A 51,258-nucleotide genomic window follows, 5' to 3' on the forward strand; every position below is an offset into this window, starting at 1 on the left:
AAAATGTTTTTTCTTATAAAAGAAATCACTACCTTTGCATCATTTGATCTGGTGGGAATTGCTTCTACCCATTTAGACACATAATCCACTGCAGCTAGAATGTATTCGTGTGAGAATGATGGGGGAAATGGTCCCATGAAATCAATCCCCCATACATCAAATAGTTCCACTTCTAGGATGTTAGTTAATGACAGCTCATGTCTTCTTGAGATATTTCCAGTTCTTTGACATTTATCACAGTTTTCCACATACTTCTTAGCATCTTTGAAAAGTGTGGGCCAAAAGAAGCCTGCTTGCAAAACTTTTGCAACAGTCCTTGAACTTGCATGGTGGCCTCCATATTCTGAATTGTGACAATGCCATAGTATCTCAGCTTGCTCACTTTGTGGAATGCACCTTCTAAGTAACCCATCTACTCCAATTTTGAACAGGTATGGGTCTTCCCACACATAGAATTTGCTGTCATGTAGGAACTTCTTCTTTTGCTGCCAAGTAAACCTCTTTGGAATGAATTGAGGGGGTTTAAAATTTGCAATGTCAGCAAACCAAGGCATGTTTTCCACTGCAAATAGCTTTTCATCTGGAAATTCTTCATTTATTTCCAATGATTCAGTGGTTGAACTCTCCAAAGGTAATCTGGATAGGTGGTCAGCAACACTATTTTCTTTCCCTTTCTTGTCTTTGATCTCTAGCTCAAATTCTTGGAGAAGTAGAATCCATCTTAATAATCTGGGCTTTGCATCCTGTTTTGTCAAAAGATATTTAAGAGCAGCATGATCAGTGTATACAATCACTTTCGAACACATTAAATATGATCTGAACTTATCAAAAGCATATACAACAGCTAAAAGTTCTTTTTCTATTGTTGTGTAATTCACTTGTGCAGGATTTAACACTTTGCTTGAATAATAAATAGCATGTAATTTCCTATCTTTTCTCTGTGCTAACACAGCACCCACTGCACTATCACTTGTATCACAAATGAGTTCAAAAGGTAATTTCCAATCTGGTTTTGCAAGAATAGGTGCAGAAATCAGTTTCTCTTTTAAAATAAAAAATGCATGCAAACAATTATCATCAAATATGAAATTTGCATCCTTTATAAGTAAATTACTCAAGGGTTTAGCAATCTTGGAAAAATCTTTTATGAATCTTCTATAAAAACCAGCATGTCTTAAGAAACTTCTAACTCCCTTAACATTGATAAGTGGAGGCAATTTACTAATGACTTCTATCTTAGCTTGGTCCACCTCCATTCCTTCCTCTGAAATTTTGTGACCAAGGACAATGCCTTCTTGTACCATAAAATGGCACTTCTCTGAATTCAACACAAGGTTAGTCTTGACATCTCTGCAAAACAGTGGATAGATTAGCTAAACAATCATCAAAAGAATCACCAAAAACAGAGAAATCATCCATGAACACCTCTATGATGTTTTCTACCAAATCAGAAAAAATAGAAAGAATGCATCTTTGGAAAGTGGCAGGGGCACAAACCAAATGGCATTCTCCTATATGTAAAGACTCCAAATGGACATGTAAATGCAGTTTTAATGATAAAAGTGGTAACGCCCAGGCTTCACTTCTTCTTTGAGCTCTGAAGTGATCACTTTCACTGACAATAGTGATCATGCCCAGTCTGCACTTTCTTGGTCTTGTGTTTTTGGAGTCTAGACTTGCTTCTTTCTTCTTCCTTGTCTTCAAGCCTTCATTTCCATGATCCTTGCTCAATTTATTCCTTCAAAAACAAGATTAAAAACGTAATTTCTAAGCAAAATTTCTACAATTGCTAAAATAACTACATATGTAAACAAACTTCAATTCCTTCTCTTTTTCTGAGTTTTTCTACTTTCTTTATGTATTTTTCTTATCAAATGTGTTAGAATTATGCTAAAATTACAGTCAAAATATAGATTCATCAAAAAATAATAAAATGAATGTTCAGCAAGTCCTTCTAGCATTTGATCTGCAAATGGTAGTAGGAAATGGTCTTTTCTGGTTGCATCATTTAACTTCCTATAGTCTATGCACATTCTCCATCCAGTCACAGCCCTAGTAGGGATAAGTTCATTCTTTTCATTAGGTACGACTGTCATACCACCTTTCTTTGGAACAACTTGGACTGGACTTACCCAGTTGCTGTTAGAAATAGGGTATGTTATTCCTGCGTCTAACAGCTTCATGAACTCCTTTTTAACTACCTCTTTCATGGCTGGGTTTAACCTCCTTTGTGGCTGCACAACAGGCTTAAAATTCTCTTCAAATAAAATTCTGTGCTTACAAAATGAGGGATTTATACCTTTCAGATCTGTAATACTCCATCCAATTGCAGATTTGTGTTCTCTCAAAATTCTCAACAATTTTTCCTCTTGTTCTTCCTTAAGTTCATTATTGATGATGACTGGATTTTCATGTTTCTCATCCAGAAATGCATACTGCAGGTGGGAAGGAAGTTGTTTCAGCTCTAGCTTTTGCTTTTCTTCTTCTTTATTATCCTTTTCCAGCTTCTCCTTTACTGCATTTTCTGCAGATTTTTGAATTGGCAAAGCTTTCAATTGCTGCTGCACTTCCATGATGTATTCTTCATGTAGAAGTTCAGATTTGTTATTCCCTGCAGATATTATTTCTTCTAAAATAGCAAGTTCATCAATTTCATTAATATGGTTTTGTGTAATCAAAGCATCCAGTATATTTACCTTCATACATGTACTATCTTCAATTGGATATTTTAAAGCTGCAAACACATTAAACACTACCTTATCATCTTGAACTCGAAGCATAAGTTCACCTTTCTGCACATCTATTAAGGCTCTCTCAGTTGCAAGAAATGGCCTCCCTAGGATCAAAGGAATGTTAGAATCCACCTCCATGTCCAGAATTACAAAATCTGCAGGAAAAATGAACTTATCAACTTTAACTAATAAATCTTCAACAACTCCATATGGATAACTGTATGATCTATCAGCTAGCTGCAGTGTAATGTTGGTGGGCTTCACTTCCTCTATGCCAAGTTTCTGCAGAATAGCCAATGGCATCAGATTTATGCTTGCTCCCAAGTCACGCAATGCTCTTCCCACAGTGCAGTTTCCTATTTCACAAGGAATGCTAAATGATCCAGGATCTTTCAGCTTTTGAGGAAGTTTTCTCTTAAGAATGGCACTGCACTCCTCTGTCAAAGGTACTGTTTTATCATGCTCTAGCTTCCTTTTTCTGGAAAGTAGTTCTTTCATAAACTTTGCATAAGAAGGCATTTGCTCCAAAGCTTCTGCAAAAGGAATGTTAATTTGTAATTTCTTAAAGACATTCATAAACCTTTCAAATTGTTCCTCTTGTTTAGGATTTTAGACTCTTTGAAGATGGGGCAGCCTCTTGTATTTTTCTGGATCTATTGGCTTACAAGCTTCTTCAAAGAGTTGCTTTTTGGTTTTCCTCTCAGAATTCATAGAAACATCTATTTTTTCTTCTGAATGATCTTTCTTTAATAGCTTAAAATTTCCTTGTTATAGATCTTGTTCAATATTCCTCTCTGCTGCATCATTGACTTTCTTTTATGCAGTTTTAGGACTTGCAACCACAGCTCCACTCCTTGTAGTTATGGCTTGACATTGCCCTTTAGGATTGATTACTGTATTGCTTGGAAATCTTCCTTCATCCCTGCTGGATAGTTGTTCAGCTAATTGTCCGATTTGTGTTTCCAGTTTCTTTATGGAAGCTTCTTGGTTCTTGAAGCTTGTTTGAGTCACCTTCATGAATTGCAACATAGTTTCTTCCATCTCAGTCAACCTCTCATTCATAGGCTTGGAAAATTTTTGATTTCCTTGAGGTTGAGTGGATGAATTCCTCTGAAAATAAGGCTGTTGTGTTGCTGGACCTGCATTAGGAAAAGGCAAATTTGAGTTAGAATTCTTTGCAGCAGAATATTGATTATTCCAATTAGAATACTACTGAGTTCTATTATTCAAAAATTGAAATCCAGGGGGATATGATGGCTGTTGTCTCTTAAAATTATTCATATAATTCACTTGCTCTTGTGGTTCACTTGTAGATGCCTCACATGCACCATTTACAAGGTTTCCTCCACAAAAATCACAACTTAGCTGACTGGTAGGCATACTCCCTATTTACAGATTGCTGATTTGTTGAGTTAAGGCAGCTAATTGTTCTGAAAACATTTGATTTTGTAGTTGATTCTGTGCAAGAAAAGTTTCCAGAACCTTAGCTTCATGACCAGAGTTTCTTCCTTGATTTCTTGAGTTTGAATTCTGATACATTGAAGATGCCATCATCTCAATAATTCTCTGAGCTTCTTCCAAGGACTTTGTATTTAATGAACCTCCAGCAGCAGCATCAACCATTGCTCTTGTTGCTGCATTCATCCCATTATAAAAAGTTTCTAATTGCATCCAATCTGGGATACAATGATGTGGACACCTTCTAAGTAATTCTTTGTATCTTTCCCAAGCTTTATACAATGATTCTCCTTCTTGCTGCATAAAGGATGTAATTTCTCCTCTCAACTTAGCAGCTTTGGTTGGAGGGAAGTACTTAGTTAGAAACTTATTCACAAGTTCTATCCAGGTTGTGATGCTTCCTTGTGGTTGAGCTTGTAACCAGCATTTTGCTCTATCTCTCAAGGAAAAAGGAAATAGTCTTAATCTGATAGCTTCTTCACTAACTCCATTCATTCTTATGGTGTCACATAGCTGCAGAAAATTTGAAATATGTAGGTTAGGATCATCAGCATTTCCACCAAAAAACTGATCTTGTTGGACTAAGTGTAGTAGGGCAGGTTTAATCTCAAAATGGTTGGCTTGAATAGTTTGCCTAATTATAGAAGAGTTAAAACCTTGCATGTAAGGAATAGCATAGTCCCCTAATGTTCTAATTCTATTTTTCTCTGCCATTTCTATTGCTAGATTTGGTTGTCTCACGGGTGTAGATGTTCTTTTCACTCTAGGATTACTCTGAAATTCTGGAGAATGGACAACTTCTAATTCACTATCACTCCCTATGACTTTTTCTGCTCTAGACTCTTTTCTCAATCTTCTCAAAGTTATGTCTATGATAGGATCAAAGACCAGAATTGATTTATTCTTGTTTTTACCACGCATATGCAAATCAGATTAAAACAAAATTAGAGTACAATCAATATGCAGAAATGCACAACATAAATCATGCAAAATCTATCAGTAAAAGCATATAGAAACTTAAATGTAGCAGTTGCAGAATTGTAAAATCATGTAAAAATATGCAGAATGACAATTACAAATATGAAGAACAATGAAAATTGAAATTATGCAGATAAAAAGGATGTAAAAACTCTATGCAGCAGACAACAATATTATGTAGAATACTACACAAGGTGCAGTAAAATTATGCAAAAAGCAATTTGAAAGCAAAACAACAAAATAAATGCTCAAGCTAGTTACTTTTCTACTACTAATGATATTGAAATGCAAAACTCCCCGGCAATGGCGCCAAAAACTAGTTGTTCGCAATCTAACACTAGTAAGTGCACTAGGATTGCAGCAAGTAATGAGTAAATTTAAGATCCAAATATCGTCTCCACAGGGAATTTAGATTTCAAGTACCACTTCACAGAATTATAACCATTTGAGCCATACGAATTTTGGAAAGAGAATTGTAACATATAATAGCAGTAAACCAGCACAATACAGAGAATTAACTTACAGAAAAACAGAGTATAACAATGTGATGAATTGATATGGGAATGAAGAATAGTTAGGACTTTACTTAATAAGAATATCAGTATTAATTCAATTATGCCTCTGAACATTCAAGAACTTGGTTAATTGACAATCAGTTTCGCATAGCAATAGCCAAAGGTTAATTCCTTAACTCATTGACCCTAACAAGCAAGTAAACCACCCTAATCCCTTAGGTGAAGTTCAATTTCAAGTTGCATTAAGACTTAGAACCTTAAGATTGCAGAATTAGGTCTCCTTATCCCTAAGAATCCCCAAATTATGATAACTAACTTAGATCGGAGAAGCAAATCCAACTTCCATTGGTAATTGTTCCTCTAAGATGAATCAAACGAATTTCCATTTATAGATTGTAAGAAAAACAGAATTCACAATTCAGTTAATCCAAGAACTAAAAATTCAGAAGCAAGAGCCAAATCAATACATCAATCCGAGTTCCATAAACCCCTAACTACAAGAAAACTACTCAGACATGGGAGAAGAGAAAGAGAAAGAGAAAGAAGAAGAAGAAGAAGAAAAACTCCAAGAAGCCATGGCTAGAAGCTCCAATCTGATTCCTCTTTGTGGAAGCTTCAAGACTTGACCCTAATCTTCTTTCTCAAGCTCTCTCAACGAGATCTAACAGAAAAACGGAAAAATAAAACTGAACTCATGAAAATCTGCACGTTTCTACTATTTATAGAATTTCCCAGATTTGTGCGTTATCACTTTTATGAGAAATAGTAGCCACGCATAAGGTTTGTGGTTGCGCGTTAACACTTTTATGAGAAAAAGTGACCACGCACAACTTTCTTGATATTGAAGGCTCTCTAGAACTATCACTCTTGCTGATAAAAGTGACTACGCAGAGCTCAAGTGGTTGCGCGTGATCACTCTTATGAATAAAAGTGATTACGCGCAACTCGCCAGGTTGAAGGCTCTCTGGAACGTTCACTTTTACTGATAAAAGTGATAACGCCCAGAATGTTGAGTCTGAGACTTCACAGGATCTCTCACTTTTCCTAGCAGAAGTGATAACGTCTAAGCTTTCTTCTTCTTTGAACTCTGGAGTGATCACTTTTACTGACAATAGTGATCACGCCCAGTCTTCACTTTCTTGGTCTTGTGTTTTTGGAGTCCAGACTTGCTTGTTTCTTCTTCCTTGTCTTCAAGCCTCCATTTCCATGATCCTTGCTCAATTTATTCCTTCCAAAACAAGATTAAAAACTTAATTTCTAAGCAAAATTTCTACAATTGCTAAAATAACTACATATGTAAACAAACTTCAATTCCTTCTCTTTTTTCTGAGTTTTTTTTGCTTTCTTCATATATTTTTCTTATCAATTGTGTTAGAATTATGCTAAAATATCAGTAAAAATATGGATTCATCAGAAGTTAGTAGTGGTTGTCAACAAATAGAGGTCCCTAGACTGCAATGGGAACAAACACACTCGTATGTATTACAAAACACCCCTGAAATTGAACCATATATAACTTGCACAAAGAGACACTAAGCGTAGAAATCCTTCCAGAGGTGAGAATTGGATAACAAAAGAACATAACTAGCAATTCATAGGATGGCTACAAGAATATGTTGGTGAACAGTTGAAACAGAATAACAATTCGATGTCAGAAATGATTCGATGGTTGTCAAAAGGTCCTTGTATTGATGCCTTTTCATAGACTTCATACTTACTCACTGGTTTCACATTTTACACAAAACAGCATGACGATTGTTGTTCGCAATCTAACACTAGCAAGTACACTAGGATTGCAGCAAGTAATGAGTAAATTTATGATCCAAATATCGTCTCCACAGGGAATTTAGATTTCAAGTACCACTTCACAGAATTATAATCATTTGAGCCATACAAATTTTAGAAAGAGAATTGTAACATATAATAGCAGTAAACCAGCACAATACAGAGAATTAACTTGGAAAAAAATAGAGTATAACAATCTGATGAATTGAGATGGGAATAAAGAATAGTTAGGAATTTACTTCACAAGAATATCAGTATTAATTCAATTATGCCTCTGAACATTCAAGAACTTGGTTAATTGACAATCAGTTTTGCATAGCAATAGCCAAAGGTTAATTCCTTAACTCATTGACCCTAACAAGCAAGTAAACCACCCTAATCCCTTAGGTGAAGTTCAATTTCAAGTTGCATTAAGACTTAGAACCTTAAGATTGCAGAATTAGGTCTCTTTATCCCTAAGAAATCCTCAACTTCTGATTGCTAACTCAGATTGGAGAAGCAAATCCAACTTCCATTGTTAATTGTTCCTCTAAGATGAATCAAACGAATTTCCATTCATAGATTGCAAGAAAAATAGAATTCACAATTCAATTAATCCAAGAACTAAAAATTCAGAAGCAAGAGTCAAATCAATACATCAATTCGAGTTCCATGTGATTGTTCCAACAGTGATCCTTAAAATGTATTCTCTGCGTAGCTTCTTTCCAAATTCACTTCAGCAGAGATATGCAGCAGAGTCAAATTGCAGAAGTTTCAGATTATGCAGAATTTTAAACCTTCAAATACACATTCACCACATCAAATCTCTAATCAACTATCAGATTCACTTCAGAAAATCAGATGCAGCAGAACTTGTAGGGAATTTAAAAAAAATGAATATGCAGAATTACAAATTTCAGAAACTGCAGAATATGAAATACAAACTCCTAAAACAATACAAAAAAACTTAAAATGAGTTAGAAATGTGAGTTGCCTCTCACAAAGCGCTTCTTTAACGTCACTAGCTTGACGCCTATTGATCTTTGGTTCTAAGAGATGATTTTGATGATAACGGCTCTTGCTCTATCTTTAACCGTTTCCCCTTTTTCTCACCAACTTGTAGTTCTTCATTTAATTCAGAACTTGAGAGAAATAAAAGTGGAGGGACTTCCAGCAGTTTGGTATAATCATTAAGTTTCTTTCCCTCCTTTTCATTGTCTTCATATGTCATTATAGCAAGGACTTCTCTTATAACAAAATCATTCTTCTGTTTTTCCTGCTTGACATTCTGCCCTCCTTGAAGAAATTTAAGCTTTTTGTGTTTAGCTTCATCCATTGGCTTAGGTTCATCTTCAAACAAACAGTTTTTGTTTTTTTTCGGTTGTGTCTTGCTGCTGTCCTTTGGTTCTTCTTTCTTTAAAATCGTTAATTGCTCTTCCTTGCAATCCTCTTGTTGCTTATCTTGAATCTTTTTTTCTTCAGATTTATCTAATGCCTCCTCTTTCTCAGCAGCTTTAGGACTTGAAACTTCCACTTCACTCCTTGTACAGACAACTTGGCTTTGCTCTATTGGATTTACAATGGTATTGTTAGGTAATTTTTCATCATTCCTATTTAACAATTGCTCTAAAATTTTTCCTATGTGCTTCTCCATCTTCTTCATGGATGTATCTTGATTCTTAAAACTTGACTGAGTAAATTCCATGAATTGGAGCAAAGTTTCTTCAAGTTCATTCATTCTTTTTGGAAAAGTCTGTGAAGGCTGCAGTCCTCCTTGCGGTTGAGAATATGATATTTGAAAATAAGGTTGTGAAGAATGAGGACTTGAGAAAGGTGTTGTTGCAGCTGACATTTATTGATTCCAATCATAATATGGCTGACTCATGTTAGTTTGATATTGATATTCATGAGGAAAGGTATATTCAGATCTTTGAAAATTTCCTCCAAAATTGATTTCTTCTTGAAATTCTGGTGCAGCCACATCATATGTTTCATTCAAATCATTTTCACTGTAAAAATCACACACCAAGGGGTTAGTTTGGGCAACTCTAGCTTGAAAATTATTAATCGAAGCATTAAGAGTATTTGGTGCATAAGCTTCTGTTCTTGCAACTTGGCTTTGATAAAAATTCTGGTACATGCTGGTTGCCATCAAACAATAGAGCAACTTTATTTTTTTCTGTTTTTTTCTTGCATACAAAAAGAAAGAAAACAAAAGTCAAATCAAATTTGTAACTAGGAAAAATGAAATATGAAACTATGCAGAAAGTTACAAAACATAACATGCAGCAAACATAGAAAATTATGCAGGATGAAATTTACAATTATGCAGAAAAATGAAAAACAACATTATGCAGAAAAATGCAAAAGAATACAGAAAAGCTATAAAACAGAATATGTAGAAAACACAAAAATTTATGCAGAACAAAAATTAAAATTATGCAGAAGAATGAAAAATGAAATTATGCAGGAAATGCAAAAGAAAACAAACGTTTATGCAGTAAACACAATGCAGAAAACTACACAAGATGCTGAAAAATCATGCAGAAAAACTTGAAAATAAAACAACAAAAATAAATGCTCAATCTAGCTACCTTTTTGCTACTAATGATATTGAAATTCAAAATTCCCCGGTAGCGGCGCCACAAACTTGTTGTTCGAAATCTAACACTAGCAAGTACACTAGGATTGCAGCAAGTAATGAGTAAATTTAAGATCCAAATATCGTCTCCACAGGGAATTTAGATTTCAAGTACCACTTCATAGAATTATAATCATTTGAGCCATACGAATTTTAGAAAGAGAATTGTAACATATAATAGTAGTAAACCAGCACAATACATAGAATTAACTTGCAAAAAATAGGTATAACAATGTGATGAATTGAGATGGGAATAAAGAATAGTTAGGAATTTACTTCACAAGAATATCAGTATTAATTCAATTATGCCTCTGAACATTCAAGAACTTGGTTAATTGACAATCAGTTTCGCATAGCAATAGCCAAAGGTTAATTCCTTAACTCATTGACCCTAACAAGCAAGTAAACCACCCTAATCCCTTAGGTGAAGTTTAATTTCAAGTTGCATTAAGACTTAGAACCTTAAGATTGTAGAATTAGGTCTCCTTATCCCTAAGAAATCCTCAACTTCTGATTGCTAACTCAGATCGGAGAAGCAAATCCAACTTCCATTGGTAATTGTTCCTCTAAGATGAATCAAACAAATTTCCATTCATAGATTGCAAGAAAAACAGAATTCATAATTCAATTAATCCAAGAACTTAAAATCCAGAAGCAAGAGTCAAATCAATACATCAATTCGAGTTCCATAAACCCCTAACTACAAGAAAACTACTCAGACATGGGAGAAGAGAAAGAGAAAGAAGAAGAAGAAGAAGAAAAACTCCAAGAAGTCATGGCCGGAAGCTCCAATCCGATTCCTCTTTGTGGAAGCTTCAAGACTTGACCCCAATCTTCTCTCTCAATCTCTCTCAACGGGATCTAACAAGAAAACAAAAAAATAAAACTGAACTCCAAAAAATTTGCACGTTTCTGTTATTTATAGAATTTTCCAGATTTGCGCGTTATCACTTTTATGAGAAATAGTAGCCACGCAAAAGGTTTATGGTTGCGCGTTAACACTTTTATCAGAAAAAGTAACCACGCGCAACTTTCCTGATATTGAAGGCTCTCTAGAACTATCACTCTTGCTGATAAAAGTGACTACGCAGAGCTCAAGTGGTTGCGCGTGATCATTCTTATGTATAAAAGTGATTACGCGCAACTCGCCAGGTTGAAAGCTCTCTGGAACGTTCACTTTCGCTGATAATAGTGGTAACGCCCAGGCTTTCTTCTTCTTTGAACTCTAGAGTGATCACTTTTACTAACAATAGTGATCACGCCCAGTCTGCACTTTCTTGCTCTTGTGTTTTTGGAGTCCAGACTTGCTTCTTTCTTCTTCCTTGTCATCAAGCCTCCATTTCTATGATCCTTGCTCAATTTATTCCTTCAAAAACAAGATTAAAAACTTAATTTCTAAGCAAAATTTCTACAATTGCTAAGATAACTACATATGTAAACAAACTTCAATTCCTTCTCTTTTTTTCTGAGTTTTTCTGCTTTCTTCATATATTTTTCTTATTAATTGTGTTAGAATTATGCTAAAATATCAGTAAAAATATGGATTCATCAACGACCAAAGCAAAATACAGAATAGTGGGGTCACTCTAGTTGCTGAATCATTGCATATCTCTAGTGCAAAGGATAAAAATCCAATATATGCAAACATGTCATACTTTGGAGTCATTGAACGTATATGGGAGTTGGATTACACTAACTTTTGTGTAGCAATCTTTGGATGCAAGTGGATAGACAACAACAGTGGTGTTCGAATTGACGATATGGGCTTTATAAGGGTCGATTTTAAAAAGGTCGGTTACCAAGTTGATTCGTTTATCCTTGCATCACAGGCTCGACAGGTGTTCTACATCGTAGATCCTATTGACAAGTCATGGTCAATTGTCCTAATGTCTACTAAAATAAATGCTTTCACCGATGGAGAATTAACAGAAGAAGAAGTTAATGTGGAGGACAATCCTTTGAGAAGTGTTGAACACATGTCAATTGTTGATACATTAACAGATGACGAGGATATTTATGTAAGACATGATCATGAAGAGGGCATTTGGTTAAATCCGTCATTTCATTCAATAAAAGGTCATAGGAAACTTAGTAAGGCTCCTAAAAAAAAGAAAAAGGTGCATTTCATATTAAATTTGAATTGATTATAATTTGTTTTTATGATTTTACTTTATTCCTGAATGTAATTATTTAATGTTAATCTTTACCTTTTGTCTTACAGAGATGACTTCTTCAGATAACATGGACGGGAGTCCCCCTCATCACTCCGCTGAGGCAAATAAGAAGAAAGGTAGAGGGATTACCAAACTTAAGTCCATTAGCAAATCAAGAAAGTTAGGACAAAAGTTACAGATAAATTATCACCATCAATGAATTTTGCAATGATATTCAATGATCTTTTATGCTAATATTAGTAACACTAAAATGTCTTTATGATTTATATTTGCATATAGGTTGGCTGGAATAGAAAAGGTCAACTGATAGGATCAAAATTTGCACATTTCATTGGCTTTGTTACTAGGAGTACAGTGCCAATCAGTTATTCTGATTGGACAAATGTCCCTACTAATGCTAAAGAACACATTTGGGAGCAAGTTGAGGTACACAATCATAATTGTTTCAGTTATTTTATGTTGGTTTACCCAAGAGGGTTTATCTTATATGTTTTTTGTTTCCAATGTAGGAAACTTTTGAAGTGGATGTTGTTCACAAAGATTTTGTTCTTTCTTTAGCTGGACAGGACCTTCGTGCATTCCGGACACGTTTGAGGAAACATATCTATGACAAAGATGGAAATTGTGTTCCCCATCCTCCAGAGAAGTATCAGAGATTCATCACAGTCACTGATCATTGGATGGACTTTGTCAACCAAAGCTGTACAGAAACTTTCAAGGTACCATGTCATACATTATTATATCAAATTATTGTCACCATCACAAATGGGTATTGATTTGGTACGTTTTTGAATGCCTTATTTCAGAAAGAAAGTGAGGCTAATGCACAAAGGGCAAAAGCAATGTCGTACAAATACAGGAGGTCATCTAAGGGATATGCTCAGTTGGAGCAAGAGTTGGTATGTAAATTTGTGACTTATGTAACAATGTGATGCTAATGTGTTGTCTTATGTTAAACCTATTAACGAGGGTATTTTACTATTAAATTTGTGTATATTGCTACATCTACCTCTAATTTGACCTCAGTACCTCGACATGTCCTTTGGAAAGCTGCTAGGGTAAATAAACAAGGTAGCATTGATGACAAAGGAGTTAAAAAAATGATCAATGAATTTGTAAGTACTTAATAGTAATGTGTTAGTATTGGACAAATACGTTAACTTTTATTTTGAATTCTCCTTCCTAATGGTTTTTTGTTATGTTTATTGTAGGAAACCCTTTCACAGGTCACTCCAGACACTAAGACTGAATCAACAGCCTGAAATGACATACTCTCTCAAGCACTTGGTGTAAGAGAACATCTAGGTCGCGTGAGGGCTGTAGGTTTTGGGGTGACCCAAAACCTGCATTTGGGCCAGCTACATGTCCACATCCTTCATCTACTGAGTGGTAAAACATGAAGCATTGGGTAGCGCATTTGACCAATGTAGTGACACAATTGACAAGGGGTCAGGGACTACCCCCATTCATGTCAGGTCAGATGCCATTCAACCCCACTCATTCCCCACACCATGTATGCCATCCCTTTCAATATTGCTCCTCAAATGCAACCTATGGCGGATATTGGTCCCCAAACGCGTGTAGATGCAGCTTCTACCAGCCATAGAGGCAGTTGCACACCAATTGCATCTGTTGAGATTCCAGAGGTATTTAAACTATAGTAAATCATCATTTACCTTTTAATGTTTAATGCTTTTGATTTAATTTTTGTGTAATATAACAAACTTTCATTTGTAGGGTGATCATGACTGTATGCTATACTTCAACAAACCTTTTTGCCTGGTTACAAGAGTAGAGTATATCATATAGTGGCTGGGGACTCCTTACATAATATGGCTCTTCCTCCAAAGCATGGTAAGGTTTCTATAGAGGTAGTGCAATGACATGAGGAGGACTTTGCACTGCATGTCCTAAATGAACAAGCAAACCTGTATTCCCTGAGAGATGCCATTGGTATTGATGTTGCTTGGCCATTGTCCCTAATCACTTTAAGACCCAAGGTATGTTAACGTGTTTCTTTATAGTTCCTGTTGCTAGATGAAGACATTAAAAGGTTTGTTCTTTTCAGGTTGCCCTTTCGTCAGCTAAAAGGTTAGGGAAAGAGACAGGGTACTCAAAAGAGTCAATTGCTGGTCCATCGAATAAAGGTAGCACTGGTTGTGTGTCATCAGAGATTTTAAAGTTGGTAGAAGCCCAAGGTGCTGCATGTAACGCCTTATATTTCTTTCCTTAATATATGATAAATTTTCATAAAAATTTAAATGGTAAAGTAAATTTTCTTTCAAAACTCTCTAATAAGAAAGAGACATTGAAATGATATAAGTTTCATATAAGTTCTTTAGAAAAACAAAGATTCTAAAATTTTCATCAGCAACAAAAGGAAATAGTAGTTTTACAACTATTTCAAAAGAATGCTATAGAACTGAAAATATCCATTACATAACTCAAAATAACTAAGTCCTATAACAGTTCTCATCCATCCATGCACTGTGAGCCCAGTACTATTCATCCTGTTTTCCTGAAAAATGTTGTGTAAGGGTGAGTCTCTACCCTACCACTCATACATCATATATATTCATCACAAAACACATCTTATCACGATTGAAAAAAAATATCATGGCATTACATATCACAGTGTCATATAAATCATGTTTTCATCTCAACACATATGATATTCCACAGATTCACAACTTCACTAGTGGAAAAAGTAAATTTAAAATCACACTTTTAAAATCGGTTATTAAGTAGTCGATTTTAAAAATGACGCGGTGGCAATTTTGTAAATAATTGCTAGCGTTTTAAAATCAGTTGTGTATGTCCGATTTTAAAAGATATATATAAAATCGATTTTTCTATTAACCGATTTTAAAAGATATATATAAAATCAGTTTTCTTATTAACCGATTTTAAAAGATATATATAAAATTGGTTTTCCTATTAACCGATCTTGTATGATTTTTTATACAAGTATCTCCCTTTATTGAGTCATTCTCGCAGCAGAGGAGCCCCTTCTCGTTCCAGCGCTCAGCAAAAACCTAGGCAAGTTGGAGATTTGCTCTGGGGTTCCCATCCGTTAATATAATAGATTTACTCCGGGTCGGCAATTGCTCCTCAGGCTTCCTTCCAGTGGAGAAGAGCAAAGCAAGGTCTAGCGGTGGAGCGTCTCGGCCTATCTACTAAAGAAGGAGGTTTTCTATAAAAAAAGTCAGGATTTGGAGAAGGTTGAAAGGTGGGGGCAGGATTCAAAGCTGCAATCTTTAGGTTGGAGGCAAGTGCACGCATTTTAGGTAATGTATTCACTTCTTTCGCTGTTTTGGATGCTTTTTCTTTATCTGTACTTGGTTTTACGTTCTAATTTAGATGCCGATAGTAACGTTCGTGAATGCATCATTCACAATGTCATCTTTTTTGGTTTCCTGAATTATCGTTGCTTATTTTTAATAGGAAATTCAAGGTTGAATAATAGAGATGATCAATTTCTTTGAAGAGATAGTGCTGTTAAGTATTTACACACTAGGAATTATCACTAGAAAATATGGGATTTATATGTTAGTTTAGAAAATACTGACGAGGAATTATAATTTTAATTGTGGTGATAAAAATAATAAATGAATTACTACTTCTGTTGTAATGAATCTTAAATAATTTGACATTTTTATAATTATTTAAAAATAAAAAAGACGTCAATATTTTTTCGTTTAAGGAGCATTAAGCAATTTTATTAATGGGAAAGTGTTGTATATTGTTATGATGTTTAATGGGTAATTCAATTGAGTGAAACAAATGGGTGAGAGAGGTAAGTGTGAAGGAGTGATCTCAGATGGCAAAGCTACAAAGGTGACAGGGGGGGTGTGGCCCAAAGAACGCATTTTGGAGGGGTGGCGTCTGATTAAAGTTAAAACATAAATGGTGGCTAGTATTCATAGGAGTTCTGCTACTTTGTTAATTAGTTTAATATTCCATATGTAATGCTTTTGTCTCGTAAGTTTGATATATTTTACTCTCAATAATTTTATCAAGCCACGTTTACCATTTATCACTGTGGTAAGGGAATTTTTGTGGGAAGTAATGCTTATTAATTATATAAGTTTTTCAATTTAACATTTAAAAGTAAAATTATTGTGTAAATAAGTTCAACAAAATTATTGTTCGCAACCTTCACATTTTATTTACGGTAAGGGAAAACAAAAAGAAGGATGAATGAATAGTTGTGGATCAAAAAGGACGTGTTAGCTTAGCTAGCTAGCTAGTTAGGGGCTTTCTTTAAATTCCCTTTAGTTGCTTTCAAAAGGAAAATGGGATTCCATAAAGTTTATTGTTCTTTGGTTCTTATTCTGCCACAACTATAATTGCCATTCAACAATTTCAATTTAAGAAGTTTCTAAGTTTGTTTAAATTTGCATCCACAACTATAATAAATGTTTAAATTTTTATTATAATTATATGATATTTATTAGTAACAAGTGTTTATAAAGATTAGGTACTTTATTTAATTTTTATAAATTAATATGATATTAAATTTATGGATGAATTGATTGAATCTTAGTTTCTTGTTTGAGATTTAATACAAATGAGACTGACAAGCATGATATATGATTTTTTATAAAGAACAGAAGTCATGGATAAAAGTTGGTTACTGAATCGAAGTAGGATACATGAATCACGCTTAAGTTGGAAGTATGAGACAGGAGTGGTACTTTATTGAATATGTAATACAGAATGCTAATAATGATATGAATGGGAAATTTTTCTGTCCTTGTGTTAATTGTTGTAATGGAAGTCGTCTAGAACTTGATGTTATAAGGGAACATCTTCTCTGTGATGGTTTTCTTAAGAATTATACACGTTGGATATGGCATGGTGAAAATATTGACATTCCAACTGTCTCAATTGAAACTCCAACTCAAACTTTTACACAAGAGATAGATATGGATGATCAATTAGAGGAGATGATTTGTGATGTGGGTCCAAAATCATTCAAGCGAGCACATATGTATGAATCTTTGTGTAGTGATTCAGAGAAGCCATTGTATCCAAATTGCACGAAATTTACAAGATTGTCAGCGATATTGAGATTGTTCAATCTGAAGGCAAGAAATGGGTGGAGTGATAAAAGCTTCACAGAATTGTTAGAACTATTGAAAGAAATGCTTCCGGAGGGTAATACATTGCCTAGTCGTAACTACAAGGCAAAAAAGGTGTTGTGTCCTATGGGTTTGGAGTATAAGAAGATACATGGGTGCCCAAATGACTGTATGTTGTATCATGGTGAATATGAAGGGTTGCATCAGTGTCCAAGATGTGGGTTGTCACGATATAAAAAAAAGCAAGATGATTCTGATTATGATGTGAGCACTAAGGATCCTCCAACTAAGGTTTTATGGTATTTACCAATTGTTCCGAGATTAAAACGTCTGTTTGCTAATGTGGATAACGCAAAGCTAATGAGATGGCATGAAGATGAGAGGAAGTGTGATGGACAACTTAGGCATCCAGCAGATTGCTTACAATGGAAAAAAATTGATTCTATGTTTCCACATTTTAGCAAGGAGCCAAGAAATGTTAGGCTTGGACTAGCTACGGATGGAATGAATCCGTTTGGTAATTTAAGCACTAAGCATAGTTCATGGCCTGTTTTGTTGGTAATTTACAATTTACCTCCTTGGTTGTGTATGAAGCGCAAATATGTGATATTATCTATGATGATTTCTGGTCCAAGGCAGCCCGGAAACGACATTGATGTCTATTTAACTCCATTGGTTGAAGACTTAAAGATGTTATGGGAGAAGGGAATTGATGTGTACGATGGGTATTCATGTGAATCATTCAAGTTACATGCCATGTTATTTTTCACAATCAATGATTTTCCAGCATATGGAAACTTGTGCAGGTATAGTGTTAAAGGGCACAAAGCTTGCCCTATATGTGAAGAGGACACTTGTTACCATCAACTAGTTAATTGGAAGAAGACAGTTTACCTTGGTCATCGAAGATTTCTTCAACCTAACCATCCATATCGAAGGTTAAAGAAAGCTTTTAATGGATGTCAAGAATATAGCATAGCACCTACTGCATTAACCGGTGAGCAAGTTTATGACCGGGTAAAGAATTTAAATGTGGTACTTAGAAAGTCAAAAAAACAACCCAAAGAAAAAAACATATGGAAGAAAAGGTTGATATTTTTTTATCTTCCTTACTGGAAAGTTCTTGATGTTAGACATTGCATTGAAGTCATGCATGTTGAGAAAAATGTATGTGATAGTGTAATTGGCACACTTCTCAATTTAAAAGGTAAGACAAAAGATGGACTCAAATCTTGTCTAGATTTGCAACTCATGGGAATACGAGAACAATTGTATCCCCAACCTATGGGTAAGCGAACATATTTGTCCCCTGCATGTCACACATTGTCAAAAATGGAGAAAACAAGTTTTTGTGAGTCCTTACGTGGTGTCAAAGTGCCGTACGGTTACTCTTCCAATGTAAAAAGTTTAGTATCAATGAAAGATTTGAAATTAGTTGGCTTGAAGTCTCATGATTGCCATGTACTAATGCAACAATTTCTTCCTATCGCTATACGTGATGTTTTACCTAAAAATGTGAGACAAGTCATAATCAGACTTTGTCTATTTTTCAATGGCATTTGTAGTAAAGTAATTAATCCTCAAAAGTTGGATGATTTGGAAAATGAAGCTATTTTAATATTGTGTCAATTGGAGATGTATTTTCCTCCTTCCTTTATGGTTCACTTAATCATCCACTTGGTTAGGGAGGTTAGGTTGTGTGGTCCTGTCTTTTTGAGGTGGATGTACCCAGTTGAGAGATACATGAAGATATTGAAAGGGTATGTGAAGAACCAAGATCGTCCAGAAGCATCCATTATAGAAAGGTACATTGCAGAAGAAGCAATTGAGTTTTGTACTGAATACATGTCTCAAGCTGAATCAATAGGCATTCCTAATACCCGTCATGAGGGACGAACTGCTGGGAAGGGTACAATAGGCATAAAATTGAAAAGCATGATGCGAGAAGAAGTGCTTCAAGCACATTTGTATATATTGAACAACACTGATGAGGTTTTACCTTATTTAAATGCCCACAAAGACTTAGTGAAGACAAACAACCCTCGAATGCCTGAAAAATGGGTGTTGAATGAGCATAACAAGACTTTCATAGAGTGGTTTAAAATGAATGTTGGGACAGATTTAAGTGTTTCTGGAACTTTACAACGCTTAGCTTAAGGACCTAACTTTGATGTGTTTACTTTCTGTGGATATGACATTAACAACTACTTATTTTATACAAAGGCACAGGATGGCAAGAGTACTATGCAAAATAGTGGGGTTATGATAGTTGCTCAATCTATGCATTTCTCAACAAAAAATGATAACAACCCTATCACAGCTTCTACGTGCTACTTTGAAGTTATTGAAGACATATGGGAGGTCGATTATGGTCCATTTCGAGTACCTGTATTTAAATGCGAGTGGGTTGATAGTAATAGTGGTGTCAAAATTGATGAACTTGGATTTACCTTGGTCAACCTTAATAAAGTTGGTCATAAAGAAGAGCCTTTTATCATGGCTTTCCAAGTAAAGCAAGTATTTTATGTCACCGATCCATCTAACAAAAGGTGGTCAATTGTTCTACAAGGTAGAAGTAACAATGTAAATGAAGAATTTGGAGATTTAAGTAATATAATTGATACTCCTTCCTTGTCAACACGTGTGCTAACTTTTAATGAAGATAATGTGGATGATGTATATGCCACTCGTGACGATCATTAGGAAGGAATATGGGAGAACAATGAAACTTGATCATATTTTCGAAATAGGTTATTGTTATTAATTTTTATTTATGATGCTAATTTTTGTTGTCTTTTAAGTACAATATGTTATTATTTAAATTCAATTTATACTAATGACTTGTAATTTATTTTTCAGTTAACAAGCAATTATGGATGAACATCAAGCCTCTCCTTCAGGTAGTACACAATCTACAAATAAGAAAAAAGTTAGAGGTCCCACTAAAATGAAACATGTTACAGCCAAACGCCTTAATGAAGAGAGATTACATGTTGACATAGATGAGATCACTGGGCATCCTACAGGGGATTCAGCTGCCTAGTTTATGAGTACCATGGGGGTTCATACTAGAACAAAGGTTTCTATTTTATTGCCCAATTGGGATCATGTAGAGGAGGCTGTAAAAAATCATATTTGGGCAGATGTTATGGTAAAATGTTATTTATACTTAACATTTTTGTTATTAAACTAGATTAGGATATCAACATGTATTAACTTATTGTTATCTTTGTAGGAAACTTGGGACATTCCAAAGACAGAAAAGATGAGAAGGAAAACCCTTTCTATTGTGGCTGAAATGTGGAGGGCATATAAAACTACTTTGACAAACCAATACATTTTTGGAGAAAAGAAAGGAGAATTTCCTGGTGATAAAAACCCCACTATTGATAATGAGACATGGAATGCATTTGTAGAGTCTAGAATGACTGAAGAGTTTACAGTATGTTATGACTATATGCATTACCATTTGTAAAATTTAATTTTTACCCTTACTCTTATAATATGATATCTTTATAGGAGAAAAGAAAGAAGGCACAACAGACGCAGGCAAATAATGACACCTTTTGTGTGATGTCATGTGAGGGTTATCCATGGCTTAAGAAGAAGTTGATGAAGGAGAAGACTATGAAACGTCAGGCTAGTGAAGATAAGACTGTAGTTAGTGATCCTCCTTCTCCACCCACACGTCATGAATTATGGAAGTTTGCTCGTATTAAGAAAACGGGCGAGTTTACAACTGAGGCAGCAAAAGAGATTGCTAGCAAGATAGTAAGTATAATTTTGCTGTACATATGATGCTAATTAACATATATTTCAAAGGGTTTATTAAATTTTTGGTATCTTATATTGTAGGATGTACTAAAGCAGCAAGCTGAAGAGGGATCTTTTGTTTCCCATGGGCAACATGATATACTAACTATTGCCATTAGGAAGCCTGAGCATACAGGTCGGGTTCGGGCAGTTGGTGGAGGTTATGGTTTGCAGACTTACTTTGGACAACCATCATCTTCACAGTTTATCTAGCTCAGTTGAACAATTGGTGGAACTAAAGGTCTCTCAAGTTGTAAGTCAGATGAAAGAGGAGATTCATAGGCTGGTGAAAGAGGAGTTTCATAGACAGATGAAGGAGGACATGCAAAGGCAACTACAAGAGCATTTACAGTCAATTAGCCAACAATTTCAGCACAATACTCCATTGATTGAACCAGTTATTACACGTGTGAGTACAAATGGATCATGTGTAGGTGCTGATCCCTCTACTACTGTTGTTGACCCTGATACCTCTAATCGGTGTGAGTTGTTTGTCGATGCATCACCCGATCCTGTTGGCATAAGGAGGATTCACATGTTTGGGTCTACTGTTCACCATCAGACCATAGGAGATGATATGGTTAGGGTTTCAGTAATGGATGTTAGACATCCAGAGGCAAGAGTTCCTGTCCCGACAGAGGAGGTTCAAATGATAGGACAAGCCCTAAACACCTTCCTTCAGTGGCCTCAGAGTTTGGTGAATATGATATCTTTAAAGGTATGTTATTTAAGTAATATTTAATTTTAACTTAGTGTTATTTTCTTCTAATTTAGTATAATATCAAAATTGTACGTTGTTGAATAGGATGTTGTTGCCCCACCAAAGGATAAGGAGAAGGTTGTGGTTACCCCTTCAAGAAATCTACCTCTGATAAAGAGGCTATGGAGATTAGTCACAGATATGGAAGATGACGATCAACCCAAACAAGTCCGTTGGCCACATGTGGTGTTTGGCAGATCTAATTATATACCTCTATATATAAGTCAAAGTGACATATCAGAGATTATTAATGGGCACTGTATGCTGAACATATCAATTTTGCAGTTGTGGTTATTGTAAGTATTTTAATGAATTCCATTTTTGTTTTTCTGATTTATTCTAACTTTGTTTCTAACCTTGTAGATATATTCATAAATTAAGTGTCAATAAGAAAAATGACCACATTTATGGATTTTTGGAACCCGAGTCAATCCAAAAAAGTGGGAACAAGGCAGAAGAATCGCAAGCTTACATCCAGAATTGGATGGCTTACTCAAATAAAAAAGTTTACCTAGCCCCTTACTTTTCTGAGTAAGTTATCTTTACCATTAATTGATTACAAAAAGTTTTAAGAGTGTATTCTATCTCAACATATGTTTCTCAATGTAGTACTCATTGGCAACTAATGGTTATTTGTCCTATGGAAAATAAAGTTGTATGCATTTGTTCATTGCATAGACCTCCGCCTGCAGAGTTCAAACAATTATTAGATAAGTAAGTATTTTAAAAACAACTACTTTCTTTTGTTGATTATCATTACATTTGATTTTAAACCATAATAATCATGTTATTTTATTATCAGAGCAATGGAAGGATATTACATACTCAAGGTTATTTTAATTCCATGAATGATATTTAATCTAATGTATTTTATTTTTATTATCCTTACTATTGAAATTGATTTTTATATATTTTTTTGTAGTCTCATAAGCAAAAAGAAAACTTTGAGTGCGGATATTATGTAATGAAGACAATGCATACTATTGTTGATTTAGACATAGTATCGGGTTGGATTGAAGTGAGTTTTATAATTTTCAAAATTCTTATTTTAAGTTTTTTTATTTTATTATGTTTTATGAATTACTTCTAATTCTATTAATTTTTCTTTACAGATATTTATTGATCGATCATCATTGCCACAAGAAGTCTTGAATACCATTAGGGACCAATGGGCTACATTTTTTCTTGACACATTGATTAGTTAGGACTTATGTTTATAGTTTTGGACATAGTTAAAACTCCTTTTCCTTTGGAGTATAAATATGATTGAGATGTCATTTATATGAAGTGATTTATGGAAATTGTGCATCATTGAAATTGTCTGAATTGTCTGTTTTGCAGGTTTTATATTGATTCTTTCGAAAAACAAGCTAATTATTAAAAAAAAAATCACCACTTTTAAAATCAATTATACCTTACCCGATTTTGAAAGTTCACTTTTAAAATCGGTTATGCCATAACCGATTTTAAAACTTTATTTTCAAAATCGGGTATCGCATAACTGATTTTAAAAGTGAACTCTTTAAAATCGGTTCCGCATAACTGATTTTAAAAGTACTTGATTCTTTAAAATCGGTTGTGTCATATCCGATTTTAAAAGTTCAGTTTCAAAATCAGTTGTTAACCGATTTTAAAAAGTTCACTATTTAAAATCGGTCGTTTCATAATCGATTAAACAACTGATTTTAAAAATAAAAAATAACCAATTTTAAAAATATTTTTTCCACTAGTGTTTCTTTTACTTTTATCCGCGCTTACCGCGCCCTGTGGCCACAGTTATCCGATGCCTCTATCCCGAGGTCTTACACATCCATGTAAATAGTCACCGGATGGCCCAATGCAATACGGATACAACGCATGCAATAGACGGCCCCTTAACAAAGGTAATGGTCAGGAGTCAAGTCGAGAAATGAGTGTGTAGCCATGTGGTGCATTCGAACACAATATTCCGTGCACAATCCCGAATGTCATTCACCACCTGCATTTCCCCAAGATATCCCATATCGTCTCCATCTTCCACTCCCCAGTGTATCTCTGTTTATTTACATCATATCCTTTTCCATCTCATACTCTTTCGAGTATATTCACATGTTCACATATGCCATTTCTTATATTCACACATATTTTTCATCATTTCTCCACATACTTTTCATCAAATCATGGCATATTCACAATACACATCATTTTTACAGGAAACACAATATATTCAAACATGAAACATCCATCTCTTTATATATTTCATATCACAAAATCATAAAATCATATCAACCATCCTCAATATACCTTATCATGCCCTATTTATACATAATATCACATTTTCACCATGTATTAATCATAAAATCACATAAACAGCCAATTATTCTCACTTTTCACCAATTATTTCTCAAAAAACAAGGATTATTCCACATATCTTCACATACATGACAAGATCTATGAGAATACAAGTAATAAACATAACAAAATGATAAAGTAGAGCCCCCTTACCTCAAGACAGAGCTTCTACAAGGATTTAACCGAAGATTTAACTCTAGAACAGAGTTTTTCCTAAGAATACCATGAACATCTATAAGAAAAATAAGAAGAAGAGAAACAAACGGTAAATCTAACTTCAAACTTAGAGAAACTTACTTGAAATCCTTTAGAACGGACGTAGAATCACAGATCTGAAGAGAAATTTAAGTTTTAGGAGGTTTACTATGGGAGAAAATGGTGAGATATGGCCTCAGAACCTTTGAGAACCTTGGATAGGAGTGAAGAAATGAAAATTTCATCTAAAACCCCCTTTTTATAGAAAATTTTTGAAAGTTACTGTTCACTGCCGAATTTACTGTTCATCGTCGGAAACACTGTTCACCGCCTTACTGTTCACACCGGAAACACTGTCCACACGTACTGTACGCGGATGTGATGTCAGCCATGACGTCATGATGATGTCACTGATGACGTCATCGTCACTGTGCATACGCGGTTTCACTGTTCATACGCGGTTTACTGTTCATATGCGGTTTTATTGTTCACTTTTTTATAAAAAAATATAAATTCTATCCAAATCTATTCCAATTATACTTTAACAAACCTCATTTTATTTAAATCAAAATGCAGGATGTTACATTGAATACCTCATTCAAAAATGGTTTTTGATCCAATCTGAAGGAATCAATAGAAAAAGTAAATTCCCTATGATACACTAGATCTGGCTCGGTTATTGATAGAGTGAATAGATCTTCCAATCGTGGTGTAACGTGTATCCCCCTGTTCCGGTCATGGAATAGATGAAATAAACCAAAAAACAGATTTTTGTTCAAGAATGAAATCTTATTGGAACTGTCCAGTTCATCCTTCGAAACCATATCACATCCCGGATCTGATGAAATAGGATGAATTGAGACGGTATTTTGTAAGTACATAATTATCTTGAATATATTAACTATTTCTTTATTTTCCCATCGCCTGGAAAGAACAAAAGAAATATCTTGTTCTTTCTTCAACAATTTCTGATCTCCAAGCGGGCTCAAGTGCCTGAAGAGCATATCTTTTGAAGCAAATATTATTACCTCGATAGGATATTCCTTTCATTCTTCCTCTATGTTGTTTACGAAATCTGGTTCTTTTGGGGTTCTAGTTGATGGTTGTTTCTCAATTCCATCTCTATTACAGAACCATAAATGAGATTTTTCATCTCATACGGCTCCTCGCGAATGAAACGATTCAAATAATATATATGTATATATAAATCGATTTAATCGATAAAATAATATACACTAATATACATATGTTGAATGAATAATAGAATCGCGAGATTTTTTGAGATTTCATAGAATCTATTAGTCTATTGGAAATTTGTATATCTTGTTTTGATATATAACTTAATATGTATTCTTATAGACAATTTAAGACAAATTTTGCTATCTGTATATAACTAAATAATATTGTTTTGTTATCTTATAATATTCTAACGAATCCTTATTTCTATTTTCTTTTTTTTATTATCATATCGTATCATATCGGATTGACAAAAATAAAAAAATTCAATAAAATCCAAATTTTCGCAGGCGAAAATTCACTCTTTTATTACCAAATTCAGATGGAATGTAGGGCATAATTCCTCAATAAAAAAGAATGGATTCCTTTTTGGTTTGTTCTGCCATCCCACCTAATGAATCATTAAGATTTGTTTAAAAAAAAATCTTAGATATTCGCAGGTTTCGTCATTCCCATTGCTTCTCAATTAATGGTTAGGTCTGAATTCTACAACGGAGCCTCTCTAATTATAAGATTTTTTTTAAATACTATTTCTTTTTTCTTGAATCAACCTTCTCAATTTTTATTTATTCGGAGCTCTTGATTTATTTGTGTTATGAATATATCCATTTATATATGGATTAATTCCTATTGATGATTTATTACACTGCTTTTTGTCACGACCCCTTTTTGTAAGGAACCGAGAACATTGTTTGTACATCACATACTTATTTAAGATAAATAAATAATAGAAAATATAAGTATGAAATTCTCTTCTCAATTAAAATAAAACAAAGTTTCTTACAACAAATATCCAACAGAACAACATAATATTACATTTAGTTCATAATATTCAAAATACCCAAAATTATACTACGTAGCTCCTTCTATATGAGGTCTCAAAATATAAGGAAAAAGGACTTTGATGCAATATTACTCGACCCCAGCTTCAATCATTTCTTCACTGGCCCCTCAGCTTGTGAAGTAGATGCAACACCTGCTACATCTGCTCACGTACCACCGTACGATCATCGCAGTACACACGCACACAACGACATAGAATGAAATGCAAGGGTGAGCTTACCAAACTTAAAATAAAATCATATATATAGAGCAAAATATTTCTCACAGCAATAATCCCATGCATTTCTAGCCCATCTAATGCACAGCATGAAAACGATTTCCAACTGGTTTCACAGCCTAAGTAATCCAGAAGGAACCGAGCCGGTCTGGGAGCGACCCATTCCGGTATCTGGATCCAGACAGCACAGCACAGCAGCTCAGCATGAACTTACCGTTACACGTCTACCCACCTAAACATGTAACTCGGCTCTATAATGATGTAAAACATATATCTCAGCATGATGCACACTGCCAAAATTATTTTAACAGTTCAGCTAAGGCAAGTTTATAATAGATCAGCCAAAATCTCAGCATTTTAAATCAATTAACAGCAGTTACAGCTTAGAAAATAGCTTTTATTCAAAAGATCTAACAAAATCATATCAAAACATCTTGAAATAGTATATTAAGCCGTTCAAAATGTAGTTCATAGGTTAAAGTAAACTCCCCTTACCTCAGAACGATGATTCACACTAGATCTACCGAATATTACTTGTTTTATAGCAAGATTCAGAACGGAGTTTCTCCTAAGAACACCATGAACTTCTATGAGAAAGAGAAGGAGAAGAGAAACGAACGGTAAATCTAGCTTCAAACTTAAAGAAACTTACTTCAAATCCTTCAGAATAGACGTAGAATCTCAAATCTGACAAGAAATCTAAGTTTAGGAAGGTTTAGTATGAGAGAAATTGTGGTATTTGGCCTTAGAACCTTTGAGAACCTTGGATAGGGGTGAAGAAATGAAAATTTCGTGTGAAGCCCCCTTTTTATAGAAAATTTTCAAAATTCACTGTTCATCGCCAGAAACACTGTTCACCGCCTTACTGTTCACGCTGGAAACACTGTTCAGGGCACTATTCATGTCGGAAAATACTGGGGACGCGTACTGTACGCGTAAAAGACGTCAGCAGTCACTGTACATACGCGGTTTGCACTGTTCATAGGCAGTTTTACTGTTCACTTTTTTTTTTTTTTTTTATAAATAATTTCAAACTCCATCTAAATCTATTCCAATACCAAATAATCCTTCAATTAACATTGAACAAGTATAAAATATTATAGATTACTCAATGATAAATCTCTAGCCTGACAATTCTCCCCCCGAAAATAAATTTTTTTCCTCGAAAATTTTATCGCTCAGAGAAAAGATGAGGGTACAACTCTCTCATTCTTTCCTCTAACTCCCATGTGGCATCACCAGTTACTGGGTCCTAAAGAACCTTTACTAACCGAATAGACTTGCCTCTAAGTTCCTTAACTCTAGTATCCTCGATACGAGCAGCTGGGACCTCCACAGACAAATCATCTCGTAACTCCATAACATCAGGCTCAATTACATGAGACGAATCAGGAACATACTTTCTTAGCTGCGACACATGGAAAACATTATGTAGTCCTGACAACTGAGGTGGTAGCGCTAATTCATAGGCTACTGGTCCTCTATGATGTAATATCTGAAATGGTCCTATGAATTTAGGTGTTAACTTCTTAGCTCTTAAGGCTCGCCCCACACCTGTAGTGCGTGATACTCTCAAGAATACATGATCACCAACCTCAAATTCTAGGGATCTTCTGCGTTGGTCAACATAAGATTTCTGTCAACTCTGGGTGGCTCTCAGCTTTTCTCTAATAAGTTCAACTTTCTCCTTAGTTTCTTGTAGCATTTCAGGTCCAACCATCAAATGTACTCCATCTTGGAACCAACAGATAGGGGTTCTACACCTTCTACCATACAGAGCTTCAAATGGTGCCATATCTATACTCGAATGGTAGCTATTATTATAAGTGAATTCTACCAAAGGAAGCATAGTCTCCCAATTACTCTTCTGCTCTACAATACAAGTCCGCAATAAATCCTCTAAGGTTTGAATAGTACGCTCAGATTGACCATCTGTTTGCGGATGATATGCAGAACTCAACCTCAACTGTGTGCCCATAGCTTCTTGGAAACTCTGCCAAAACTGGGAAGTGAATCGAGGATCCCTATTAGAGATAATACTAGAAGGTATTCTGTGTAATCTGATAATCTCTCTAATGTACAATTCTGCTAATTTCTCCAAGCTAAAGGTCATGTTAATTGGCAAGAAATGCGCATTCTTGGTTAGCCTATCAACTATGACCCATACGGCATCATGATTTTTAACTGTTCTAGGTAGATGGGACACAAAGTCCATAGTCACATGGTCCCACTTCCACTCTGGAATTTCCATTGTCTGCAACTCTCTTGGAGGGCTTTGGTGCTCCGCCTTTGCCTTCTGGCAAGTCAAACAAGCTTTAACAAATTCAGCTATCTCTCGCTTCATGCCTGGCCACCAAAACATCTGCTTTAAATCTTGATACATCTTGGTAACACCAGGATGAATATTGAGATTACCCTTATGTCCTTCTTCTAGAATTGCTCTCTTTAATTCAGTATCTCTAGGGACACAAACTCGACCTTGGCATTTGAGAATACCATCAACACCTTTACTAAAACCCTTTGTCTTATCTGTCCTTAAGAGAAATACAATCCGACATAACATCGGATCCCACAGTTGTTTGTCTTTAATTTCCTGTAAGAAATTATTAGTCACCACAATTCGGCTACAACTAATCTTTTCAGGTGATAAGTCTACATGTATGTTCAGGTCTTGGAATTGTTCTACCAAAAGAGTTTCACTAACTCTTAAGGAAAATGCCTGAACCATATTCCTACTTAATGCATCGGCCACCACGTTAGCTTTTCCTGGATGGTATTGGAGCTGAAAATCATAATCCTTAAGGAATTCCACCCAACGTCTCTGCCTCATATATAACTCTCGTTGATCAAATAAATACTTCAGACTCTTGTGATCACTATATACATCAAACTGAGCTCTATAAAGATAGTGCCGCCACACCTTCAGAGCAAAGACCACAGCAGCTAACTCAAGATCATTAATCGGGTAATTTCGCTCATGAGTTCACAATTGGCGAGATGCATAAGCTACCACTCTCTTATCTTGCATCAACACACATCCCAATCCCTGATGGGAAGCATCACAGTACACCTTGAACGGTCGACTAGTATCAGGGAGAATCAACATCGGTGAGGAAGTTAGTCTCTGCTTCAACTCATTAAAGCTTTGCTCACATTCCTCAGTCCATACAAAGGGTTGATCACGGCGAGTTAACCGTGTTAATGGTGCAGCTATCTTCGCAAATCCCTGTATAAATCTCTGGTAGTAACCTGCTAGACCCACAAAACTACGAATCTCTGTGGCTGTCTTCGGCCTTTCCCACTGCAACACCGCTTCAACTTTGGAAGGATCAACTGCAATTCCTTTAACTGAAATAACATGACCAAGGAACTTCACTTCCTTTAGCCAAAACTCACACTTAGACAATTTAGCATACAACTGTTTTTCCCTTAAAATACTAAGTACAGTCCTCAAATGCTCTGCTTGTTCCTCTGATGAACTAGAATAAATCAAAATATCATCAATAAAGACTACCACAAATCGATCCAGGAAGGGTCTAAAGATCCGATTCATGTAGTCCATAAACACAGCTGGAGCATTTGTGACTCCAAAAGGCATCACTATATATTCATAGTGGCCATATGTAGTGCGAAAAGCAGTCTTAGGAATATCTTCATCCTTCACTCGAATCTGATGGTACCCAAACTTCAAATCAATCTTAGAGAATACCTTAGCACCTCTCAGCTGGTCCATCAAATCATCAATTCGCGGCAACGGGTACTTATTCTTAATTGTCAACTTATTTAACTTGCGATAATCAACACATAATCTAGAACTTTCGTCTTTCTTTTTCACCAAGAGAACTGGTGCTCCCCAAGGCGATACACTCGGCCTAATCATCTGTTTCCGCATTAGATCCTCGATCTGCTCCTTAAGTTCCATCAACTCTTTCGGCGCCATTCGGTAAGGTGCTACAGACACTGGCTCAGCTCCAGGAATCAAATCTATAGAAAACTCCACCTCTCTATGTGGAGGTATTCCAGGAATATCCTCTGGAAAAATCTCAGGGAACTCTTGTACTACTGGTATTGACTGAAGGCTTTGCTCCACTTCTGCATTCATAACTCCCAACAAAACAAAACAAGATCCTCCCTCACCTAAGGATGTTTCTACCGGCGAGTAGAAATTAATTCCACACAGCCTTGCTGCTCAGGAAAGATTAAACACCTCTGGCCACAATCAATTAGCACACGATTGGCAGTTAGCCAATCCATACCCAGGATTACATCTAACCCTGACATCGGGATACAAATAAGTTTTACTTTGTACTTTCGTCCCTCCATTACTATGGGGCACCTAACACAAATCGTCGAAGTCTTAATCGAACATAAAGTAGGTGTCGATACTACCAATTCACATCCTAGATCGCTCACTGGTAACCCTAAGGTTCTCACATAAATGTCCGCAATAAAAGAGTGCGTGGCTCCAGAATCAAACAATACAGAAAGAGAAGTACCTGCCACTACTGTTGTCCCCTGAACGAGATCTGTCGCCTGGGCTGCCTCTGATGCAGAAGTAGTGAATACACGTCCCTCTACTCTCGATCTAATTCTCGTCAGAGCTCTAGTCGCTTTAGGTCTCACAACGTGCAAGGCGCTAGCAGAAGACGAAACTGCCCCACTAGGCGCTAGCAGAACGATGATTCACACTAGATCTACCGAATATTACTTGTTTTATAGCAAGATTCATCGAAGATTTGGCTTTAGAACAAAGTTTCTCCTAAGAACACCATGAACTTCTATGAGAAAGAGAAGGAGAAGAGAAACGAACGGTAAATCTAGCTTCAAACTTAAAGAAACTTACTTCAAATCCTTCAGAATAGACATAGAATCTCAAATCTGACAAGAAATCTAAGTTTAGGAAGGTTTAGTATGAGAGAAATGGTGGTATTTGGCCTTAGAACCTTTGAGAACCTTGGATAGGGGTGAAGAAATGAAAATTTCATGTGAAGCCCCCTTTTTATAGAAAATTTTCGAAATTCACTGTTCATCGCCAGAAACACTGTTCACCGCCTTACTGTTCACGCCGAAAATACTGTTTAGGGCACTATTCACGTTGGAAAATACCGTGCACGCGTACTGTACACGTATGTGACGTCAGCAGTCACTGTACATACGTGGTTTTCACTGTTCATACGCGGTTTTACTGTTCATCCGACACTGTTCATATGGTACTGTTCACTTTTTTTTTTTTTAATAAATAATTTCAAACTCCATCTAAATCTGTTCCAATACCAAATAATCCTTCAATTAACATTGAACAAGTATAAAATATTATAGATTACTCAATGATAAATCTCTAGCCTGACACTTTTTATTAGATGACCCATAGACCTTTACATATTAGAATTCTATATCATAGATTTTTTCTCTCTTTCTTTCACCCCTTCATTTATCTATTTATTTTTATTTTATTGCTTTACAACTCATAATCATATTCATTTTTTTTTGTTTTTTCTGCAATATTTGAGTTGCTATAATTATATCACTAATATATCATATCTTTATTTAATTTTTTTGTTTTGACTATTTCTTTAAATCTAGATAATCCGAAGCAATGAGTTGGTTATTAGTTCTTTTTAATTAATTCATATTATGAGTTGGTTTCTTTTTTTTTGTTGAATTTTAAGCATTCTAGAAAAACTAACGAGTCGCACATTAATTATAGCAATTATATCAATATCAAATGATTAATTGAATTTTTTATTCAATTCAATCTTATAAAATTTATCATTTTTTTGTTTTGGAATAAAAATGAAATAGTTTGTAATTTTTTGTTTTATTGAAACATGAAACCTTAAAGATAAGGAAGAATTTGTTATTCTTTAGTTTATAAATATCCAAACTTTGATACCTATTACCCCATAAATAGTTCGAACTGTATAGGAACAATAATCAATTTTAGCTCGAATGGTTTGTAGAGGAACCCTACCTTCTCTGATCCATTCGATACGTGCAATTTCTTTTCGATCGATACGTCCCGCAATTTGTACTTGCACTCCTTTTGTACCTGCTTGTTCAGTTAATTCAATAGCTTTTTTCATTGCTTTACGAAACGAAACTCTATTTTTTAATTGTCTGGCTATAAATTCTACAAGAATATTAGGATGTTTATAAGCATTTGCAATTCTTGTAATAGCAATGTTAAGTTTTCGGTTCACACAATTCAATTTTTTTTGCATATTCATCTGTAATTCTTCCAGCTTACCCTCTATTAATAACTTTGGAAATCCCATATAGATTATGACTTGAATCAGATCGATTCTTTTTTGAATCTTTATCCGTCCAATTCCTTCAACACCAGAGGATATTCTAATATCTTTTTGTATATAATTTTGGATGCAATCTCGTATTTTTTTATCTTCTTGTAGATTCTCGGAATAATTTGTTGCTTGTGCAAACCAAAAAGAATCATGACTTTGAGTTGTACCAAGTCTGAAACCAAGCGGATTTATTTTTTGTCCCATAATTCTCCACTACTATACATAAAAATGATACATCTCATTTGTTTGTGTATTTTTTTTTTAATATTTCTCTATAAATCATTGACTTAATTTGTTGAAATTACATTGTTACTAGCATTTGCTATTGCAAAATAAACCAATCCAAAATATTGAATATGATATTCAATTCAATGAAGTATAACTTTACGACACATAACCTCTTCTTTATGCACAAATCTAATCAATTAATATTAGTATTTGTGCTTTATGTTGTGAAAAAATATGAATAGTTTTTGACTAAAAGATTATACTTCTATATATTGGTTCTTCTTTATCATAAAATTTGATTTTCACTAAAAAATGAATAAACATTTATATTAGAAATATAAATCTTATTTGTTAATATATAGATTATTTCTTATATATATATATATATATATATATATATATAAATTCAAATATATAAATTATATGATTTTCATTTTATCGTTCGTTATTAATGTTAACGACGAGATCTATTATCATTTTTTGCATGTCCTCGGAAGTTTAGAGTAGGTAAAAATTCTCCCAATTTATGACCTACCATACGATCTGTTATATAAATAGGTAAATGTTTTTTTCCATTATGGATAGCAATGGTATGGCCAATCATTGTGCGTATAATGGTAGATGTTCTGGACCAAGTTATTATTACTTCTTTTTCTCCTTTTGCGTTAAGCTTATTTATTATTCTTAATAAACACGAGGGTTGCACTCGTTGCAGGACTTAACCCAACACCTTACGGCACGAGCTGACGATAGCCATGCACCACATGTGTCCGCGTTCCCGAAGGCACCCCTCTCTTTCAAGAGGATTCGCGGCATGTCAAGCCCTGGTAAGGTTCTTCACTTTGCATCGAATTAAACCACATGCTCCACCATTTGTGCGGGCCCCCGTTAATTCCTTTGAGTTTCATTCTTGCGAACGTACTCCCCAGGCGGGATACTTAACGCGTTAGCTACAACATTGCACAGGTCGATACGCACAGCGCCTAGTATCCATTGTTTACGGCTAGGACTACTGGGGTATCTAATCCCATTCGCTCCCCTAGCTTTCGTCTCTCAGTGTCAATGTTGGCCCAGCAGAGTGCTTTTGCCATTGGTGTTCTTTCCGATCTCTACGCATTTCACTGCTCCACCAAAAATTCCCTCTGCCCCTACAGTACTCCAGCTTAGTAGTTTCCACCGCCTGTCCAGGGTTGATAGCGAACTTAAAAAGTCACCTACAGACGCTTTACGCCCAATCATTCCAGATAACGCTTGCATCCTCTGTCTTACCGTAGCTGCTGGCACAGAGTTCATAACCGTCATTGCTTCTTCTCTGGGAAAAGAAGTTCATGACCCGTGGGCCTTCTACCTCCATGCGGCATTGCTCCGTCAGACTTTCGTCCATTGTGGAAAATTCCCCACGGTTGCCTCCCGTAGGAGTCTGAGTCGTGTCTCAGTCCCAGTGTGGCTGATCATCCTCTCGGACCAGCTACTGATCATCACCTTGGTAAGCTATTGCCTTACCAACTAGCTAATCATACGCGAGCCCCTCCTCGGGCGGATTCCTCCTTTTGCTCCTCAGCCTATGGGGTATTAGCAGCCGTTTCCAGCTATTGTTCCTTTTTATTAACTGAATATTTTATTTTCTTAGAGTCTTTTCCTAGAGAGTTTATTCAGGTTTATATGTATACATAGGGAAAGCCATGTACAATGAAAAATGCAAGCACGGCTTGGGGAGAGATTTTTTCTTGTTTTATTATTGTATTGAATTTGATTAAAAAATAAATTATCTACTCCATTCGACTAGTTCTGGGTTCGAGTCCTGGGTAACCCATTGCTAATGAATATATCAAATAATTAATATATGGAAATTATATGTATATACTATAACGATCTCTAAAAACCCATTTTTTGAATGAATGAAATGGAATAAAAAGGAAATTCAGATAAATCTAGATGAATAAGAGCATATTATGAAATGGTTGACAGCGGTATAACAGTCATGTTATATGGTTGAATAACAAGCTCTTAAATTATCTATTTATAGAGAATTCGTGTGCTTGGGAGTCCCAGATGATTAAATGAACCAAGATTTTACCATAACTGCAATTTTACAGAGACGCGAGAGCGAAAGCCTATGGGGTCGCTTCTGTAACTGGATAACTAGCACTGAAAATCGTCTTTACATTGGATGGTTTGGTGTTTTGATGATCCCTACCTTATTGACCACAACTTCTATATTTATTATCGCTTTTATTGTTGCTCCTCCAGTAGATATTTAGAGGACCCAGGCGAGACCAAAACTGGAACTTGGGCCCAAAGGCGCCAGGAGGCGAAAGAGCGGTGGGGAACCCTTCCCTTGAGTCGTAGGAGTCACTTCCAGGGAGTTTCGGTGGCCCAAGACAAGTTTTGCACACGTTGCTTAGCTGCTAAGCAAAAGAAGATTAAAGCGAGACCCAAACTGGCACTTGGGCCCAAAGGCGCCAGGAGGCGAGAGAGCAGTGGGGAACCCTTATTTGCTAAGCAAAAGAAGATTAAAGCGAGACCCAAACTGGCACTTGGGCCCAAAGGCGCCAGGAGGCGAGAGAGCAGTGGGGAATCCTTATTTGAGTCCTAGAGTTACTTCCAAGGAGTGTTAGTAGCCCGAGCAAGTTTTGCATGCGTTCCTTAGCCGCTAAGCAAAAGAGGACCCAGGCGAGACGTAAACCGGAACTTGGGCCCATAGGCGCCAGGAGACGAAAGAGCGGTGGGGAACCCTTCCCTTGAGTCCCAAGAGTCACTTCCAAGGAGTATCGGTGGCCCAAGCCGAGTTTTGCACGCGTTCCTTAGCCGCTAAGCAAAGAGGACCAAATCGAGACCCAAACTGGAACTTTGGCCCAAAGACGCCAAGAGGCGGAAGAGCAGTAGGGAAACCTTCCCTTGAGTCCTAGGAGTCACTTCCATGGAGTTTCAGTGGCCCAAGATGAGTTTTGCACGCGTTGCTTAACCGCTAAGCAAAAGAGGAATAAAGCGAGACCTAAACTGGCACTTAGGCCCAAAGGCGCCAGGAGGCGAGAAAGCGGTGGGGAACCCTTCCTTTGAGTCCTAGAGTCACTTCCAAGGAGTTTCAGTGGCCCAAGCCGAGTTTTGCACTCACAGCTAAGCAAAAGAGGACGCAGGCAAGACCTAAACTGGAACTTGGGCCCAAAGGCTCTAGGAGGCGAGAGACCAGTGGGAAACCCTTCTGTCGAGTCCTAGAGTCACTTCAAAGGACTTTCAGTGGCCCGAGCTGAGTTTTGCACGAGTTCCTTAACAGTTAAGTGATAGTCATATTTTAGTATATCTTTCTCTCCATGTTTTTTGTTTAATTGAGTCTCATTAGTGTGCTATTTTGATGTGTTAGTTTAGATTTGTGTTAGTAAGTCATTTAGGATTTAAATGTAAATCTTTCTTAATTCCTGTCTTCCCTCATTTTTTAGAATTCAAAAAGTCTCTATTCTAAATTCTTTCTTTTCCTCTCTTTTATTTTCGTCTCTCTAGATTCCATCTTCTCGTATTTTCTGGTTTTGGCCGAAGCAAGCATGATCATGAAGCAAGGCTAATCCATCAATCAGTTCAAGGTTTCAAGAACTACATTTTATTTGAGTTTTGAATTAGGTTCTATCGAATTCTCTCCCTTCCTCCTCTTTTTTTGATTAGGATAATTAAGTTTTTCATGATATTGAATTTTTGTTTGCAACCTAAACAGAGAATGAGAATTTAAGATTTGAAATACACCTAATTCAATCAATCAATTGTTTTGAATTTCGTTAGAGCATTGGATTTGTGATTGCAGTTTTTGTTTTAATAGAATTCATAATCTAGATTTAGATTTTGGATTGCTAATGTGGAATTGAATTAGTGTTGATTGGAAATTCGTTGGAATTGTATTCGTATAACAATAAGAATTGCATTGTAGTGATTGAGAATTGCATTGTAGTCCTAGAGTCACTTCCAAGGAGTTTCAGTGGCCCAAGCCAAGTTTTGTACGCGTTCCTTAGCAGCTAAGCAAAAGAGGACTCAAGCGAGACCCAAACTGAAACTTGGCCTAAAGGCGCTAGGAGGCATGAGAGTGGTGGGGACCGTTCCTTTGAGTCATAGGAGTCACACCCATGGAGTTTTAGTGGCCCGAGCCAAGTTTTGGACGCATTCTAGCCGTTAAGCAAAAGAGAACCAAACCGAGACCCAAACTGGAACTTGCCCAAAGGCGCCAGGAGACGAGAGAACAGTGGGGAACCCTTTTGTTGAGTCCTAGAGTCACTTCAAAGGAGTTTGAGGAGCCCGAGCCGAGTTTTGCATGTGTTTCTTAGTCGCTAAGCAAAAGGCAACCTAGGCGAAACGCAAACCAAAACTTGAGACCAAAGGCAGCAGGAGGCGAGAAAGCAGTGGGGAACCCTTTCTTTGAGTCATAGGAGTCACTCCCAAGGAGTTTCAGTGGCCCGAGTCAAGTTTTGTACGCGTTCCTTAGCCACTAAGCAAAAAAGGACGCAAGCGAGGCCCAAACTGGAACTTGGGCCCAAAGGCGCCACGAGGCGAGAGAGCAGTGAGAAACCCTTTCTTTGAGTCATAGGAGTCACTTCCTAGGAGTTTCAGTGGCTTGAGACAAGTTTTGCACGAGTTCCTTAGCCGCTAAGCAAAAGAGGACAAAACCAAGATGGTGTGTAAAAATCTGATCACTGGGCAAGTGTACCCGTTGTCGAAGTAATATTTAAAATTAAAATTAAAGTACCAAGTGTCGTATCTACAGGGACTGTTATTAAGAAACTTTTCCTTAATTGCGTAATTGTTAATAAATATGAAAAATAAACCTTGTTGATGAAACTGCTTAAAGTAAAAGAATAATAAAAGGAACAGACATTGTAGTGAAAATAAATTATAGAAAATTATGACTAAAGGTATTCAATGTAAAAAGGCAAGTATCTAGACTGTAAATCCCCCTAAGTGTCCAAATAACTGAAATTCTTCTTCAACTACTTAGTTTCAAACCCTTATCGCTGCAGGAAATTCTAAATTAAATCAATACCTTTCTCAAGGATAATGATTCCTAACCCTCAGTTGATTAATCAGAATCTCTTCTTTAATTAATACCCCTAGGTTGCATTAAGTTCATTATGAATTCCATAATTAGGGTTAATCCTAATACAGAAAACTCATGTCTTTCTATCTCTAGAAATACATTCAAGTCTTTTTAATTGAGCAATGTTAAATTCATGCAAGAATTTTACTCAAATTCAAACAAGAAAACAAGATAGAAGAAAATTGATACTACTGAATTAAACCCAAGAGAAAGGAACATGAAATAGCATTAGAAGAATTCCAGAAAATTTAGTCAATTAGGATTCATTACATCTAGATACTCAAAGGAAAGTTAGAACCTAAACATCTTGAAATTAAAATTACAAAAGAGATGAATTACAATGCTTGATCCTATCCTGCTTCCGTCTCTGAGTCTTTCGTCTCCAAAAACTGCCTCCTAAGGTTCAAGACCAGTTCTCCTTTTATAGGAATTGTCCTAGGGTTTTCGCAAAAGTTAAATTTCTGACGCGCGTAAAAGTACACGCCCAAGTACACGCTCATGTACACGGTCGTGATCTGCCCGTGTACATCTCTGGTTTTGATGATATACTTTAATTTACGCGACCAGTGATGTACACGCTCATATACACAGGCGTGTATCTGCCCGTGTATATCTCTGGCTGAATATTTCCTTGTTCTTTGCATTCCAGTGAGATACACGACCATATACACGGGAGTGTATCTGTCCGTGTATATCTCTGGGTTCTTCTTTCTTCAATTCTCGACATCTTTGATGTTTTCATATCCTTGACCCTTTTTCCTGAAACATAAATAAAATGAGATTAATTATAGTATCTATCAATGAATAGCTTAAAAATTCTCAATTATCATAATATAGGATTAAGTCTATGGAGCATTTATCAAATTCTTCCGAACTTGAACTTTTGCTTGTCCCCAAGCAAAGGAATGGATCAATTTTACCCTTGACAACAAAGAATCAAATTCCTAAATTTTTCTTATTGTTATTTTTATTTTATTTTATTTTTAGAGGGAAAGTAATTCTTAAACATCAAATTGTGCTTTCTTTTGCTCTTGACCTCTGTAACTTCAGACAGAACTGAAATAAGGACCTCTCTACCATTAGCTCTTAAATTTTTTAATTCAAAACTTTGAATTCTTCCACAAGGTGTTATTTAATTTTCTTTACTTTGAGCGATGATCAGCTAATAGGGTGCATTTTATGCTCTATCCCAATTAGCACAAGGTATTAATGAAAAATTCTACCCCTTGCTTTCCACATCGGTACCTCAAACAATTTCGGGGTTCTAGAATGTGGTATCCGGACATTGCCTGCAATCCATCCACATTCAACTAGTTATGCTTCTATGGCATGCTCTTTTATTTCTAAGCAGAGCCCCAATTTTTCAGATATTAACGATTCTTAAAAAAAATATATATATTTTTTTTTCATAGATTCAAGGTCCTCAAATCAGAAAAATCTACCGATACTTCAATCGAGAAACAATCAAAAACACAAATCCAATATCTAGAATAACTGCATATGAATCTTTATTTTTTGTTTTTATTTTTATTTTTAGGAATATCTTCTTCTATGCAACAGTAAAATTGACTCAGTATTGCTCAAGAATAAAACAATTCAGTTCAAACATCTATAATTATCCACCCCACATTGTAAGATTTTCTTTGTCCTCAATCAAATATAAAAATTAAAGTGCAACTGAAACCTCCCTGGAGAGTAAGTAAATAAGCAAAGAATCTTTGGAAGCAAAACTAATCTGAGATTGACATGGAAAGGAAACCTGATCAAAATTGATTTATAGGAAAATTTTACTCAGTTCAGAATGACAAGAAGAAAGAACTATCAAAATGATGCAATAAAGAACATAATTAGTAAAGAGACAAAGGCAATATAAATCCTAAAAATAACATAAGTAAAAGAAAACTCAAAAACTGTTTCTATCCTAAATTTAAGCTAAACTAAACTGCAGCACTAGCATCGCTCGAGTCTTCATCATCTGAACTGAAAAAGTGATCAGAAGGGAGTGGAGATGGATGGAGAATCGTCGGTGCTGAGATACCAAAGTGATTAAATAGAGCAGCAAAATTATCTTCGACTATGGATTCTAGCCTAGTCAAACGATGAATACAGTCTCGGTGGCTGCTCCTCAAAGACCGCTGAGATGCAATGATCTGCTGCAAGTGATAGTGAATGGGGCTGGGAGCTTCGGTAGGTGCATGGGGACTGTCGACCCTAGGTGGTTGTGAGGGGAACTCATCAAAGGGGTTGTCTTGGGCAGCAGAGGGGGTATCGGCTACTGGTTCAAAATGCATGGCTCTCATTGTGTCGTGCAGGATAGGGGCCATGTTATTCACTAGTGTTAAACCAGAATCATTGCTCAGAAGTCCTAACCCTTTAGCCAAATGAGTGACATAAGGACCCGCACAAATACTCCCAACCCGATCATCACTGGCTTGAGAGAGCAGAAATTTTGCTAAACAAATACCTAGGTGGATTGGTATTTGATCAATCATGCTCCGCAGATATTCTAGATCCTTTGTACCCACGACCCCAAAACTGTGACCTCTCCCAGTGAGAGTGTGAGCTAACAGGGCATGTATATATCTCCAAGCCGGGTTCCTTAATGTGGAGGCCTTCGAGCGAGCAGGATTCCAATCTTTCTCAGCAGCGCTAATTCTCCACCAGAAGTCTTTATTCGAGCAACCCAAAAGGGGAATATGAGCAAGGTTTCGGTACTTTTCAATGAGTACAAAATCAGCTGTGTAAAGACCCATTCAGAAGGAGAATTCAGAATAGCTCATCTTGTACATGGTATTCATCATTCTGAATTGAATGGAATCTACATAGTCCCAACCCAAAAAATTACGTTCAACAACTAAGGTAGTGAGGAATTCTAAAGTGAGTTCTTTATAAGTAGGCTCAATAATAGAAAACAGAACTTCCCAATGTCCTACTCCTATCAATTCTCTCACTTCATCAACCAAATTGTAATGTTGTAGAACCTCCCAATCAATGTATTTGCTCTGGCCCCAAACCCTTGTTTTCAACTTATCGTACCTTGTCAGATGAGCAGGGGCGTTGAATCGGAGCAGCTGGGATGGAGGGGGTTGTGGTGGGCGCTTAGTTTGGGGACGAGGACGTTTCCTCACTTGCTCCTTGCCTCTTCTTGGTACTCTAGAGGAAGACCCATCAGCCATGGTAGTTGCAGAAAAACTGGGCGTGTAGATGGATGGGGAAGGATTGCAGAATTCTTTTTCTGCTATGAAGGAAGGAGGAGAAAAAGAGAGGGAGTGGGGTTTGCAGAGGAGAAGGAGTATTGAACCAGAAACAGAGGAGGGGAAGGGAGAAACCTAGGTTTTGAAGGAGATTTAAAACAGGGTTTATAAAACAGAGGTGCAGTGCGGGAAATTAAAACAGAGGGGATTATCGCGCCAGATACACGGCCGTGTATTTAGGCGTGTAGATCTCGGCCCATTGAATTTTTTTAAAAAGATCACGAAACTGGGCATATACACGGTTGGATACACGGCCGTGTATCTGACCGTGTATATCTCTGTACAAGATAGATGAAATCTACATGGGTGTGTATCTTAGGCGTGTAAGTCCTTGCCCAACTTTGCCTGAGTACACGGTTAGATACACGGACGTGTATCTAACCGTGTACATCTCTGCACAGCAGAATTGTCATGAAACAAAAGTACACGGCCATGTACATGGCCGTGTAGTTGACCGTGTATCTCACTGCCCTCTCTCTTTTATTATTTTCCTTAATTAAATTTTTTATTTTTTATTATTATTATTATTATTTTCATTATTGTTATTATGATTACGAATAATTGGAAACAATTGAACCAACCACCAACTAAATTATAGTAAACTAAAACTTTCTAACCTAAACAAATAATTAACCAGATTAAAACAAACTAAATCTACCTAACCTAAACTACTCAATGTGATTCAGTATTCAACATGGAGGAGTTTGAACTCCTCATTCTCAAATGTTTGAATTTGACCTCCCTGGTACAGTTTTAGTCTGTGTCTATTTACCTTAAAGTTTCCTTTCTCCTGATGTGTTAATTCTACTGTACCATAAGGAAACACTTCATGCACCGTAAAAGGCCCAGAGCAACGGGATTTGAGTTCACCTTGGAATAATTTGAGACGAGAATTGTATAACAGTACTAAATCACCCTTTTTGAATTGTTTACCTCCCTTGATTTTCCTATCATGATATACTTTCATCCTCTCCTTGTAGATCCTGGAGGTTTTGTAGGCCTCCATGCGCCACTCTTCCAACTCATTTAATTGCATCAACCGTTGGTTTCCTGCATGATCAAGATCCATATTCAGAGATTTAATTGCCCAGAATGCCTTATGTTCTAATTCAACTGGGAGATGACAGGCCTTTCCAAATACAAGTCTATATTGTGTAGTGCCTATGGGAGTTTTAAAAGCTGTCCTGATAGCCCACAAGGCATCATCTAATTTGTCAGCCCAGTCTTTCATATTCCTTTCTACTGTCTTTTCTAATACTCTTTTTAACTCCCTATTAGCTACCTCAACTTGGCCACTCGTTTGAGGATGGTAAGGGGTAGCAATTCTATGGGTGACTCCATATTTATTCAAAACTTTTTCCAGTTGTGTATTGCAGAAATGTGTACCCCTATCACTTATTAAAGCTCTTGGTGTGCCAAATCGTGAAAACAGCTTTTTGAGGAACCTAGTGACTACTCTTGCATCATTATTAGGTAATGCTTGTGCCTCTACCCATTTTGACAAATAATCAATAGCCACTAAAATATATTTATTCCCTTTTGAACTAGGAAAGGGTCCCATAAAATCGATCCCCTAAACATAAAAAATTTCACACGTTAAGATGTAATTCTGAGGCATTTCATTCCTTTGAGAGATATTACCTGACCTCTGGCAATTATCGCACAACTCAACATACCTATGGGCATCTTTAAAGATAGAGGGCCAGTAAAATCCAGAATCTAGCACCTTTTTAGCTGTCCTAGTCCCAGAATGATGTCCTCCAGCAGGGCCAGTGTGATAGTGTCTTAGAATTTTCCATCCTTCGGAGTGTGGCACACATCTTCTAATAACCTGGTCTGCACAAATTCGAAACAAATATGGGTCCTCCCAAAAGTAGTATTTCAAGTCAGAAAAGAATTTCTTCTTTTGTTGACTTCAAAATTCTTGCGGTAGAACCTTAGCAACCAAATAATTAGCAAAATCCGCAAACCATGGTAAAGAAAAATCGGAAGCAGTTACCACATTGTATAGATGTTCTTCCGGAAACTTGTCATTGATGCTTCCTTCTTCCAATTTCTCTATGCTGGGATTCTCCAACCTTGACAAGTGATCAACAGCTAAATTCTCTGAACCCTTTTTATCCTTGATTTCCAAGTCGAATTCCTACAGTAACAAGACCCATCTCATTAGTCTCAGCTTTGCGTCACTTTTATTTAGCAAATAACGCAATGCAGAATGATCTGTATATACTATCACTTTAGACAGAATTAAATATTGGCGAAATTTATCAAACGCAAACACCACAGCTAATAATTCTTTTTTTGTCGTAGTGTAATTCTCTTGGGAACTTGTTAGGGTCTTGCTAGCATAATAAATGGGTTGAAAATGCTTGTCTTTTCTCTGGCCAAGCACAGCTCCCACAACATAGTTGCTTGCATCGCACATTAATTCGAATGGATAATTCCAATCTGGACCGCATAAAATAGGGGCTTGGGTCAGCTTTCCCTTTAGTAGCTCAAAAGCACTTAAGCACTCCTCATCAAAATTAAAGGAGTTCTCTTTTTCTAAGAGCTTGGTCAGAGGTTTGGTGATTTTTGAGAAGTCCTTGATAAACCTCCTGTAGAAGACTGCGTGGCCTAAGAAGCTCCGAATTGCTTTGACAGATTAGGGGGTGGTAGCTTTTTGATTGTGTCAATTTTTGCTTTATCCACCTCAATTCCCTTGCAGGAGATTTTATGACCAAGTACAATGCCTTCTTGTACCATAAAATAACATTCCTCCCAATTAAGTACCAAATTAGTTTCTTCACATCTTTGAAGCACTCTTGACAAATTCTATAGGCAATGGGAGAATGAATCACCGAAGACTGAAAAGTCATCCATGAATATCTCCATGATATCCTCTACCATCTCGTCGAATATAGCCATCATACACCGTTGAAAAGTTGCCGATGCATTACATAATCCGAATGGCATCCGGCGATAAGCAAATGTTCTGTATGGGCATGTGAAGGTAGTTTTCTCTTGATCCTCTGGTGCTATTGGAATTTGAAAGTATTCGGAGAGGCCATCCAGGAAGCAATAAAACATATGGCCTGAGAGACGCTCGAGAATCTGGTCAATGAATGGGAGAGGGAAGTGGTCTTTCCTTGTTGCGTCATTCAGCTTTTGGTAATCAATACACACCCTCCACCCAGTGACAGTTCTAGTAGGGACCAACTCATTTTTCTCATTGGGAACTACAGTCATCCCCCCTTTCTTTGGAACGACTTGCACCGGGCTCACCCACGGACTGTCTGAGATGGGATAGATCATTCTGGCATCCAGTAGCTTGATCACTTTCGTTTTCACCACTTCTTTCATGTTTGGGTTTAGTCTTCTTTGTGGTTGCACTACTGCCTTAAAGTCAAACTCCATCAAAATTTTGTGAGTGCAAAAGGAAGGACTAATCCCTCTAATGTCAGAGATTCTCCATGCTATCGCTTTCTTGTGCTCTCGGAGCACATTCAGTAGCTGGCCTTTTTGTTCTTGTGTTAGTTTCGAAGCGATGATGATGGGTAACTTGCAACCGTCTTCCAAGAAAGCATACTCTAGATGTTCAGGTAGAACTTTCAGTTCTACTCCTGGTGGTTTGTCAGTGGATGGGCTGGGCTGCTCCTCTGAATTTTGTTTCAGAGCTTCAAAGTTCCTCTTTCTCAATAATGGTTTAGTGGCTTCTAGATGATACCACTGTTCTTGAGTTAGTATGCCCATATTATCTGTTCCTTCTTCTTGTATCAAGCTTCTCTCCAAAGGGTCTGAGATCAAGAATTCTTGTGTAAAATTAGAAACAAGGTTATCAATTACATTAATGAAAAAACATGAATCATCTTGTTTCAAGGATTTTTTCATCACTTCAGGAATTTTGAAAGTGACTTCTTCGTCTTCAACCCTCAAAATTAACTTCCCATCACTCACATCAATTATGGCTTTTGCGGTAGCTAAGAATGGACGACCTAAGATTAAGGGGACCTCAGTGTCCTCATCCATATCAAGAATCACAAAATCGACAAGAAAAATAAATTTGTCCACTTTTACAAGCACATCCTCAATGATACCCCTAGGATATTTAATTGACCTATCAGCTAGTTGAATACTCATCCTAGTTGGTCTAGGTTCTCCCAAACCTAATTTCTTAAAAACAGAATATGGCATCAAATTAATGCTAGCACCTAAATCAGCTAAGGCCCTATCAACTATCAATCTACCAATGAGACAAGGAAGAGTAAAACTCCCTGGATCCTTTAATTTCTCGGGCATCTTGTTCTGTAGGATTGCTGAGCATTCTTCATTAAGTGTTACCATGGCCAACTCTTCCAGCTTCTTCTTGTTCGATAGTAAATCCTTCAGAAATTTGGCGTATTTGGGCATCTGTGCTAAAGCATCAACAAACGGTAAATTTATATGAAGCTGACGAAATAAGGAAAGAAATTTACCAAATTGTTCATCGTCCCTGTCCTTCTTCAATCTAGCTGGGTAGGGGAGTGGAGGTATGAATTCTTTCAATGTAGGTGGTTTTTCTACAGTTTCCTCTTAAACTTTATCTTCCTCTTCAATTGTAGCTTTTTCTGCATCTTGCTTACCCTTTTCTTGTAATATTTTGCCGCTCCTTAATGAAACTGCCTTCACCTGCTCCTTAGGATTTGTTTCAGTATTGCTAGGTAGGCTCCCTTGGGGTCTTTCTGAGAGGAGTCTAGAGATTTGACCCAACTGATTTTCCAGATTATGGATTGATGCTTGTTGATTTCTTAATGCTGTCTTGGTGGATTGAAACTGAGATTCTGATGTTTGAATGAATTTGGTCATCAGCTCCTCAAGGTTTGACTTCTTTTCAGTTGGGGGTGGTGGTTGATGTGGAGCTTGTTGAAACCCTGAGGGTGTGTTGTTCCGCATTGGCTGTTGGTTGTTATTCCACGGTGGGTTTGCATAGTTCCTCCAGCCCGGATTATTCATGCCATTGTAATTTTGGTACAGTGGTCTGTTTCCTATCACATTGGCATGTTCTTCCTGAGTAGCTCGACATTCATGATTAGGGTGGCCTCATCCACAAACATCACATCTCATCACTGGAGTAGCTGGATGGTTAACAGATAAACCATCAATCTTCTTCCCTAAGGCTTCAACTTGCATTGCCAAGGATGTCACTGCATCAAGACTATAGATCCCTGCAGATTTTACAGGTTTGGATCGAGTGGAGCTCCATTGATAGCTGTTCATTGCCATTTCTTCAAACAGTTCTTGTGCAGCCCTTGGTGTCTTGCTATTCAAAGTGCCCCCAGCTGCAGCATCTATCATTTGTCTTGTGGCTGGGTTCAATCCATTGTAGAAGGTTTGCACTTGAAGCCAGTCCGGAATCCCATGATGTGGGCATTTCCGCAACAATTCCTTGAACCTCTCCCACGTATCGTATAATGTCTCTGTCTCTAACTGGTAGAAGGAAGAGATATCATTCCTCATCTTGGCAGTTTTAGCGAGAGGAAAATATTTCACCAAGAATTTTTCTGCCATAGCCTCCTGATGAAACGATTTTTACTACTCGTCATGCAAAAGATTGTCGTTAATCCTCATCAAATATGCAAAGAAATGAATGCAGTACTAGGGTGTTATCCTAGGTCGTCTCCAAGGAATTTTTGGTTGAGAACATACATCGAACAAGTGTAAACATGTATTTTAAAGCAAGTAAATTGGGGGGAGGTTTGTCAATTTCTGGGTTTTAATCAAGAACGAAATGTAAATTTAATGAAATTCAATCAATTAAAATGAGTAATCCCTAGTCAAGCAATGAGTTCTATCATTGTTCTTCCAAATGATTCAATAATCCCTTTTCTTTCCCTTAAATTAAGTTAATCTAACAAGCGAAGACTAACTTTAACATCCCAATTAAAATTAAGCATCTTAATGGGCTCCAATCTCTATCCCTAAGATTAAGCAACCTCAAGGATTAACCAAAATTAAGCAATTTTGAATTAGAATTTCGTTAGGTAAATTAGGGTTCATTAAGCAATGTTCCCTTCATGCAAATTCCATTTCATTCAGAGATTGGGGTTAATAAATTCAAGGAAAGAAAGATTTGTATTGCAATTAATCCCAAGAATTCAAGATTCATGTGCATTGACTAGGAATTACAAGGAAGTTTAGCCCTCCATGTGGATGGGCTTCACAAAAGAGAGAAAGAAATGCAAGAACGTAAACATTATTAATGCAAATTCAACAAAAATCAAAAGAGAAATTGGAAATTAAAACCTATAGAGGACCCTTGGCTGTCACCCAAGACTCCAATGTCGTAAGAAATTATCCCAATTTGGCAAAGAAAATTGTGTAAAATGTCAAAAGTCCCGTACCCTAATTCCTAAAATCTATTTATAGTGGATGACATGTCACCAAAGTGTCCACTTTTGCCTTTGAAAGTGTCCACTTTGGGCCCTGAAAGTGTCTACGCGCATGATGGAAGGATTGCCGCTTCTCTGGAGTTGCCACTATTTGTGCTGAAAGTAGCTACTTTGGTGCGCGTGGTTACTTTGAGAGCCCATAGTAACCACGCGGATCATGCTTCCAATTTAACGTCCCTGGAGCTTCTGGAGTTGTCACTTTTGGTCTTGAAAGTGGCTACTTTGGAACTTTTAATGCCCAGACTTGCTGTAGTTGCCACTTTTGCTCCCAAAAGTGGCTACTTTGGGGGCAACTTTCATCCAAGGACCAAGATTTCTCAAATTTAACTTGGGCATTCTGCAAAATCATCAAGATAATTAAAATTGCAATCTATATCTATGTAATTAAATGCAAATTAACCAAAAATTAATAAACCTATGATATTTACTCAAAATGTGATTTCTATATTATTTGCACTATCTAAGTCCATTTTTTTCTATTAAGGAGCACCAAAAAGGCAAGTAAAAATATAATAAAAAATGAATTCATCACAACCCCAAACTTAAACTTTTGCTTGTCCTCAAGCAAATCAAAATTCAAGCAAAGCAAACGAAGAGGGTTGGATTTATCCAAAATTTTTTATTAAGAGATTTTCATTCCAACTTCATGCTTTAATTAGCATTTCCAACATCTTCACAACCATAGACTCATTCAACAGAGGAATCATATTCATGTCAAATATTCCATGCAAAGTCCCACTAAATTGAAACAAAAGAATCAAGCAAGGTTTCATGTGACTCACATAATGCAAAGAAACTATCGATCTCACAAGGTGGTGTTTCACTCATCACTCAACAACATTTCAGGCTAAGTGTTTTCCCTCAATCCATGCATTTAGCCTCACCCTACCATAGGCTTGCCCATATTCTCAATCTCCTTTGCCTAGATACAACGAACCACCTATCATGAGGGCTTTGTTGGTCACAAATGGGGTTAGGATAGGCTCAAATTTTAACCAAGGAGAGTGACAAGATCAAGTGGTTACTCAAGAGGAGGGAGTTCTTTTGAGTGATTTAGTGCAACAACTAGAGTGGAATGCCTTAAATGATGTAGCTTAAGAGGTTACAGCATTCTTTCACCACATTAATTTTTTTATTTGCCTTATGTGGAGATCCTTTTTCAACTCAAATGCCTTGCTATATTTTTCTTTCTTTCTTTTCTCCTTTTTCATTCATTCATATTTTTGTGATATTAAGGACTTTGACAATCATTTTTTTTTTTGACATGTATTATGAACATGTATGCTGTCCACCACCCCAAACTTAAGACATTGCTTGTCCTCAAGCAACTACAAGCATAATCAACACCCCAAACTTAGTTTCTTGCACTCAATCTTGAGGCAACTCAAAAGAAATACCTCTATTAAGGAAAGGGAAATATATTTGTTGACTAAGTTTGGCAAAAGCAAGAAGTGGGGAACAGGGAAGTGAAGTGCAAGGGTGGGGGGAAAGGTATGTGCAAAGAAGGCCTCAATCATTTAGATGAAAAATTGCACAATGCATATTGAATTAAGAAACAGGGCAAGTTCTAGAGGATGAGTGCAACAATACATGTAATATGCACACAGAAAAAGAAGTAAGAGGCCCAATTCACTACCATGGTAAAAGTGATAATAACTTGCAAAATGAGAGCACAATTCACCCGACAAGAAAATATGTTCAAAATGTTAGGAACAGAAATATGTACAAAAATGAGAATGAGTATGGGTTGGATGGAAAATGCAATCAGAGCATAAAAGCAAAATTATAAAACAGGACTAGATTAAAAAGAAAAGAGAAGGCATGAAATGAGGAAAAGTAAGCGAGAAATAAATGCAAAACAGGGACAAAGAGTTCACCCCCCTTTTTATAGATGATGTATTCAAAGTTCCTTCTAGGATTGCTTGACAATATCTGCAGAGAAGAAAGAATATGTGAATGAGTAGTGTAGGGAAATTGGGTCAACCCTCCATGGTAACACACAACAGCAAGCAATCAAACCAGGGGCTGCAAAATAATTTGATACCGTCCTAAGTAATTTGTGTGCAAAAGGGTGTATAGTGCTACATATGACTCAAAGGGCAACCAATGTCACTCATGGTACATAGCCTACAAACACATTCCATTCCATAAAAAGAGGCATTCTATGGGCAAAGCATAGAGCTCAATTGGTACAGACAAGAACAATTAAGCACAGAGAATGGTGTGGCATACAGTCACTATGTATAGCAATCAAATGTATAGCAAAATATGGCTTCTAAGCTCAAGGACCATAATGCAGCAATTAGTGAAGTTAAAGTCACGAAAAGCATGTTCAACACCCAGAAAGATCAACAATCATGGTTAATTATGTAATGTGCATGAGGATCAAGTGCAGCAAAAGTAAAATGGCATGGAATTGAAAAGCAAAACAGCAAAATGGAGGGGCCAAAACTAAATGGAAATGGCCACGAACCAAATTCAGGCACTAACATACATGAACAAGAAGTTCAATAGCATTATTGGCATGTTTAGAGCATAAAAATGAAAGAGGGGAGCATAACAAAAACAACAAATGAGAGTCATGGCAAAGAGGAAGTGGGCGTGGTCACTATTGGGGGCAAAAGTGGGAACGCCCAATTGGATGGGAGTAATACACCCCATTGGGTGCAAGTTAGGGACCTCACCCTCTCTAATTCATGTAAGGATGCTCAATTACACAAGAATTACACCTCAATTTCAATAAAAAACAAGTAAAATTGAAAAGCCCCAAATTGGGGAATCTAAGAACCCTAACCATAAATGGAGAGAAATTGAGAGAATTACCTTGCTTGAAGCCTTGGGTGTGGTGAGGGAAGGTGCGTCTTGGGACTAGGAGTGAGTGGGTGTGAGTGGGTGTGTGAAATTTGGAACGTGAAAGTGGGTGCGCGTGGCCACTTTCAAGGAAGAAAGTGGCAACTACAGTGAGGTTGTGTGTGTGGGCATATGCGCGTGGTTACTATAGGGCTTCAAAGTGGGAACTCCAGTGGCTTATTTTGTGGGACAAATGTGCGTGGCCACTTTCAAGTGAGAAAGTGGCAACTACAGTAAGCCAAAATTCAAAGTGAGTTTACGCGTGGCTACTATGGGGCTTCAAAGTGGGAACTTCAGAGAGTTCCTCTTTGTGAGCATATGCGCGTGGCTACTTTCAATGAAGAAAGTGGTAACTACAGTGAGCCCCAAAATGCAAAGTGAATTGCGCGTGGCTACTATTGG

The 51,258-nt window shown here is 36.6% G+C and overlaps 1 protein-coding gene and 2 non-coding genes across 3 annotated transcripts; all 3 read left to right on the top strand.

Moving 5' to 3' along the window:
* Positions 1–4,413: 4,413 nt before the first annotated feature.
* On the top strand, positions 4,414–4,520 carry LOC113851667. Its single transcript, XR_003502239.1, has one exon. It is a non-coding gene; the product is annotated as a small nucleolar RNA R71 (small nucleolar RNA).
* A 9,253-nt stretch (positions 4,521–13,773) lies between these two features.
* Positions 13,774–20,049, top strand: LOC113850852. The gene is made up of 4 exons (XM_027481377.1): positions 13,774–13,908; positions 14,331–14,447; positions 16,981–19,473; positions 19,570–20,049. Exons 1-4 carry the CDS (start codon positions 13,774–13,776, stop codon positions 20,047–20,049), a joined length of 3,225 nt encoding a protein of 1,074 aa, XP_027337178.1.
* A 26,921-nt stretch (positions 20,050–46,970) lies between these two features.
* LOC113851665 lies at positions 46,971–47,077 on the top strand. Its single transcript, XR_003502237.1, has one exon. It is a non-coding gene; the product is annotated as a small nucleolar RNA R71 (small nucleolar RNA).
* Positions 47,078–51,258: the final 4,181 nt, after the last annotated feature.

This window comes from Abrus precatorius, unplaced genomic scaffold, assembly GCF_003935025.1.
Source record: "Abrus precatorius isolate BTA unplaced genomic scaffold, Abrus_2018 Scaffold9, whole genome shotgun sequence".
Lineage (NCBI taxonomy): Eukaryota > Viridiplantae > Streptophyta > Magnoliopsida > Fabales > Fabaceae > Abrus > Abrus precatorius.

What these genes read in the sequence shown, in the direction of transcription:
- LOC113850852 (XM_027481377.1), top strand. Translation starts at nt 13,774, where the DNA reads ATGTATGCCATCCCTTTCAATATTGCTCCTCAAATGCAACCTATGGCG. An exon ending in CATCAGAGATTTTAAAGTTG is followed by an intron (nt 14,448 to 16,980) that starts GTAGAAGCCCAA and finishes TATGTAATACAG; the next exon opens with AATGCTAATAATGATATGAA. An exon ending in ATGTTGGGACAGATTTAAGT is followed by an intron (nt 19,474 to 19,569) that starts GTTTCTGGAACT and finishes TTTTATACAAAG; the next exon opens with GCACAGGATGGCAAGAGTAC.